This window comes from Muscardinus avellanarius (genome assembly GCF_963383645.1).
Source record: "Muscardinus avellanarius genome assembly, chromosome: 9".
Taxonomy (NCBI): Eukaryota; Metazoa; Chordata; class Mammalia; order Rodentia; family Gliridae; genus Muscardinus; species Muscardinus avellanarius.
Window position 1 is genome coordinate 4,779,766 of NC_137795.1, and position 70,456 is coordinate 4,850,221.

The 70,456-nt window shown below is 54.0% G+C and overlaps 1 protein-coding gene across 5 annotated transcripts; it reads right to left on the bottom strand.

Moving 5' to 3' along the window:
* Positions 1–20,585: 20,585 nt before the first annotated feature.
* Positions 20,586–58,781, bottom strand: ADCYAP1R1 (ADCYAP receptor type I; the record flags this gene model as incomplete). Of its 5 annotated transcripts, none has more annotated exons than XM_080701394.1 (16): positions 20,586–20,774; positions 21,631–21,672; positions 23,007–23,136; positions 26,032–26,112; positions 32,903–32,994; positions 36,508–36,577; positions 37,138–37,198; positions 37,536–37,689; positions 38,443–38,575; positions 39,024–39,121; positions 39,659–39,765; positions 41,948–41,989; positions 43,169–43,189; positions 45,174–45,281; positions 56,812–56,917; positions 58,728–58,778. In XM_080701394.1, the coding sequence occupies 16 exons, from the start codon at positions 58,776–58,778 to the stop codon at positions 20,586–20,588; spliced, it is 1,485 nt and encodes a 494-aa protein (XP_080557520.1). The 5 variants fall into 5 exon arrangements, with proteins under 5 accessions (XP_080557520.1, XP_080557519.1, XP_080557523.1 ...); XM_080701393.1 differs by having other exon boundaries at positions 26,032–26,115; XM_080701397.1 differs by lacking the exon at positions 43,169–43,189 and having other exon boundaries at positions 26,032–26,115; positions 58,728–58,781.
* Between the last annotated feature and the right edge of the window lie 11,675 nt (positions 58,782–70,456).

Sequence of the window (70,456 nt, forward strand, 5' to 3'; positions counted from 1 at the left end):
AATAATACTGTTTGAAGCATTCATGTCCATGTTTTTACCTTTCTTGTTTCTTAATATAGGTATTTATGACTATGAATTTTCCTCTAGGGTTGCGTTAGCTACATCCTGTGTTTGACACAGCAGTCTTCATTCATTTATCTCAGAGTGTGTACCCGTATTGGGAATGGCTTAGGAAGATTTGAGAGAACACTTTTATTATTAATAGATATATTTCAAAAATAATTGTGTCAAATGGCAGACCTGGAGAGAGAAAGACTTGGCTTTGGTCAGGAAGCAAACAGCTGTTGAAACTTAGATTGACTTAGCTAAAAGTAATTAGCAAGTCAATAGGAGAGGGGAGCTAGGACTTTCTCTGTCTAAAGACAGATCTACCTAATAATTAGATAATCTAGCTAGGATGGGAGGAAGGGGTCGACCTGACCTTTGATCATGACCTTAGTGAAAAGAGACCTAGGCCGGGTGTGGTGGCACACGCTTGTAATCCCAGCGCTTGGGAGGCTGAGACAGGAGGATCGCACGGGTTCAAAGCCAGCCTCAGCTACTCAGTGAGGCTCTCAGCAACTTAGTGAGACCCTGTTTCCAAATAAAATATTAAAAAGGTCTGGGAGTATAGCCCAGAGGTAGAAAAGCCCCTGGGCTCCACCCCCAGTACCACAAAAAAAAAAAAAAAAAAAAAAGAGAGAAAGACCTAGGCGGAAAGGACACCTGGGCTCCTCCTTGGCAGGGAAATACAGGGAGGAACATTACAGGGTTTTTACTACGTCAGAATTACGTGAACAAGATGGAGTCACGTGTATAAAAAAAAAAGCCAGGTCCACATGTTGTATCTTTGGTGAATTTATTTGAATCACTCCCCACCCTGTGCCATTTCGGAATGGCATGGGGCTTTAACTGCCTTCTGTATTTCTTTCTTTTTAATAAACTTCTTTAAATCTTCAACAAGACTCCGGGCTAATGTGTATTTACCCTTAGCTCAGGACAAGAACCGCGGCTTTTCTGTTTTTTCCTGTTTGGGGGTTGTGTGTGTGTGTGTGTGTGTGTGTGTGTGTGTGTGTGTTTTGAGGGAAATTGTGTCCAGAACCCTAACAGGGGTCCTCGGGGACAGTTTCCCCAAAACAATATCATCTCAAACTGTAACAGAGTAGTACCTGACTGACTGCTCTTTGAATTTCTTCTTTGACCTGTTGGTTACTTTGGAGTAGAGTCACATGTTTGTGAGTTCCCAACTCTTTTTTCTGTCCTTGATTTCTAATTTTATTCCATTTTGCCTGAAAGGCACATTTTGTACCATTTCTGCCCTTTCTAACTTTCTGGGATTTGTTTGATGGCCCAGCATGTATCCTGTCCTGAAGATCACTGCCTGTCTCTTGAGAAGAGGGTGTTTGCTGTTGTGGCTGGCATGAACTATGGTGTTGCAGGAGAGGGGCTTGTGTGATGAGCTTTGACAACCACATGAGGAGAAGTTATGGATGCTCAGGAAATATCCGTAGCCTAAGGTGTCAGCCCAAGGGGCATTTCTGTGTCCAGCCTTTGGGTAGCCCCTGTGCTGCCCCATGTCTGGGAGCCCCATGCCTCTAACGAAGATGGAGTCCTGAAGAATTCTACCTTGGGAATAATCTCTCAGCATGTGTTCATAAGACAAAATCAGTACAATAGAATCAGTTTTAAAAACCAGCCTAAGCCGGGCATGGTGGTGCACGCTTGTCATCCCCGCGCTTGGGAGGCGGAGACAAGAGGATGGCGCAGTTTCAAAGCCAGCCTCGCTGGCTTAAGAGACCCTGTTTCCAAATAAAAAATATAAAAAATAGGTGTCTGGGAGTGTAGCCCAGAGGTAGAAGGGTTTCCATGAACCCCATTATCAACCAAATAAATAAATAAATAAATACATTCATACATACATACCACCCTAAAAGAGAAAGCCACCTTGAACCCAACTCTGTGCCAAGTGGTATTAGGACTTAGGTAAGCAAGGTATAGAAGCCTTTTAAGAAGGCTCCGGTAGCCATGGTGGTGCATGCTTGTAATCCCAGTGCTTGGGAGGCTGAGACAGGAGGATGGCCCAGGTTCGAAGCCAGCCTCAGCTACTTAGTGAGACCCTGTTTCCAAATAAAGTATAAAATAGGTCTGGGAGTATAGCCCAGAGGTAGAAAAGCCCCTGGGTTCCACCCTTAGTACCACAAAAATAAATAAATAAATAAATAAATAAATAAATAAATAAATATTAAAAAGAAGTCTCCAGTACTTTGCAAGGAGGGAAACCCCCATTGCTAAACCCCACTTTGGAACTTTGGGATTTTTTTTTTTTTTTTTGCAGTACTGGATATTGAACTTAAGGGCATTCTACTTCTGAGCTCTTTTGAAACAGGGTCTCAGTAATTGCAAGGTCCTCACTAAGTAGCTGAGGCTGGCTGTGAACCTGTGATCCTCTTGTCTCAGCCTCCCAAGTACTGGAATTACAAGCATGTGCCACGCCCAGCCTTCGGGGACATTTTTACTCATTGTAACAATTAGGTTTGGGATGTGACAGCATTTACTGAGAAGGGTCAGGGACGGCAGACAAGCTGCAGGATACAGAACCAGCTAACACTATGAGGAACTGTCCCGCATCCATCCAACTTGCCAACATCTTAACAGACTTTTGTGTAGGTGAAAACATGCAGGGGTTTACTGAAAACTCAGCCAAGCACAGGCTTACACTTAAACCTAGACCAGGAATACAACTTCTGTTTAGAAACAATGTATTTGGGGTACGGTTTCAAAATAAATTCCAGACTTTCCAATCTAAAGGGCATTAAACCTACTTTTCAAAAACCTTGGATTACACCCCCAGTTCCAAATACGTACGTACATGTATGTACATAGGTACATACATACATAAAAGAGTATGTCCAGCTTGTATTAAAAGAGCCCATTGTTCTTGGCTCCAGCAGAGGGAACTAGAGCGCAGCAGACCTTGCACAGACTCCTGAATGTGTCGGTGGGGAAGCCGCCCAGCTCACCACCATCCACAGTTCGCAGCCCAGAGCATGTCACCCCAGCCCACGCCTGACTCAGGAACCTTGGCTGAATGCCAACCAACTCTGTTCCTAGAAGGAGAAGAATCAGACTATTAGGAAGGCCCTGTAACAACCCAGACCAAAGAAAGAACACAGAGAGAGAGGGAGGTGTTAAGTAAAATGAAAAAATATGCAAGTAAAATAAAAAATAATGTGAGTACAGTGGAGTGTGAAAAACACGAGAGAGGTCCGTCACACGTGGCATGTAAAGTTTTAATGGCACAGCTCTCCCGGGGATCAGGGCGAGGCACCATGGGGCCCTGCAGAGGTCATGTGACACAAAGTCACACGAGTGCAGGACCCAACTTATCAGGAGGGAGAAAGAAAGGAAGGTTGGTTGACTGGTTGGTTGGACTTCCTAGAAGTGTTGACTCCTGCCTCAGGAGGATTCTCCCCCACTCAGATTCAAGAGAAGTCACCAGCTCCAAGGCTGGTGTGTCCAATCAGCACCGGAGTCCCCGCAGGGGACTGTGGATGAGGTGTGGGGACCAGTAGGTAGGAACAGAAAAGGGCTTTCAAAGCAAACTGGGAGGAAGATGTGTGTCTTGGCCTCTGCAGGCTGCTTTAACAGAACACCAGAGGGTGGGCCCCGATAAAGGACAGAGGCAGGCCATCACTGATGTGGAGGTGGGCAGTCCAAGGCAAAGGCCTTGGCAGATCGTGTCCAGCCACGGCCTACGTCCTGGTCCATAAATGGCCATCTTCTCTGGGCCTCCCCTTGTGGAGAAGCGGGGCAGCTCTCAGGCTCTGGACTCTTTTATAAGGCCCTGGTCCCATTGGGGGTGAGAAGGCTCCACCCTCAGGATCTGGTCACCTCCCATTGACTCTGCCCCTAATTCCTTGGGGACTGGGGTTCAACTTCTGAATTCAAGGGGGACACAAGCATCCAATCTACTGTGACTAAGGAGCTGGAGAATGAACTCTGCTGCTCCCCACTGTGCGCAGGCAGGAGCCTACATGGAGTCAGGGGGGCCACTTCCCTGAGTTACGCACTTCAGGCCTGGCTCTCCTGAAGCCCAGGCGGTCTTTTAATGGCACCAGGTAGCCTCTGCACGGAGAACAGGCTGAGCAGAGGCACCATGGGCAGAGGTTTCTGAGATTGAGGAGGACCCTGGCCAGAAAGGAGCATGAGAGGTGGGGGTAAGTGGACATCTTAAAGGGCCCTAGAGTTTATCCGTCTCCACAGACTAGTTAGAAGATGGAAGTCCATCCTGCCTCAAAGAGATTTTAGGCCCAAAGGTGAGACTTCAGCTCCTAAGGCCACTTGGTCCCAGAAAGGCATATTGAATCAGAGGCCTGGGGTCCCAAGACAGCCACTTGGAGACAGAAACTGCCAGCTATGTGGGACAAGCAGATCCAGGCTCCCACGAAGGACACTGTCCAGGTTCCAGCTCCAGGGTCGGGGTGGGGGGGGGGGGTTACTACCGGCAAAGGCGGGGACTTGCTGACCCTCCCACTTTTCAGCAGCCTCTGCCCTGGATCCAAAGGCTGAATGGATACTTTGACGCCTTTCTTGCCATTTGAAAAGCCTGGCGGATATGCTGAGATCCCCAACACAGACACTTTTTCCTAAGTGTGAGAAACAGGGGTGTTGATGCCATGATTTAAAATGAGCGTCCACAACAGGAACCTGATAGAACTTGACATTGAGTGAAATGTGACATTGAGGAATAATGTGACAGCATTACTCCTGGGAGAAAGGCTGGACTGACACCTGATGCCCCAAGGACAGGCTTCTGAAGGATGGTAAGAGAGAGAGCTGGGGACATTCTCTTGCTGCCAATCTTTTATTTTTCACTGTAGAACCTAACCGAATTCATCTTATTGTCCATTATTTGCTTGCTTGTTTCTTCCCACCTACACTAGAATATAAGCACCGGTGATAAGCCAGATCGTCATGTATTTGCCGCTGTGTCCCCAAGGCCTGGAAGAGCACCCGGTTCACCAAAGGCGCTCAATCAGTGTGCCTTTGTGAAGGAAGGAACATTTCTAGGGTGCCTGGATCTAACCCAACCTGGAGACAAGTGTTTTCTGATCCTAACCTGGACATTGTCTTTTGGGCCTGCTCCATGGCACATATATATGTCTGGATTCCCTTGCGGCTAAGTCTGATATGAAGATTCTTGAGCAAGTCACTTATGGAGGGAACGGCCCTGGGAGGCACAATAGGGGAGTGGGGAAGCAGGAAGGGGCAGAGGGAGAAGCAGAAACAGCCCAGTACTGACCATGCACAGAGCACTGGTGTGTGCCCTGAACCGCAGAGGTTGCACCTACCAGAGGCCAGGGCTGCGTCCTACCGCTCTATCAGTCGGTCTATGGCTACGGGTCACACCAGACGGGCAGGGCGGTGGAGCAACGGTGTTATCCCTCAGCCTCCTGTCAGCAGTTGTCTGGAGAAGGGGGCAAGTGAGAGCATAGGGACCCACCCCTGCAGCAGCTGGACTGGGGAAGGAGCCTGGGCGAGTATCAGCAACATCTGCTAGGCACGTTTCCTTGTCTGTCTCCTTTTAGACTATGGTCTGGCCTCAGTGTCTGCACATCCACAGGGCATGGGTTCCAGGACGCCTGTAGATACCAAATTATACAAATGTTCGAGCCTTTTATGTAAAATTATATAGTATTTGCACATAACCTGTGCACATCCTCCCATATGCTGTAAATCATCTCTAGATTACTTACAGCACCTAATACGATGTGAGTGTCTTGGGCAGGATTAATCGTTATTATACTGGTAAGAACGACAAGAAAAAGTCTGTAAACACTGAGTACAGATGCAGTGTTTTCCAGTAATACTTTCTATCCGATCTTGGCTGAATCCATGGAATGGGAGCCACAGATGCAGAGGGCTAGCTGTATTTATTGACATCCCTAAAAACAATCAACTTGAGAGAAAGAACCTTACCTCTTTCGCTTTCGTAGCCTCCAAAGCACTGGAAGGAGGAGGAAGTCAACACCAAAATGAAAGTCTGCAGAGTAGATGACGGATGTGTGTGTCGCTGTCCCAGCCACACGTGAAGGCTCTGAGACACGTGCTCCCCTCCTGACGACACCAGCCCTGCTCCTCACATTTAATGAGATCACAGGTAAATGTGCGCTTCATCGACAGGGACACAGAGGACTACACCACTGCAAAAAGCCTCCGTGGGTCACATTCTTTCTACAAGCAATTTAAAATATAAGCTTGTCCTCCCCGTGTTAATTATAGTAAATATTTTAGCCTGCTCTTCCCCTCTCATTATCTCATTTATGAGTCACCATAGAAACAGGAGCGCCCTGTGACTTCCACCAGGGAGTGTGGGGTCGCTCCTGTCATTGGCCAACAGGCCAGCAGAGGGCAGTGCAGGCACATGCACTGATTCCCGTCCCAAAGAGGATGGGGAAACTCGTTGGGGCCAGAATTGGCTCTCTACTCCCACCCGTGTAGCCAGCTTGCTGGCTGCTGCCACCCTTACCCACCCTTCAGGTTGATGACTGGCTGTGTGATGGCCTGCTTTCAGTCCTCCGCTGCTTGCAATACAAAGGAGAACTAATGCTGGGCAGGCTGCTTGCCAAGACGGCCAGGCCATCCTCTGAACCCCCTGTACTTCCTTGTGGGTCTCAGGCCTCGCTGTTCCCAGGAGGCAGTGTGCAGCCTGGGTCTCCTGGAGGCCCCTGGAGCATGTGGAACTCTCAGTGTGGGGTTCCAACCTGGCATGGGCTCCAGCTGGCCCCGGGAGCCCATGGACGCCCAGGACAAAGACAGTCTGCAGCCCGTGCGAAGTGGATCTCATTAGCTGGACTGCTGCATGGCGCACAGAACAGTGTTTCTTTGAACTTGCTGAAAGATGGACACGTCCTCATCCTAACCTTTCCTATGTACCTTTTCTCTCCCATGGAAGAGAGTTCCTTCCCAGCATTCTTTCCTGGGGACAAATAAGGACTGGGAAATGTTCATTCCAGGCAGAAGCCTTCCTGCCACCACCCCTCATTTGCAGGGCCTGGCTCAGAGGCCTGGAAGCTGCCCCGTCCTTCCTGTAGTGGAATGAGGACTGGGCTCTTGCGGGGGAACTCCATGGTTCCCACCCATTGTGGGGCTAAGCCCAGCCAGTCCTGGGGACCAAGAGGGGCTACCTCTTCCCAGCTGGCTGCAGTCCTTCCCCACTGGCCACTTCTGCCGCCTGGATCTCAGCTCTGGAGCTTGAGGCAGGCTGGGATGGCACCTGGGCTTTGGTGAGAGTGGTTGTAACATATAAATGGCACATCACTCCTCAGCTTGAAACTCTCCAGAGACTTTCATTGCATTTAGCAACTGCTTCAGAAGCATGGATGAGAATCAGCAGTGAGTCCCTCTTAGTGCCACCTCTGGGAGGAGACAGAGAGCGGAAGAAAACAAAAATCACAGCGAGGACTTGGGCTTGTATCTCTAGTGCTTGATTTTAAGAAAAAAAAATACCTAAATCCAACATGATAAAATATTCGTGTCTGTTAGTTCTAGAGTGGGGTATGTGAAAATTTGTCATATGTGTCTCTCTACTTTGGTGGATTTATTTTTAATTAATACCAAAAGACACCTTTTCTATATCTGATGCACTCAAACGACTCTCCCACCTGAAAACCCCTAGGACAGTCCACACGTAGATCAGCCTCCAGCTGAGACCTCACCCAGTGAACCAAGTGGCCCCATCTCTCTGGGGTCCCCTCTGCCTCTCTTGTTGTCTGACTCACCCTTAAGATCCCCACTGTATTCTCCAAATGGCTTCAGCTGAGCCTCTAATAACTGCAAATGATGTCGCCTGCAAACTTAGCAAGCCCAGGATAGAAGAAACTTTCTCTCCCAGGAGCTCTGGAAACAGACATCTCCCAGGCATGAGGCCCCTCACTTAAACAGTCAATGTAACCAGAGAACTGGCTGTGGGAGCCATGCTGATGCAGACCCTCTTCTAAGGTCAGGTGTGTGGGCAACCCTGCCAAACTTTGTACAATTGTAAAAAGTCAGGGAATTCACAATGGAATTCTATTCAGCTATAAAGAAGAACAAAATCACGTCATTCGTAAGAAGATGGAAAGGGCTGGAAAACATTATGTTAAGTGAGATCAGCCAAACACAGAAAGAGAAGGGACATATGTTTCCTCTAATATGCCCAAACGAGTGAGCATTGGGGATACCAGAGGGACTCCAGATAATGGAAGGGAAGTCTCAGCAAAGTTTGAATGGAAAGCTAAGAGAGGAAGGAGGCTGAACTTGATTGATGAGCGGCTATTTCCAAATAGGTGTAAAAGTACGAATATAGCAAGGTTAGCCTGGGTATTAAGTATCGGGAGGAGGGAAGGGAAACGAGGGGGGGAGAGGGCACCAAATACAGATTAAATGTATAACATTTACTTTCAATTAAAAAAATTATTAAAAAAAAAAGTCAGGGAATTCTTAGTGGGAGCAGTGGCCAATGGCAGGTGAGACAGCAGTTTCAAGTTCCTGTGGCACCATCAGAGTTGATTCTCTTTAGTTTTCTCCTCCTGACCCTGAGGGTAAAATGATTTGGGTCATTTCTGATGCCAGATCTCCTCAAAGCCCCCTCCCATAGTACACTATCAGAAGTCTTAAATGGATGCCATCAGTCTGATGGGCTTCTGGAATGTGTCAGAGAGAACAGGTGTTATTCACAGCCTCACAGAGTCCGGTGTGACTTTATGATGTAAATCCCTTAAAACTGAAAAAGGTTATCATATAGGGATGAACAGATAAACCTGGTCACAGTCCATGCCTAGGTTTTTAAGTTTCCCCCTGCTCTGACCTCAAAAATGTGTTCACAGAGTCTTATGTGGTTGGAAAATTTGCAGAAGCGAGCTGTTCTCCCCGGTTGTTTAGATGTGCTCTCTCTCCACTGACGTCCCCTCTGTGACACCGCATCTCATGCTGGGGAGTGCTGGACTGACCAGGAGCGTCTTAAGGGTCCAGACAAGGAGAGGTTGTTGGAGGAACAGTCATTTTGGGTTCACAGATTGCTCTTATGTTTCATTATACAGTTAGATTATTACCCTTCATCCAGAAATAAATATATCATCTGCTCAGAATTATATACAAAGGTAAAGATGTAGTGATTCTATTATATCATAATATGGCAATGGCCTACGGTGCCTGGCACTGTGAATAGTGCTAGAACAAAAAAAATAGGCATGCGTGGAGCCAGGTGCTAGAGCATGAAAAAGATCTCCCAGTTAACAGATGTGTGGACAAGTGTGGCAATGCACACTTATGATGTCACCTTGGGCGGCTGGGACAGGAGGATCACAGGTTTGTGGCTAGCCTTCTGCATCTTAGTGAAACCCTATTTCAAAATATAAGGTAAAACAGAGCTGGGTTGTAGCTCACAGGTAGAATGTCTCTGGGCTCAATCCCCAGTACCAATAATTAATTGACTAATTAATTAATTAATAGGGCTGGGGATATTCCTCAGAGGTAGAACGCCCCTGGGTTCAATCCCCTGTAAACCACCCTTCCCCCCCCAAAAAAATCGCATTTTTATACCTAATTCTGAATTTAAATATTTTCAGTTCTGTATTAAAAAGAACTCCCCAGTCTCCATAAAACCAGATGGCCCTTGTTCACTTCAGATAAATAGACTGCAGAAAGACCCTCCGGGAGGGAGGGCATCTTGGAACTGTCTATGGTGCTGGAGCCAGGACTGCCGCTCTCTCCATGGTTCTTACTGCACACGCCCTTCCCTAGAGGATAGCTGGTCCCTAGAGACGGAGATCCGGCTTTATCACCTGGCATGGCTGCTTTGCCCATGGAGGGAGGATCTGAACAGACAGGGTTAAGGAGAACACCACACATGATTCCCCAAAGACAGGGGCATCAAGAGCTCACGGAAAACCCTGCCCACCAAGCCGTGTCCACGTCTAGATCTGGGACAGAGAGGAGAAGGGGCCAAGGGAGGTAGAGGAAGTAGCCAGAAGGCCAGGACTGAGGTGGGCTGCCAGGAAGGGGAAGAGAGGGGAGTGACAAAGGGGTGAGCCTCAAAGAGCCCCCGAGGGCCAAAGCAAAGGCCCTTCCTGCAAGCTGGTGGAAGACGAGCCCGCCGAAGCTGGGGCTCCACTCCCAGATCCCTGTCCATCTGAGAGTCATGAGTTGAAATAGATACACAGGACGGTTTTGCACAGTGTGCTGGCTTCTGTGAGTATGTACGGCTGGCTGAAGGAGTATTGCTTAGCTCTCCTTTTGGCTTTGAAGTAGACACTTGTTTCCTTTGTAAGTTTGGGCCACTGAAAAATAAGAAGAGGTCGATGTCCAGCTCTGCTGGAAGGGTCTAAGCGTTTCATCCAACTTCACCAGCTGAGACTGGGCCCTCCTGGGGTCTGGCTGCTATTGGAGGGCTTGTGATCAGAACAGGAAGCAGATATTCAGGAGCTATTCAGGAGCATATGTTTATGCAAGAAACATAAGAAATACCTAGAAAAGATTGAGAGAGAGAGCCTGGGTGGAGTGCTTGGTATCAGGGTTGCTACATTTTACTTACTTGTTTTTACTTAAATGCATTGATAAGGAATGTGGGTGAGAAGCTTTAACCCTCTCTTTCCCCACATCTTCACCATTAATACTTCCTTCCAAATAAATCATGTTTTTGTATGTGTGCAGTACTAGGGATTGAGCCTAGGGGCATTCTACCTCCAAGCTGCATCTCAGTCCCATTTTGTTTTTTTATTTTGTAACAGGGCTTCACTAAGTTGCTGAGGGCCTCGCCGAGTTGCTGTGGCTGTCCTAGAATCTGTGATCTTCCCGTCTCAGCCTCTGGGACTAAAGGCGTGCACCACCATACCCTCTAAAATAACTAATCCTAAGCAAAGATTATTTGGCCAATGATTATTAATAATTATTTAGCCATCTTTTAGCATGCCAAAGATGTTCCAAACTTCCCTGCCCTTTGTTGTAGATTGAGTTATGTCTCCTCAAAAGATATTCTTATGTCTACTGACTCTGAGTGTCTTTGAATGGGACCAAATTTGGAAATGTGATTGGTTGATGTCCTATTAGATTAGAATGATTCCTAAATCAAATATAATTAGTGTTCTTTTTTTAAAAAGCAGAATATAGGCACACAGGGAGAAAGCCATGTGATCGCAGAAGAAACCACTGCAATGATGCGCCTGGCAGCCAAGGAATGACAGAAATTTTCAGGCAAAAGAGAAGCATGGAAGATCCTACCCTAGAGCCTTCAAAGAGCGCATGGCTCCGAAAATGTCTTGATTTCAGACTTCTCTCCAGTACTGTGGGAAGATGAAAGTCAGCTGTCTTAAGCTGCACAGTTCATGGTGCCTTTTTACAGAAGTCCTAGAAAACTAACACTGGTATTTGACGGTAGCTTGTCTTACTGCGTTTGCTCTTGGTGGGTTCTCTACCTGAGATGCTCCCATTTTTTTTTCCAGAAACCCACAGGAGATGGGCTAATGATGCAGGGAGCTCAGAATGTCCGAGAGCTTGCATGTCTGCATCTCAGGCCTTCTGTGGCTGCCTTCTCCAAAGTAGCTCTCTACCTGTTACAGCCTGTCAGGAAGGCTCCCCAAAGGCTCAGGCATTGAAGGCTTGGGCCTCAGTGCAGCAGCACTCTTGGGAACTGATTGGCTCATGAGGGCTCTGACCTCATCAATAGATTGGCCCATTGATAGGTTCACAAACAGATGGAGGTGGTGGAAATGCTAGGAGGTGGGGCGCAGTTGGAAGAAGCAGGCCACTGGGGGTGTGCCCTGGAGGAGTCTATCTTTTTCCCCTCCCCTTCTCTCTTTCTCTCTCCCCCTTTCTCCCCAATACCCTTCCTAGCTGCCATGATGTGAGTGGCTTTGCTTCACCATACCCTTCTGCCATGATGTTCTTCCGCCTCCGCTCAGATCAAAGCAACAGAGCTTCCTGACAATCGACTGGAGCCTCTGAAACTGTGGATGCAAATAAACCCTTCCTCCTTGAAATCATTTTATCACAGTGACGCACAGCTAATGCACTGCCCCCGGGCTTCTGTTTTCCCACGATCCTATCTCAGTCTACAATTACATTATTTCTTATTGTTCGACTCTCCCCAATAGAAAGTGAGCCGTGAGAGCAGACCTTTCCTGAGACATTCACCAGTGCCTGAGAACAGTTCCTAGCACACAGGAGGCACTTAAGAATGTCTGTTAAGCTGCTGTGTGGAGCAGGCCTATAATCCCAGTACTTGGGAGGCTGAGACAGAATGATAGCAGTTTTTAGACCAGCCTCAGCAACTTAGCAAGACTCTGTTTCAAAATAAAAGGTAAAAAGGGTTAGGGGTGTAACTCAGAGGTAGAACACCCCTGAGTTCAATCTCTAATGAAAAAAATATATTATTTTCTAAATGAGGAGTACATGCTCAACAAATAGTTGTTGGATAAACAAATCAAAACCACATACCCTACTGCCACCATCCTCCTTCCAAAAGAATTGACATTTCAAAGACTCTTCTTCATAGAAATTCAGGAAAGAACTATTGCAGAGGCCAAGAAAAATAATTTCTCTGTGAATGTCTGACGGGTGTGTCTGGACTCAAAACCACAGTCTGCCGAGCACTGAGGACTGCCTCCTGCCTGGAATGAGTGTGGAAGAGCTTTTGGTGATGAGTTCAGCACATGGAATTCATCATCTTGCCTCCAAGAACAGAGCAGAGGGTGGGGGAGCTACCTCTATTTTCATATAAAAACCACTTCCCGGTGCTGTCCACAAGGGGCAGGCTAACATACTTAGGGGCTCTGAAGCATCTGAGCCAAGTTCCGTTGAGGGTAACTGACAATCATAAATTATAAGACCCTATTCTTCCCCAAGAAAGAACTATGCTAGATAATACCTCAAACTGAAAAGGGATTAATTAGTGTGGAAGTCCCCAGGACACAGAATCCACTAAATATGCAGCCATAAGGAGATCAAAAGATGGAGGATGCCTTCATCCATCGAGGTTTCAGGGGGTGAGAATGAGCAGCTCCCATTATTCTACTCTAAGGACTCTCCAAAGCCATCCTATGATCCAGGGTGGAGCCTGCATCCTCTAGCTTGCTCCCAATAGGGTGAGACATACAGACAGCCACTCAGTCTCTGTGTTGGCACGAGTGTGGGATGAGCCAGTGAAACTGCTGAGATATTTGGGGGCTTGAGAGCATAACAGAAACAACCATTTTCTGGTCAATATCCACTGTCTCTTTTGAGCTTTAAGGGGGTATTGCACTTTCTGCCAGTGAGATGAAGGCTTCTTAAAAGGCAATGGCTATCTGGGTGTGGTGGCTCACACTTGTAATCCCAGCATTCAGGAGGCTGAGAACGGAAGATCGCGGTTCACAGATAGCCTCAGCTACTAAGCAAGGTCCTTTGCAACTGAGTTAGACCCTGTTTTGAAAATAGAAAGAATTAAAAAAAATAGGGCTGGAGGTGTCACTCAGAGGTAGAATGCCCCTGGATTCCATCCCCAGTACCGCAAAAAAAAAAAAAAAAAAAAAGGCAATGACTTAGGAAGAGGAGAGGTCTTCGCCTCTTCTCCTGCTTCACTCTGAGTCTAGAGTCTAGTGATATCTGGATCTCCAGGAGCTCTCCTGCACCATGAGGCAAACTCGGGACTGGAACTCAAATGCCAAGGATGGAGAAGAGAAGTCTGCATCCCTAGGGACCATAAAGCCACAATCTCAGTTCTGGGCTGTCTATCTCTGGGCTTAATATGAGAATAAATATGTTTTGTCTTCTTTAAGGCAGTTTTTATTCGGACGTCTCTGTTACTGCCCACTGACCTTGATTCAATTTGATTCAGAGATGGTCCAAAGATTCGGAGATTCAAGATAGTTTGGATTCGTGGATTTGGATAGTTTGAGAGAGTCAGAAACAGATACTTAGTTTGAGGCTAAGTAGACATCTATGGGCTGATTCCTCTTGGACCTTTCTGCCCTCAATCCTAACATTGGCCCGGGGGGAAAGGAAATGAAAGCATATTCTGCTAATGTCCGTGCCTGCTTGCTGTCTGCCTCTTAGGAAGTGAACCATTGCCCAGGTCCAAGATTCACAAACAGGAGCTGTGATTGGATATTTGGGGCAGGAAGGCTAGGTGGGGGAAATCTGTGTTTTAACAACCCATCAGGTGTTTCTGATGCTGGCTAAAACTTAAAAACCACTGGATTCCAAGAGGAATTACTCATACTTATTAGTACTTAAGAATAGCCAGGAATTATCACCAAGAAATAACCAAGGCTCGGGGCATCCTTTTAAGGGGTTTAGAAGAAAAGAGGCCCAGGATAGTCACTCGATGTTGGGGAATGGATACATGAGAAAGGACTTAACTCCCAAGGACTAAGTAGTTTGAAATTCACTGTCACCAAGAAATTAGAGCTCAGTGTGGGATCCCAGCCTTTTAACTTACTTTTGGTTCTTTTCCTTTGCTGTCTAAATGTGACCTCTTTCAGACAATGAAATATATGAAACCCCAATTCATTGTGGTCACATTGGTGACAGCAACAAGTCTAAATATTAGGGAAGTCTTTGTGGGAACAGCCAGCGATTCCGACACACAGAAGGTTCAGCTTCTGAGGGGAGGCTCCGTTTTGGAGGCAGCTAAAGGCATCTGGTCTGCTAAATGGGTCATATGGCATAGCCTGGTAATCTGCCTAAAGGCAGAAAAAGCAGCCGTAGGAGGCAGAACCCACCAGCCTCCCAGCTTGGGACACACCCCTAGACACCTGGGTGCATTCGGTGGGTGGCCACTCTAGCTTATCCAGTGGCAGGTCTCACATTGGGTTAGGTTTCATCTTTTCACTGACTTGACTTCTTCAAAGTGGCCCATCTGGTCGCTGGAGAGAACGAGCTCGGCTGTAGACTAAACTAGACTGTTGCTGTAGACCTCAGGCCACGGTGATGAGCACTTATTATCTATCTCCGGGACTTGGTAATTCTATTGGCATGTTTAGAAAAATCTCTAGACTTGGGAGCCTGACTTCCCCAAGGTAGGATCCAGAAAAGTACAACCTCCAGTCTCCCCTGCAGGTAGAACACAGCCGATGCAACCGCGTCATGTGAGACTGAGACTCAGAAGTGAGAGGCTCGTGGGATCTGATTTCTTGGTGAGAATGGCAGCGTCATCTGCTTCAGAGATGGTCATGACTATGGTGTCAAGAACCTGGCACACAAGCAGCGTCATTGGGCTGGTGGTTCCAATGGTGGCAGTGGTTGCATCACCTGCTTGGGGGCAGGATACATGGCTTCAGATACCTTCTGTGGTTTCTCCAGACATACGAGAACACTCTGAGGTTTCCAGTATGTTTTTCATAGACTCCTTTTCTGATTTCTCAGGCAAAATCATCTTTCGTTATTAACAACTAAAAATCATGACTAACATAAAAACGGGCACTGGAGTTGTGACAATCAACAGAACTTCAGGGAAATGAAGGTTACCTGGAATTGGTTACCTGGCTGGGCAAGGACTGATGGCTCTGACCACGCGGGAGTGTTAAGAGGCCTGTAGCCACGGATGCACCTGCAGCTCTCTGGGATCAAATGCTCACTATAGGCCATCCTTGGGGGCTTCTGCGTGCCACTCCCATAAATGATATGACGGATATGAGGCATCAAAGACTCTAGGGTGAACTACTTCCATTTTCAGGAACCCAAGACTTCCACAGGATCCTGATTTCGCTCAAGTTACATGAAAATCCTTTGCAGGCCAAGACTACTTTTCCAAATCGATCCAAAGCTCATTCAGATCCCCCCTCCTGAATCTGGAAACCAATGGCCCCTGTAGACCAGACTCAGGGTATTCCTCCCCTTCTGCCTCTCTCCTCCCTGCCCCCACTCCTGCCAATCAACAGCCACCAGGAAAAATGAAAAGACATTTATTGAGTCATCTACAGCAGTTTGACATCCTTAAAGTCCTGGACAAGGTTATGAGCACAGCGTTAATGGCAGCAGCGGTAAGCAGTAAGGTCCATGGGGCTTATCCTTATTATGGGAGATGAACCCCAGCTGGTCCAGCTCTCACCAGGGCCTGGAGCCATGCCTGGGGTGCCAGGGGCTCACCAGGCCATCCCTGACAGGCAAAGCTACACAAGACAGACATCAGACAAGACACACGTGGCCGAGCGCAGACACATCCCAGGACCTGGAGCTCAAAGAAACAGGAAGGGATGGGCATATGGCCCATTCAAGGAATGTCCTAAGTCCTTGAAGGATTCCCCAGGCAAGGAGCACAGAAATGCTCACACAACACTTGCACGGAGTTCTTCCCACCTTAGTCTCGAGAGAAAACTGAATCAGCCGATGAAGATACAGCCAAGAACTCTGTGTACAACAGAGTCCCCTGGCTTCCTCCTCACCCCAAGGCAGGTAGCTTTACAATTGAGGCCAAAGGTCTACCCAGGAGGACTCAGAGCAGTCGAGAACAGAAAGAAGTGATGCGCCCACATCTGCACCGTTTCTAAAGCTCATATGCACTTGAAGAAGGGTCCCTCCCTTCAGCTTCACCCCTGTCCTGCCCGTTTCTCAGGTCAGAAGGCAGAGGCCCAGAAAGGGTCCACCTGGGAGCAGAGAGCAGGTCTCCCCACCCCACTCCGGCCCCAGGGATTCTCATACAGTCTGAATCCTGGACCACTTTATGCATCCAGAGCCTCTCCCCTGCACCAGAGGGTGTTTATGGTATGGATGCTTTTTTTAGATCCTAGAAATTAAACCCAGAGGCACTTCACCACTAAACTACACTCCCTGCCCTTTTTAGTTCTTATTTTGAGACAGGATCTTGCTACATTGCAAGGCTGACCTCTAACCTGTGATCCTCCTGCCTCAGCCTCCCAAATCCTGGGATGATGACCACGCATCATGGTGCCCAACTTCACACTGATGCTCTGAGTGTCATTCTGGCTCGATGGCAGGGCTGTGCACGTACTGCTGGGGCCACTTCCTCATTTGGATTTATCCAAGGCCCACCTGTGTTTCCTCAGCAGCCCTCAGTGAGGCATTTGACTTGTGAATCCCTACATTCCTCCCAGTTCTAGGATTTGCTATGTCTCTCCGAAGCTCTACGGAGAATGAGTCAAGGTCATACAGCTGGTCAGTGGCAAAGCTGGGATAAGCCCAGGCCCTGCTCCGCTTGGGCTCTTCCCGCCAGCTTCCGTACTCCCTGGGCTCAAGTGGGAATTTGTGAATGCAGAGTGCTCACTGATTTTGCTTTGGAGTGGCCCTGGAAGGGACAAGGGCACTCAGAGTATTAAAAAGAGCCTCCTCCAACCTTCGCTTCCAGGAAGAGAGGGGCAGGTCAAGGAGCTGGAGCTGGGCGAGGGACAATGGGCCTGTTATTCCCAGCTACTGGCCAGGCTCTAGCTCCAGGCTCCTTCCCCAAGGACCTAGTTCAGAGAAGAGGCTTGGAGGAGGAGTCACTGTGGGCCTCTGGACATGCCAGGGATGGCCATAGGGCTGCCCACTGAGACAAGAATATGGTCTGGCCTCAAGCCTGGATCTCAACTCAGAGATCCTCAAGCCTGGTGAGTCATGAGGTTCACAGTTCTGGGGCCCATGAGAAATGTGACAACCCTCTCCCCAGATTCCACCCTGTGGCCCCTCACTGGATCCCTGGCAGCCTTAGCTTCCCTGGCTTGTAATCCTATTTCCCCCAAGCCTAAATACCCTCTCCCGATGCTGCCTACCTGTCTCATGTAGTAGTGAAAGCAGATGAGAGACTTCCCCATCTCAAGGAGAACTGGGCCTCCTGCGGGTGAGGTTTGACCTTTAGGAGTGCATACAGCAAGAACGCCCTTCCCAGACATGACCCCCCAGAGGCAGGGAGCCCTACAAGCCTGCTCCCCTCCTCCCCTGTGATACTTCCCAAGTGTGCACATTCTCTTCACAGGAGAGGATTTCTTGTCTTTTCCAGATGCAGGCAATGATGGACATCCTTGCCTGGGGCCCATTTCAAGTAAATGGCTGGTGTTTAGACAGAATCCCAGGGAACTGATGGGCTATATACAGATAATAGGGTCTTATTGCCCATTCTACAGACTTGAAAGCAAAAGGTCTGATTGGGAAATTTTTACCTAGGGCTCATGTGCCCCTGCTGCCCATGATCCTGAAAGCCAGAACTTCCTGGAACTTTCAGAACACATCAGGTACACCTGCTCACAAGACTAGCAAAAGTTGAATCAGATAGAAATGCAAACCAGCAGGAACCTGGAGCCTCTGGAAAGACACAGGCCCCAGGCTCAGGAAGCAGTGCAGTGCGTGGATTTGGGATGATTTTGTTTTTGCTGTTCTGTGAGGGTGTACCTAGAAAGTCACAGTTTCTTCTTCAGCAGTGAAGCAGACCTGCTGGTGGGAGTGATAACTAATGAATAGGATTTCTATCCGGGGGACTGCTCCTTGGATCCTGGGGGGCACTGGGTCATGGTACCCCACCTGTGCCAGGTAGAGGCGGCTGAATCTACACGTGATGCCCACGGCACCTGTCCCAATGTCCATGGCCTGAGCCTTCCCATTAGGCTACCAGCTTCTGCTGTGGATCCAAATGGAAGAGAAAGGAGAGCTGGTTCTAAGGGGAAAATAAACAGCAACACACACACACACACACACACACACACACACACACTCCAAAAGCTCAGATGATTCACACAGTGGCGCATGCCCTTTTACCTTCCTTAGTTTTGAACAGAAAATCTACTGAAGCACAGAGCCCAGAGAAGCATTAGAAGCCACCTTACTTCACAAATGGAGAAGTTGAGGCCCAGCATAGGGAGCACTGTGTCCACCGTCTCCGCAGTCTGAGCCCAGCTGGAGTGGGTTCCAGGTCTCCGGATCCTGGAGCGTGGCTCTTTTGAAGCAGCCCAGGCCCCTAGCAGCATCCAAGATGCAAATTGAGCAGTGGACACTTTTGTAGGTGACGCACCTGCCTCCTGCGTCGGGGCGGGGATCATGAGTTCAGGTGGAGGGTGGAGGGCCACCACATGCCCCATGGCCAGTCCAAGTCACTAAATGTGCCTGGGAAAGGGCAGGCAGGTCCACTTTCTCTCTCTCTCTCTCTCTCTCTCTCTCTCTCTCTCTCTCTCTCTCTCTCACCTTGCCAAAAACCCAGGGACTTACATCGCTGTCAAGGACACAGGGCTGGACTCAAAATCAGACCAAGGAGGGCATCCTCCAGTTCCTCTTTAGGCCTCTCCAGAAGCGTCCCCCGAGCCCCCTAAGGCTCCTTGCTCTGAATGAAACAACACCCCCTCCACCCGAACCTCCCAAGCATTCCAGAAACAAGTCTACAAGAAGCAAGTCCACAAACACACAGACAAGAACAAGACCGAGAGTTGACACAGAATGAATCGGGCCGCACGGGCCCAATGGCACACCAGCGCTGGTCTCTACCTTCCCCGAGTCGGTTCTGCCCTCTCTCAAATTCTGGGGCTGTGCAGGGAAGAGCTGGGGAGCAGCACCTCCTCCCACCAGCAGCTTCTGCAGGCATGGGGCCCCCAACCCCGACACCCCAGGAGCCGGAGTGTCCCAGCATCCAGGGCACACAGGAAAGTCCTTGCAGAGTCCAGCAGTTGAGTCCTGGCCTGAGGAGCTGGTGTCTGGGGCTCCTTGTCATCCATGGAGAAGGGAGCTGGGGAGCCCTGGGCCAGGACTTGGGGTTCGCTGACATCACAGGAAGGCGGCTGGTTCGTTCTAGTCATGGCTTTGACTTTAGGGGACGTGGGGAAGGGAGCGCTTAGGGACTCTAGAGTGGGTGTTGCTCGGGAAGCAGCTACCAGATGAGCCCTGCCCGTGGTGAGTCAGGAGTACAAGAATGAAGAGGTGAAGGTCTTCTCCCACGGGCTCCCAAAGTCTCCCGTCTCCTTCCCAATCACGTCCACATTTCTGGCTCTCAGTTTGTCTTGGATCAAATGAAAAGCACCAGAACTTTCCCTGACCCTCAGCTCCCCCAACCCCAACTAAAGTCTCTGACTGAAAGGGACCTGGATCTGTCCCACTGCCCCGACCCCCAGGAGCTGGGCACCTGGGCATCAAGATGCCAGGCAAGCATAGGGGAGCCTTGGGGCCGGCCTGCACTGAAGGACGCTCCGGCCACCCAAGCAGGGCCTCTGGCTGACCTCAGGGTCCAGGTCAAGCCTGAGAAGGCCCCACATCCAAAGTCAAATGCCGAGGGGCTGTGGGTGGGCACCCCAGCATCTTCCAATCAGGTCTCTTTAGCCTCAGCTCACTAGGCCTCAGGCCTGGGCTCGGGCCATCACCAAGGCTGGCCAAGACGCATTGCGGTGGCTCCTGGGCCTGGCTGAGGCGGGCAGGGACGTGGGTGGAGGGGGAACGGATGGAACGGCTTTCCAAACTTGAGGAGTATTTACAGGTCAAATCAGGGCCAAGGGACCACAGTGGGCGGGGCCAGTACCAACACAGAAGGGGCAGTACCAGTGTGGGCCCTGCCTCCCTCCCCCTTGGGGAGGAGCTCAGCAGCCAGCCCAGGACCTGCCCAAGGGGGGAAGGCAGGAGCACGCTCAGGCACCTGCCCGCAGCTCCAGGCTGTGCAGGAGGAAAGGACGAGGGACGGGGTCTCAGGTGGCCAGGTTGTCGGCCGGGAGGCTGGACATGCGCAGCTGGGAGCTGCTCTTGCTCAGGATAGAGAGCTGTGTGCCCCCATTCACCCCACTGCTGGCCAGGGACGGGTGCCGGTGCTTGAAGTCCATGGTGAAGTAGCGGTTCACCTTCCAGCTCCGCCATTTCCGCTTGATCTCTGCCTGCACCTGGGGGGAACCACCACGGCGTTACTCACCCTTCCCTGGCCTGGGGCCTTCCGGGGCTGCTACTGCCCCTACCAGTACCTGGAGAACTCAGAACTTTCCAGAACCCAGGTCATATGACAATCATGTCCAGATCTCTCCAGAAGGCTGAGATTCGCGGCTCTCACTCCTTCCCAGGGGACTTCCGTGTGAAGTCATGGGTGAGAACCACTGAACTCCCATTCTGTCAAGCACACCCTGTGCATCCCTGGGCCTGTACCCATCCCCTCCGCTTCCTGTTCCCATGTCCACAGCAGGCTCTGGGCCAGCTACACAGGTGCTCACCCTCACCCCTCGGCCTTGCTCCAGCACCTCTGTTCAAGAGCATCACCCCATAGGCTAGAAAGGGAGCCTTAAACCAAAGTTCTGGAAATGCGACCTTACTATAAAGCTTCCAGTCTCTCCCTGAGAGCCCTTCCAAGTCCTCACAGTCCCTGCTCTACCTAGGAATGGGCTGGGGCCAAGCTGGCCTGCTGGGGCAGAACTGCATGCTGGGCAGCTCCCGGCTCAGCAGCCCTGTCCATCACAGCCTGCCTGGGCCCGCCCTCCTCCCCGCCCACTCCTCCTGGCTCTGGAAGAGGTCGCAGGCGCTCTGGCCCTACTGGGCGCAGCTCTGTGCTACAGGTGGGCTTTTTTGCTGCATGGGAGAGGTTTTGGCACAGGTGGAGGCTGTCAGGAGAGGCTGGCATCACATGACACTGGCAGCCACATGACCAGCATCCTTCTTTGGGCACTGGGGCCTGGCAGAGTCCTCCTCATGGAGATCTGGTCCCCAGCCAGTCCCATCTCTACTGCTGAGAAGCCTGGGCCAGGTCCTTACCTCCCCATTCAGAAAACAGTAGAGAACAGCCACCACGAAGCCCTGGGGAGAGAGAAGAGAGGAGAAAGAGGCCTGAGAGTGCTGGCAAAGGGCCTTCTGAGGCCATGTGGGCCAGGCATGGGTGCAGGCATTGAGGGGAACACCAGGAAGTCGAGAAGGACCACAGCCTGGATGGGGCCTGCCTAGCGATCTGGGTAAGATTCTGTTCCACCCGGTCTACCAGTCCCTGGCTTTGAATTTCACATGCCTTTGGTCAAATCCTTTCTGTTGCCAATGGCTAGCTCAATTCCACTTTGTACAGGAAGCCTTCTTTAAATGTCCCAGAATGTTCTCTGGGTTTTCCAACTAGTCCACAGGCTCCAGAGGACAGGACCACTCCAGGACAGACAAGCCTTGTGGTCTTTATCTATCACCTGCCCCTTCTCTCCCCTCCCTGGGCCTCACAGTCCTGTACCAGGCAAAGCAAAACACCAAGTGGTCCGAGCACTTGGTACTGAGTATGAATTTAGCTATTCCACATCTGCACCAAACAAAGCAACATGTTCCTTAGCACTGCAAACCAGCTCCGGCACCATGATTGTGCCCAGGCTGTCATTTGAAGGTGTCAGTGGAATGGTGTCTGGAAGATGTCAGAGAGCACAAGGATGGGAGCCCTGGGTCCTGGTTCCTAGTTCGGAGCATTGTCTATAAAACTCCCAGCCCCAGGTGAAGAGCCTGAGAACAGGCCCGGGGAGAACCAAGTCGGTGTACATGGAGTAACCTTCTGACCATCCAGCTCGAATGCTAATGGAAATTGGTGGCTTAGGGAGACACACTCCACCCCAGAACACCAGGAGAGGTGACCTCCCCTTGTGGAGCCACTGTCCCCTCACACCGAGACCTGCGTGTCCACAGCCCTGATCCTCATTCCTCCCTGCAGGGGGCCACTATTCCACAGCTTTAGGAGTCCCCTCACCTGTCCCCATATGCGCCTGCTTGCCCCTGCACCTACTCACTCAGGGCTCTGTGGCCAGGTCCCGTGCTGGTATCTCTGTGCTAAGGACCCTGACTTGGGTGAAACAGAACTCTAGCCCTCGTGGGGTGCATGTCTAGCAGGCAGAAGTCAGGATGTGAATAGACGGGGTGGCTCTCAAAACCATCCCACCTCACAGCACAGGCTGATGGACAGCTGTCACCTCTGATCACCCAAGGATATCAGACTTAGTGACAGACAGGCAGACCTTGTGGCATCTTCTAAGAGCAGCGGGCAGGGCTCTCGCCACACACTTCTCTTCTAGCATTCATTTCAGAGACAGACGCATTGAAGCTGCGTGCAAGGTTAGAGAGATTCCGAGCTACCCAGGACGGCGGCCAGGGTGCACATGCGCCATGCCTACCTGAAAGGAGCCCAGCCCCAGCTCAAACACGAGTCTTTCCCTCTTGCTGACGTTCTCTGGGGAGAAAGCGAACACGGTGTAGTGGATTCCAAAGAGCGGGATGAGCAGCAGGGTGGACCGGGCCAGGCGTCTGTTGGAAGAAAGCAGGACGCTTGTTTCGGAGGCTGTTAGAGCTTGGGATCTGAGCCACGAAGGGCAGAGAACCCAGCCCTGGCCCCCAGCTCCCCAAGACCTGCTGTCCATCTACCTGCTAAGCAGGGCCTCCTGGAGGCCACAAAAGAGGATAGCAGACCAGAGCTCAGGCTTCCAAAACTCCCGGGACAATGTGAGCGAGACTTTCCCCAGCAGCAGGGCACCGAGTCAGTATCCTACAGAGCCACTAAAAGTGACACTAGATGTATAGGACCCCCACCTAGTGATGTGCAAAGCCTTTAGGGAGGAATAAAGTCAGAGCAAAATGCAGGATGGGACGGAGGAGGCTTGAAGCGAAGCAAAGTTTCTCCAGTTCTAAAAGAAAGCTTCAGGTGCCCACAAAGAGCTTCTCCCAAAGGCCACGGAGATGGCGGCTTCTCTGAGTCTGGGGCTAACCAGGGACATCATGGAGAAGAGCAGAAGCCGCAGCTGACGGGGAGGGCGAACCCTGGGTGGACCGCAGAGGAGGACTCACTGCCCGTGGGGAGTCCTCGAGCAGGAGGAAGGGGCTGCCAGGAGGAGGTGCGCCCTCCGAGGTGGGATGCGCAGGGGAGCTGCCAGGCCTCCCGAGGCCCGCTCTCCAGTGCTTCCCACCCCCGCTGACGCCTGGGCCAAGAATGGGTGCAGCCCTGTCCCAGGGTAAAGAGGGCATAGAGGCCCCTGAGGACAACACCTGGAGCAGAGGCACTTGTGGGTCCTGCTCTGCGGGGAGGGAATTCTCCCAGAGGCTCTCCACTGGCCCCAGTGGCTCCCCAAGAGCCCAGCCTGCCCTGGGTGCAGTCTGCCCCTCGGCCACACCCTGCCCGGCCCTCTGGCAGGCCAGACATGCTCCCTCAGTAGAACCAGGTCCATAGAAGCAGGTTTGGGAGGGCGCATCTGGTTTGGAGCAATCGCACAGTGCACCTCTCCTGGTCCTGGCCTTTCTGGGAGAGAGCATTCTATTGCACGGGGGACCCCAGATTTCTAGAAAAGTGGATTTCATGGAGTCTATGTGAGGCCTTGGTGTCCTGGTTTCTATGAGAGAGGGAAAGGCAGCAGGAAGGAGGAGGGGAAGGGAGCGGGAAGGTGGCACAGATGGAGGAGGAGGAAAAAGAGGAGGAGGAGGAGGAGCCTGAGACCTTCAGAAGAAGGAAACCCAACACAGAAAGGAAGAAGCCCTTAGGGTATGAGGCACCTGTCCCCTGTCTGCACACAGCATATTTTGTGGGCCTTGGGGAACCCTGGACCAGAGCAGGGCAAAGATCCAGGCGTCCGCACTCTCAGCCCAGATGCAGCCCTGAGCAGCCAGTTCTTTCAGTCTTCCTCTTATCTGCCCATCTCTGACCCTGGCCTCTGAAGGCAGGGGTGGGCCCTTGATTATCTCCACTCTGCCCTGCAGCAAGCACATCCTGGCCCAGAGCTGACATCCGGGGTCCTTAAAACCGAACATTCAGGCACCTGTGCCCTACTTATCTCTGGCCAGGGCACAAGAAGGCAGCAGGTGTGTGCCCACAGACAGAATGATAGTCCGAAGAGCAGAGGACAGGGGCCAGAATCGCACATGCGCAGCTGAGCAGGGCTCTGCTTTGGTCCTGCCTGAGGACTTTCTTTAAAACAAATGCCTGTTGAAAGAGCTGAGGATGTGGCCTGGAACAGGCCTGTGTCCCTGCCTCCCATCGGTGGCCTTGCCTCCTGTAAATGGACCCTTTCCAGGCACTTGGCCCTGCAACCTGAAAAGGGGCCTGGGAAGCAAGACGTCGAGCCTCTCTAGCCTCCACAGTGGCGTTAGAGGGCTCAGGTTCTGACTGTAAAGAGCAGTGATCTTTTGGGCACAGACTCAGACCTTCCCAGCCACCACTCTGCGGGGGTCCCAGGGACATCATACAAGGGCAAGAGCCCCCTCCCCAACAGCACAGCACAGGAAGGGACTCCAGGTGGGGACCCAGGGCACCCCAGGGGCCGCTCTGGCAGACAGGGCAGCTAACACAGAGGAGGTGGCCTCTAGAGAAGGGCCCTGGCGCCTGTGCGCTTCTGAGCTGACTGGAGGCCTTGCAGAGAAACCTATGGCGTGAGCCTCGCGCTATGAGCTGCCTGCCCGAGATGGTGACACAGCAGGCCCTGTCATGCCCCAAGGAGAAGAATCCTGAAACGCCAAGAGTTCCCAGCGACCAGAGCTGCCCAAGTGACAGCAGGCTTCCGGGGAGGCAGTGGTGTCCCCTGTCAGTGGGGATGTCCAAATTGAGGCTGGCCTTCTGGTGGAGACATCCTAGGACACAGTGCCTAGGCCTCACCCTGCCTCTGTGATTCTGTTTTGTTGTCTATAAAATGGGGACCATACAAGGCCCCTCCTCACAGGGTGGCTGTGGGGATTAGGGGGGTCACTACCAGTCTGCACATCAAGTGCTCGGAACAGTGGCGTAAGGACCCTGCCCGGTGCAAGGGTAGTGGTCTGTATGAACTCAAGTTCTAAGCTCTTAGAAATAATTTTGCAGTTGCAAAGATCGAAGCCCAGAGAAGTGGGGAACTTGCAGAAGGTCACACAAGAGGCAGCAGCAACAGAGCCTCCTCAGCACCTGCCAAGCCCCGGATGCTCCTACCCGCCACAGCTCCATCCCCACACCCAGCCCACCCCCCCACCCCGCCCCAGACCACGAGTTTACAGAGAACTCACAAGACACACGGACACCAACATGCAACAGCCGGGGAATGGGGCCAAGCTGGGAGGCACATGGCGGTTCTCCACTGTCCTCCAGCGCGGCGGGACGCGAGCTCCAGGCAGTGGCAATGGCGGCTGCAGCATGCGTCCCCCTCCCCTCCAGGACGCCCGGCCACAGCCACGGCCACACACACTTACAGAGTAATGGTGGACAGTTCTGACATCTTGCAAGAGTGCTGCTGAGCCCGCTGTGGCTTGCAGTAGCATTTCTGCACGCAGCTGCTGGGTGTGACAAGATTAGCACTTGTGTCAGCTGGGGGCATCAGGCAAGGAAGAGACTAAGGTGGGCCTGAGGGAGCTCGTTCACGGGAAGGGCGAGGAGTGCAGGGGCTGGCGGAGGGCGCGTGTGAGAAGGAGAGCGAGCCAGGAAGTAGAGAAAGTGGGAGGCCAGGACAGAGGGCACAGATAGCTCTGGTCAAGGAAATGCACTCCCCTCCGTGTGCCTGCGTGTAACACACAGGTGTAATTAAATGAGATTAATTACAATCGGCAGGTGGCTGGGCTCAGAGGGAAGGTGCGTGGGCCTCGGCTGGGGTGCAGCAGAGGCTGACCCCAGACTTGGCCTCCCGCTCAGAGCCCGGTCTTTCTGAAGGTCCCTCAGCGAGGCGAACAGCTGGGGACTCAGGCCATGGACCTCACGCCCTGCCTGGCAAGGGTAGACTGGCTATAAAAGCCACCTCTGTCCTCTGCATCCCCTTACCCCCTGCTTCCTCCAGCCCAAGCCTTCCTCTCCCAGTGTCAATGCACAGAGCGGGAGCCGAGGCGGGTCAAGTTGAACGCACTGCTCGTTAGGCCCGCATCGTCCACTGGGACAGCCACTACTCATCTGTGGCTACTGAATGACATTAATTGAAGTTAAATCAGATTAAAACTCCACTTCCTCAGTTATCCCAGACACATCTTACAGGGGTGGCAACTGGCGGTGACCCTGCCGGACAGCACGGGTGCCAGGCATTTCCAGCACCATGGAGAGCTCTACTGGACAGAGCTGGCTGGACTTCTCAGTAAGAGTTCAGTGGGCAGCAGCTGGAGACCAAGAGAGCAGCTTTGGGGCACCGTGCCGTGGGCTGCAGAAGCAAGTCCCTTAAGGAGGTGGCCCAGGGGCCAGTCTAGCCACACATGCTGCCAGGTGCAGGCAGGGGCTCTCTTCATCTCTCAGGGCCTGGGCTGAGCTTCCACGTCTCTGGCCCTTCATCCTGCCTGAGTTCAAGTTGGCGGAAGCCTCAGACCAGCAGCATCAGCACCACCAGAGACCTGCTGTCATAATCTGCATTTTAACAAGAGCCTCCTCTCCCAGGCGGGGCCTCACATGGGAGTCAACGCATGAGAAGTGGCGTGATGAGGTATTCCTGTGTCTGAGAAGCTTTTCACGAGTCCTCAAGGAGTGTCATAGGTCTGCTTTACATATACACAGAGAGAGATGGATGTAAGCAAAGATGCTTTTCTCAGGACTTAAAAGAGCTTCACTGGGGTGTTCAGGAATGGTGGCTACTCTGTTGTTCCAATTTATTATCTCCTTTGCCCAGACTGAAAGGTTGGCCAGTCTCCCCTATGGCCAGAGACCCTTCAACCCCAACTGGGGTGGACCACAGGAACCAGGGCCAGGAGCCTGAGACCCCATGTTGGCGGTGGCCATCGGCCTGCCCAGCTAACACCCTACCCTGAATCCTGAGCTGCTCCCCTGAGATGGCTTGAATTGGCTTCCAAAGTTTTCCTGGACCCTATATATTTTTTGCAGTCAACACAAGGCCCTCAATTTTTTTTTAAGTATCCTAAAGGACATTTAGTGGCAAGTTAGCTGGGATGTTGGCTCTAGTGGGGGCGGGGGAGGGGCAGATCAAGAAGCAGTAAGGCAGCGGTGAGTGACGCCCGGGGGTCCTCAGGGGAGCCGGACCTAGGGAAGCAGGGGAAGAGGCCCCTCTCCCAGAACACAGCTCTCCCTCCACCCTTCAGTGGCCATGCCCAAGGACTGGCTGGGAAGAGACAGAACAAGAGCTGAGCAGGAGCTGGGGAAAGAAATAGAAGGTGGAACATGAGGACAGTTGGTGGAAGGGGAAGAGGGATTTCATTAAGAGCAAGAGATCAGCCATGGCAGCTGATGAGCGCAGGTCTGGGTGGGCTGCCGGAGTGAGAGAGCCAGAGGCTGGTGGCAGGCGCAGGGCCTGCTCTGCAGCTCAGGGGCCTTGGCTTCCAGCTGGGCTCTGCCATAGCTCTGCTGTATGTCCACAGGAAGGTCAAAGCCATCCCAGGTCTCAGCACTCACACCTACCACCCAGGGGACCAGTGCAAGGTGGCCAAGCTCCGAGAATGGCTCAGTGACCTTTGTGTACAGAGCTGCCTGGGCTGGGGCCCCAGGAAACACGCAGCAGGACGCTGTGAGCGCCCTTTGCAGGGAGCGTCCTACCTTCATCACCTCTATGATACCAGGAGTGAATGTGCTGCTGGACCCTGGTGGTCTGAACTGAGCACAGCCTACAGGTGTGCCCCAGAACCATGTCCAGTCCTTAGGAAGCACACCCCCTGTGCACACCAGCACCCCAGCCAGAAAGCGTAGCCCCACTGATCTTGGGAGCTTCCTTGCCCACTGCTGCCCCCCCCCCCAGCACGGGGACAGAGCAAGCCAGCTCTGTGCACCCTGCCAGCCTGGACCAGCCTCAGCTAGGGAGCTGAGCACGGCTCGAGGCTCTGTTTGGCCACTGACTTGCTGGGTGATCTTAGGGACTGCCACTCTCCTTCTCTGGGGGCTTCTGCATTTACAGAAAGGGAGATGATTCCCACTGCCAGCCCTTAACAGACACCGTGAGCTCCAGGCTAGGGCAGGGCCTTAACAGACACCGTGAGCTCCAGGCTAGGGCAGGGCCTTAACAGACACCGTGAGCTCCATGAGCTCCAGGCTAGGGCAGGGGGCTTTGGAAGCAGGAGACAAGCCCCACGGGAAGTGGAAACTTCCCGCAGGGGCAAAGCGCCCTGGCCAAGCCTCCTGGCACAGTCTATGTTGGGATAGGTGCCCTGTCCTTCCTGGTGGAGTTTAGGAAGTCTAAGGGTGCGCAGATGATTTTCCCTCCCCGGGCCCCAACTCAAGAGGCAGCTTCCAGTGTCCATCTTCGAGGTTAGAGGCCATGCCAGGCCATGCCAGGCCATGCCAGGCCATGCCAGGGTGAGGACTGAGGACTCAGGAGGTGTCTGCCCCCAAACCTCACCCCTCCAGCCAGAACCAGGTGAACTCAGATCCATCCGCCAACACCAGGTAACCCTACCCTGCCCTGGGCCAAATGCTCGGCCCTAACTCCTACCCAGACCAAAACAGCCCTGAGCCCTGACCCATCCCTGACTCCAAAACCTGGCCACAGCCACTCATTCTACCAGAGTGTGTGTGACTTAGTCCCTCTGCGGCCTGCTGGAGACAGGCCCCACGGGTCCTTCGGAGGCGGGACACGAGTGCCATCTTGGTCTACAGAAGTCAAACCCTTAGCGTCTGAGCAGCAGGAACCAACCTACAGGAAAGGGAGTGAATGCTGGTCTGAGGGCACAGGCAGGGGGTCCTCTCGGGTTTTCTTGGGGACTCCCAGGCTTAAATTTGTTCTGGAAACAGAGGAAAAAACCAGAGAGGTGTTGTGGGCAGGTCTGAAGGGACTCTGCAGCCCAATTGGTGCCCCAGGAGATGCAGGCACGGCCCAGAATATCCCTCTCCACCCCCCTCCAAGCCTCTAGCCTCCTCCCCATGCAGATCCCCCCCAATAAGAGCCTATCCCTTCCCCAAGCCCTCTGGTCTGGGGATACTTTTACACAGGCCTGGAGCCCACCAGGGCCTCTTCTTCCAGGAAGTGTCATTTTATATGTTTTATACCATCTCAGGTCTGTAGATCCCTTGAGGACAGGTGGAAGATGTCACCAAGCTTGGAGCAAGGGCCTGCCTGCACTGTGACCGCAGTCTCCCAGTGGACTGAGCCCACAGCAGCCCAGTCCACTGTAACCAGCCCCCGTGGCTGCGAGCTGGGACTACTGCTTAACACTGCTCACCTAGCGGACCTGATGCGCTGGGTGTGAGTGAGCATTAAATGCACAGGCCAAGTTACAAGAGCTTTTTGAAGTGCAATTCTTAGCGGCATTGTCACTACCGTGACTATTATTAGTTCCATTCACCAAAAGGGTGTCCCTGACCCCAGGAACATTCAAACGTATAGCTGAAATCCACGGGATCCAGCAGATTCCTTGTCTAGCATCAGCCCCCCACTGCCCTGCAGACTTCATCCACCTGCGGTTTGCATCTTTGAGGCTCAACACTAGCAGAGGTTTGGCTTTTACAATACAGAAGAAAAGCATCCAGCTTCTTTCTTCCTCAGATGTCCTGGATTAACACTTGAAGGTATAAGATCTGTGCTACTTCAATGGATTCTGGCCTCTGTACTATGACAGGATGCCACAGTTCCTGGGATGGGGGCAACTGAAACTCTGGCCCATGCTTCTTTCTTATCAGACCCTGGGGGCTCTTGCTGCCTGGGGCAGGGTGTTCCAGATGGCAAAGTGTAGGATTAGGGTTGAGAGGAGCATCCTAAGTAAGTTTAGGCTGAGCTGAGCCTCTGTGTGTATCTGGGAACAGGCAGAGTGAGGGAAAGGATCTCCTCACTGGAAGAACACGCCCCCCACCCCAAAGAAGGCATCCCAGGGACCTCAGAAGAAGGAACAGGTCCTACCAAGGGAGGAGAGAGAGCCTGACAAAGCTCAAAGTGAGAGAGATGCAGACAGCAGCTGGCTACTGGCTTCAAGTACAGAGAAAACTGGTGGTGGTGGAGCCAATTCACAGTCAAGCAGAAGACGATGAGGCTAGACACAGGGACAGTTTCCAACACCAGCCAGGGAGGCGAGGGGAGCAGCTGGGCCCTACCTGTGACTGAGGTGAAGTCAGAGCTGAGATTCTAGGGCAGGTAGGTAGTGGCGATTTTCTACTATACAATAGACACATATAATCAAGGGTTTGTTAAAAAAAAAAAAAGAACTTAGAAAAGAATGTGTCTTTCACAATAGAATATAATCATCATAGAAGCAAAGAAAGTAGGGTGAATATTCAGGCCCTGGGCTGGATCATTCCCCATGGGAAAGGAAGGGCCCCCGAGGGAAAGGTACCCAGCTGGGCAGACATACAGGCCAAGAACAAGCTCCATCTCCGACCCGAGAAGCTCCAAGGTACCTTCAGGAAGGATTCGGGACCTGTCTCTGAGTGGCCCCTTCCTGTAGGAGAACGGCTGGGATGCTGGGGAGCCCTCTGCTCAGATCTCTCTGCCATCCCTCATTATTCCCTGGATTCATCAGGGCTGGAAGCCCCAGGCTGGGGTCTCTGATGAAGGCAGGATCCAGCACCCAGGGACACTGAAAATGTCACAGCTCCTTCTAACCTGCTCTGGCATTGTGGCAGTGAGGGGCACAATTGTTCTGTGTTTTAAAATGAGTAATATTTTAAAAAGTCGTACAAGTTTGTAAATGTAGACCTTGCAAATATGCTTATTTCCAGGTATTTCAAATTTGTAAAATTTTCTCTTATCATGACTGGGAATGTTGCTCAGTGGTATGGTGCTCACCTTGTACACTTAAGTATTTGGGATCAATTCCCAGTTGTACTAAAACCAACATACACACACACACACACACACACACACACACACACCAAAAAAAAAAAAAACTCACTGTATGCACTCATTTATTCTCAGTACTGGGAAGACTTACACAGAAGAATGGCAGGTTGGAGGCCAGTGTGTGGTAAATGAGTGATACCATTTTTAATATAAATTAAAAGGGTTGCAAGTAGCACTGCCTTGGGTTCAATACCCAGGACCAAAAAAAAAAGGACATTTTCAGGGTTTGTACCTGCTAAATCTCCTGCCCCTAACAGAGTGAACACAAGGTTCCTCTGAAGACTTGGGTTTCTTGTTTGCCGCTTAAGTGGCACCATCTCAGGGGCTGGTGTCGGGAGTGATTTTTCTGTTTGTTTGTTTGTTTGTTTGTTGGTGTTGGAATGGAAGCCAGGCCCTCAGCCAGGGTGGCCAGTGCTCTACCACTGAGCTACATGCCTCCTCCCCATCTTTCCTTCCTGAGATTTTAAATCTTGTAGGGTAGGCTCAGCTTGTGATGCTGGCCCCTAGACATCATCCCTCATGGCCTGCTCTTTTCTGAAGGAACCTAGGAAGCCACACATGGCTTCTACGTGCCCTCACCCAGCCAACCACAGGGGCAACTGATTTTCCTCTTTGACATGAGAAACGCCTCCCCACAGCCCACAGCCCCTCTGGCCATGCCCCCTTTACAAGTCAGCAGGGCAAGGATTTCAGATAGGGCAGGGCTGGGAGAGGGTGGAACAGAGCCAGTGGAGATGCCACAAAATAGTTATTGGAAACCAAATGGGCAGAGAAAACGTGTGTACTCCATGGTAAGAGGCTGCCCTTGAACTCAATAATCAGAAACAAATCAGATGTGCCCCTGCTCAGGAAGGAGGGGGCCGAGGAGATAAGATCAGATAGATACACAGGAGAGCTGCTCTGCAAGAAAGTGAAAGAGATACAGAACCCCTGCCTGCACCCAGCCCCGTGAGAACATCCACCTGCATCACTTGCGGGCAATGAGTAGCCCCTGGGTGTTGGGCTGGAGTGAGCCAAGCAGACAGCAGTGTATCACATGGAGCTCAAGAGCCTCCCACAGAACCACCCCCCAAGGAAGTGACCCCCAAGCAGCCAAGACCCTAGCCACCTAGGGGACCTGGTGTCCCCCTTTGGTTTTCACAGTACACACAGGCTCTGTCCTTTTCTCCTTCTTCTTTCCTGTAATGACTACGCAAATTAGGAGCTTCTGGGTTGGCTGAAGCCTAGAAGGGCAACTATATTTTAATGGTGTTTTAATGAGAAAGAAATTTTGCAAATGCCCATTTTAGGGCACCCTACCAGCCAAGCCCAAGCCTTCCCCAGCCAGTGATGGGAGTGCAGGGCCCACATGGTGGTGGCAGTCACGCCATGGTACTTACAAGTAGATGCTGGACTCGTTGCCCCCCATGTCTGGAGACTGAAGTTTCTGCACAAGGATGACAATGATACCAATAAAAAGCACAAAGTTCACCTGTGAAGGAAGCAAAAGCAGATGGAAAGAGCCCTGGGCGAGGGATTGTGTGCCCTGCCTCCGCCCAGGATACTCTCCCCCACCAGGAGCCCTCCTGCGACTCAGGATCCCGCTAGGCTTCTAATCCAAGATGGCGGCAGGGGACCGCTAAGGCATCTCCCCAGCCCCCCCACGGTATCCCTAAAACGAAGGAATAGGTATGAGAAACAGACTTCTGTAGGAGTACTGGAAACTGAGAAAGAGAATCATGCATAAGCTGAGAAAGTGAATGAGTTCTGGAAGAGATTTTTTTTTTAATTTTTTTTATTTTTGGTGGTACTGGGGTTCCTGGAAGCCCTTCTACCTCCGGGCTACACTCCCAGACCTATTTTTACATTTTATATTTGGAAACAGGGTCTCCTAAGCCAGCGCGCGCGGCTGGCTTCGAACCTGCGCGATCCTCCTGTCTCTGCCTCCCAAGCGCGGGGATTACAAGCGTGCGCCACCACGCCCGGCGAGATTTTTTTTTAAAAGTAGGGCCGGGCATGGTGGCGCACACTTGTAATCTGAGCACTTGGGAGTCTGAGACAGGAGGATCACGGTTTGTGGACAGCCTCAGCCTCTTAGTGAGTCCCTTTCAAAGTCAGTGAGACCCTGTTTCAAAATAAAGAATAAGAAATAGAGCTGGGGTATAGCTTGGAGGTAGAATGCCCCCGAGTTCCATCCCCAGTATCGCAAAAACAAAAAGAAAGGGAAAAAAAGTAGTATCAGGTGATGGAAGAGTTACAAACTCAAAAGAGACGGAGAAGAGGCGACTGTAGAGAGAGCTCCGGAGAAACTCTAGATTCTGAGCGGGGGAACTAGAAAACAGCCTAAGCATTATTGCACATGGGCATCTTTGGGGTAAAGCCGAAGCAATCCTTGGAGGAATACAATGAGAGCCTAGAACTAAACTATGAAAAATGATAGCTTCCAGTCACTGCTTCAGAAAACACTAGAAAAGAAGCCCTCCTGTATCTTGCTCATCAAAGGTGATTTGCTGTCCATGAAAATGTTAAGTGCTTAGTGCCCTTTGTCCCAGAAATTCTACTCCTAGAGATTTAGTCTAAAGACATATCCACACATGCTCAAAGTGAGGCACAAATACATCCCTTGTTTTTTATGAATAAAAGTGGAAGAACCGACAATGTCCATCCCTGAGCGCCTGATCACCGAGGGTGGCCACTTCCATCAAGGTGGAAAGGGATTTCAGAAAAGTCAGTACCCATGCTTGATATTTTAAAACTACATTAAAACAGGCCAAGAAGAGAAAGTTTCTCAGTTCAGTGCAGGGTAACTGCCAAAAGTCAGAGCAAACATCGTTCTCTACAAAAACAAGGACTTAAAAGGGACACATACTGGAAAGAGCAAAACCTATTTTTCTTAAGCAGATTCTGTAATTTTCTTCCTAGAAAATCCCCGCGAACCAACAGAAAAGGCATAAGAACAAATAGGAGAGCTCAAAAATGTAACTAAGAAAAGAAAAAAAAAATTACACGAAAACCAATAGCTTCCAGCAGTAACCCATCAGAAAATAGAATTAACAGGCCAAACTAGAACCACCTTTAGGTACAAAAAACAGCAAAGAGGAAGCACACTGACCAGGTGTGCCAGAAGAACTGGAGGAGAGAGACTGAATAAATGGAGAATCATTTCCATACTCTTGAAGAGATGACAGTTTTTTAAGAAAATCACTCCTCCTCCAAACTGTTCTCTAAACGCAATACAGATCCTATCCAGATATCAAAGAGACTTTAGATTTTGTTTTTTGGTGGGTTTTTTTTTTTTTTTTTTTGCAACTTGTCAAAAAGTTTTCCAAAGCCCATCTGAAGGAGTGAACGTGCAAGAGATTTTTAAGGAAAAAGTAAACAAGAAATAAATTTGCAGATTATGTATCAAAACACACTACAGGCTTTCCGTACTAGAACAATGGGGCCTTCGCCATGGAAACCGACAAATAGATTGGTAACAGAACAGTGAAAGTCTGAAACCAAAAATAGCATTCCAGTCTAGTCGAGAAAGGATTCAATAAAAAAGACTGAACGTACATACATTTAAAAAATTAAATATCATTTCAGACCAGACAAAAACATTAAATCTCAGCTAAATGAAAGATGTACACATACTAATTCAATCCACAACTGTGTTATGAAACAATTAAGTAGAGTATTTTTATATTTTAGGGTGAGAAAGAGCTCCATAAAGGAGAAATAAGGCTGGGAATTCATAAGACAAAGCCCAACGGATCCACTGCATATCACCTCTGTTCTCTTAGAAATGCAAGATAGAACAAATGACTACCCTTCAAACAGTGAGAAAGATATGTTGCTAGAAAATCGGGCAGAAGAAATAAATAGTCGTATCCAGAATTAAAAGCATAAGCCGGGCGTGATGGTGCACACTTGTAATCCCAGCATTCTGGAGGCTGAGACCGGAGGATATTTAGTGCGGTCCTTGCAACTCAATGAGACCCTGTCTCAAAATAAAGAATAAAAAATAGGGCTGGGAGTGTAGCTCTGAGGCAAAATGCCCTTGGGTTCCATCCCCAGTACCGCAAAAAAATATATACATCATCAATAAATGTTCAGAAATAAGTATTCAATCATAGCAGCAATATGGAGAAATCTACATGAAATCAATCAGTTACCATTATTCTCCCCAAGAATGTGCAAACATTTCAGTGGCGGATATTGTAAGTGGAGACAGTGATGTGGGGAAATGAGCACCCTTCCAGGGAGCCAGAAAGTGTTAAAAAGATTTCTGCAACAGGGTGGCACACACTCATAGTCCCAGTATTTGGGAGGCTGAGACGGAGGACTGAGGTTTAAGGTCAGTGCACAGTAACTCAGCAAGACCCTATTTCAAAAAATTTTTAAAGGGGGTTGGGGGCTTAGCTCAGAAGTAGAACACTCCTGTGTCCAATGCTCAGTACCACAAAAAACAAATAAGATTTCTGCAAGACAAGTTAGAAGCTTCTTTTTTTTTTTTTTTTTCCGGAATTGAAGATAGAACCCAGGGGCATTCTACTTCCAAGCTACATCCCCAGCTCTATTTTTTATTCTTTATATTTTGAAATATAGTCTCACTGAGTTGCAAAGGGCCTCACTAAGTAGTTGAGGCTCTCTGTCTCAGCCTCCCAAATGCTGAGATTACACGCCCGGCTACCACGCCCGGCTGGGAGCTAAGTTTTTAAATATGTACCCTTTTTGACCCATGTTGTTTCATTTCAGAAGGCATATTCTAAAAAAATATTCAAAAATGCTCAAAATTATGCACAGAACTATTCCTGGTAGTATTGTTCCTATTAGGAAAACTGCAGTATGATACATGTCCTCCCGAGGGGAATAGCTAAAGAATTTGTGTGTTCGTGTTATGGAACATAAAGTAACCATGACCGAGGAGGAGGCTGGCTTGTGTGGTAGTCCTGTTTCATTTTCCCCTCTTATTTGCATACCCTTCTGCCAGGCCCTGTCTCTTTGTCCCGAGGACACTCACCATTATGGAGCCAACCACAGGGCCCTTGATCACCCACCACAGAGCTGTGCTGTCATTCATATCCCAGCAGCTGAAAAATGGGCAGAGAGAAGAGATATGAGGTCAGAGGGCGGCCAGACGCCTGCAGGGTACTGCTGGACAAGCTGGTGGGGGAGGGGTTTGCCGCTCCTGGGGAGGGGTAGGCTAGGAGGAGAGGTCTCTGTAGGCAGCACAGCCAGGTCTGGGCATAAAGACACCCTCCCTTTGAGCCTTGCTCCCATCAAGGTAGGGGTTGGAGCCTGAGTCAGGGTCACCAGTGGGCTCCTCGGAAGGCCCTGTCTTTTCTCCTTCAGACATCAAAGCATCTTGGGGCATGAGCTCACCCTCCTCATTCCTACTCAGCTTCTAAAAGAAAGCAGGCTCTCCAAGCCGGGTCTGGAAGCAGAGGTCTCAGAAACCTGGCACCCTCTCTTGCTGGGCTGCCAGTATGGATGACCTGCCTGGGGTCAGGGCTCAGGTAACACCGGGTCTGGCCTTCGGTCTGGGCCCCAGGCTGGATGGTTTGTTGGGACAGTTCATGAGGAAGCCACTGTGAACCCATCTGTAAGAATCTCCTCTGTCTCTGTCTTTGCCTCTGGGGCACACACTCACCCCGTGTCATCCAAGTAGAACCTCAGTGTAGCCCACACTGTCACACAAACAGTTGGGGTCCCTGGAAAGCAAGAACAAGAGATCCATGATAATGAGAAAAATAATATGCCCACTTCCACTAAGACTTGGGGCTCTCAGGCACCATCATCTCCCTCACACTTGGGCTTCCTGGGGAGTCCGACCATCTCTCACTACAAGGCTTCAGGGAGGCCCACATCTCCAGATCGGAAGGCTGTCTCCACTCCTGGGCAATACTTCTCCTCGTGGGCTCCCCACAGGCAGGAGAAGCAAGACAGAGTCCAAAAAAGGGCACCTAGCCGGGGAGGTATTCCTCCTCAGGACCAAGGACACACCTGGCCACGAGGCACGAGACTGTCCAGGCCCAGCCAGTGACCTACCCCAGCCAATGATGGTATACCAGTAGAAGTATCTCCTCTCGGGAAAGAAGGTCTCCACCAGCAGTGTGAAGAGGTACAGACCCTCGATGAACAGCCAGAAGTAGTTGGACACCACGCAGTAGTGGAAGAAGACCATGACGGCCTTGCAGGCCACCTACAAGGATAGCGGGGCGTGGAGGAGGGGGAAAGGTCCAGCTCATGAGAACCTTACCCCAGAAGGTTTCCCCAGGAGCCCCCCAGAACCAGGAAAGGGTCTGAGGGCCTCCAGCTCTGGCATGCTGGGGCTCCAACATCTCAAAGATCTAAGACAGTCAACAATCCTGGCTTGAGGAGCTGGAAATTGCAGCAACCTATGGTTCTGAGTTGAAGTCACCCATGGAGGCAAAGTATACAGGTAGTAAAGACCCAGGTGACCAAGCGCACGCCCCCCAAATGGCTCATCTACCCCAACTTCCTTGCTGTGTCTTCAAGCCCCACAGAGGAGATGGGAAGAGAAAGAAGCAGACAGAGGTCCCTGTATGAAACACTTTGTGAAATGAGGACTTGGACACTTCACAGATGGAGAGAATATACACCCAGCCCCCAGAAATCTCTTCTCCAAGCCTGCCCTCCTGGCCAGGGCCCTGGAGTCTAGACTGTTCTTCCAGAACCAGCTTCTCTGCACACCACCTCCTCTAGATGTCTGAGGCCAGGGGAGATCTCAGAAGGACCCCAGCCAATCAGCATGTGGACTCCCCCGCAGCTGGGAAAATAACCCAGGGACCCGGCGAGCCCTCTCAGGTCTCAGCTTCCTCTCCACCTGCCTGCATGCTCTACCAGGCTTTCACCCCAGGAGTGCTGGGCCTTGGGGTGTGAGTGGGCAGCGTGAGTCCGGGTGGCGTGGCCGCTGCCCGCCGAGCTCACTCACGGTGGAGATGAAGCAGTGGTTGCTGTCCTGCTCGGCGTACAGGATCCAGTCTTTGATGAAGACGGAGATGGCCCTCAGCATGAAGGACACGAACAGGTTCATGTGGATGAAATTGCGGGTGCAGTGCAGCTTCCTGCATGGCCGGGCGGGGGGGAGGAAGCCACGAACCCCACACTGAAGTTGGGGTGATGCATCTCACAGCCTGGGCCTGCTCTGGGCCCACCCATGGCTTTGACTCAATGGGGCCCTTTCTCCCCGGGCCACCACCTTATTCCCACCTCTCCAGTCCCAAGGACTTCCAGACTCCTGCACTGTGGTTGCCCTACTCCATGGAGCCAGACTTCTCCCTCCAAGGGTCTTTCTAGACCACGAAGATAAAAGGCAGCGGTGCTCTGGCCCTGCTTCTGCCTGGCGGTGTGGCCCTGCACAAGTCAGTCTCCCTCTCTGGGATCAGGCTTCCCATCTGCTGCGCCAGCTGGGGGCTGCCTTCCACGGGACCTCCTAGGGGGATACCCAGAGGCATGGGGGCTCTGCTCTGCTCAGAGGGGCATCGGCAGGCTCCGATGCTGCTGGGGCCTCACCGGAAGCGGCACAGGATGACCAGGGCAGTGGTGAGAGTGACCAGGGAGGTGCTGTAGCCGACCGTGTAGAGGGCCTTCACCGACAGGTAGTAATAATCCTGGAGCAGGACAGAGGAGCTGTTAGGTGCCATGCGGCCTCTCCCCCCAGACGTGCACCCAGACCTCCTGGGCCAGAGCGCCAAGCTCCTCCTCCCTCCCTTCTCCTAGAGATCTGGTCTCCACCATCTCTACTCCCTTCACCCCACACAGTATGGGCGGTATAGCTCAGTGGTAGAGCACTCGCCCAGCGTGCAACAGGCCCTGGGGTCCATTCCCAGCACAGACAAAAAAATAATAATGATAAAAATAAAGCTTGTTGAGGCAGGACCTCAGACCAGTCAGAACAGACAGAGGCCTTAGCTAGAGAAGGGCAGGAAGCCCCTGCCAGGTCCAGCAGTGGGCCTCAATTGCTGGGTCACAGGCAAGGTCCTGTCCTGGAAGAGCCGCCAGCTGGTGGGGACAGGAGGTGGCAGTGGGAGGCCCAGCAGCTGCTTCTCAGCCCCAGAGACTGAAGGTCTTGCGGGTCCGCATGCGTGTTGAAGAATGCGGCTGAGGACACAGTCCTGCCACCGCTGGGCCCAAGCACAGAAGCTCACCTGGTCCTCATTCCCAGTGTCGTAATCAAACCCACAAGCGTCAAAGTAGTGCGGGAAGGGCTCAGACCAGCCGTACTCTGTGCAGTTCCGGCTCACCACCCCCACGTCTGCAGAGAAAAGGAAGTTCTGTGAGGCTCAGGAACCACCTCGGAGAGCCCTGATGTTCACACACAAGAATCACGGCTTCTGCAGGAACTCCAGGAGACCCACGTGTCCTCTGAAGCTGACCTCTTAACCAAGAGAGGAGAGGTAGCCTTGAAGCCAGCACCGCTGCATCCCTCCTTCTGGATAGTCCCAAATACTCACCAAAAAATGCCTGGGGCCCCTCCCCTGGGCCCTGGACCAGCACTTCTCCAATGTCAACGTGCAGAAGAAGAACTTCAGATTAATCCTAATACAAATCCCACCCCCACCATCCCCAGACGCCTGGTACATCTAGGAATCCCTCAGGTGACCAGGAGGTGTGAGTTCCGGGCACACAGTGACGGGTGGTATGTCCCATGGAAGCCCCCAGCTGCGACACCCCACACCAAAGGGAAAACCTTGCCTGCCTAATTATCAAGGCCCAGACCTCCAATAAACTAGCACCGGACCTATTAATAAACGTGTTCAGTTTTGTTTTGTTTTTTAAGTTTTGCTTTTCAGCTTGGTGATCTGTTTACTGCCACTCTAATCTTCTGGTTGATTTTAAGGCCATTTTGCAGAATACCTGAAGAGTAGGGCCAGTTGTATCATTGCAAAGGAATTTACTAGTTGCAAAGTAAAGTCAGGGCTGCCTTTTGCTCGTCAAGTCTCTAATAATTGCACCTTTCATTTCACTCTCCCCTTACCGGAAGGCCACTATGGGATGTCCAAGGGGGCCAAGGAGAAAAGCCGCCCCCTTTCCTCCAGCTAACGCCTGAGTGTGGCCCACGCTGGCCTCCTCAGTTACCTGACCACATAGGACACAGAGATGGTTCTTCCTTTCACAGGATTCAGGGACCAGGAAACTATGTAAAACAAAAGACACCTGCAGGAACAGGGTGCAGGGCACAAACAGCTGGGCAGAATCCTCCCCTCTGTGGCCAGGGCCACCTCTGGGGCGGTCAGGAAGAAGGATGGGCTGGAGACAAGCGGCAAGAGGCAGAGGCTGAGAGAGGGAAGCCCTCCGTTTCCCATTCTCCCCGAATCAGTTGAGGGATCTAAGACCAATTCTCTTTAGCCAAAACATTTGGAAAGGCCTTTCCTGGGACTCAAGAAAGTGGCAGGGGGGACTCTGCCAGGAAGGCAGGTTCTATCCAGAAGGGGAGCCTGGTCTCCATGACTTTTCCAAAGCTGGGTTCTGTGGTGCAGGTGAGGGAGAAAAGCTGTCAGGCCCAGGGAGAGCAGGAGGGCTCACTTCCTCCCAGTTCATGCCAGGCTGTCTCTTCTTCCAGCCAATGAGCCTCAGGCTGCCACTGGCAATCTCCTTCCAAGCCCTCCAAACACTGCAGAAAGTCTGGCCTCCCCTGGAGAAGCAGCACTTTGCCCAGGTCCCCGCCCCTCCCTGCTCCTCTCTGCCCATCTCAGGGTGGTGGGAAGAGGAAAAGGAAGCTGTTTTGAAAAGCAATGTGTTTGAAAAATGTGTCCTAGAGAAAAAGCCATTTCCTTTCTTTCCCTTCTTTTTGTCCCCTTTTTATAACACAGTGTAAGCTCAGAAAAGTATAAAGATTTTTGTTCCAGAACGATTGCCTGAACATTGTTCTGATAGAAATCTCCAGAAGGCGGAATGCTTCTGAGATTGTGAAATCCCGTGGTGACGGTGCCTATAGCGCTGGGCAGCTTTGTCCCTGCAGCTCCATCAGAGCACCGAACTGCAAGGCTGCCCTTCCAGATCCCGCCGTTGGCCGTACCTGGGATGCCGGCTCGCAATGCACACACTCCATCTCCACCCAGGCCCGCTAAATCAGAGTCTGGGCACGGCCTGGGCATCTGGAATCTGTGCTCTAACAAGTCCACGCGGTGACTGTGATGTGCACAATTAGTTTGAGAGCCTCTGTTCTACACCCCATCAGGGTTATCTAATCAGGGGGTTCTTAGAATCTACAAAGGAGCTTCAAGAGCTCTGTAGTTCTACCGAAATTATCTGTGCTGGGGTTCTGCCTTTTCCCCTACGTAGAGTTTTCCATGAAGACCCATCTCCCAGAAGTGACCAGCCCAAGCGTGCAAGGCCAGAGGCCAGACCCAGCCTGCAGTGGGGCTCTGGAGGCTCCCAGGCAGCCGACTCCCTCTGGCCAGCCAGCCCAGGGTTGGCCCCAGCCAATCCCTTACCTGAGAGACCCAAGGAGTTACTGTCAGTAAAATCAAACTCGCCTGCAAAACACAAATGTGGGCATGTGTCAAAACTCCCGGTGTGTCTGCTTGCCATTTTATCCAGTTTACTTTCCCTGGCCAGGATGTGCCTGGTCCAGAGGGTCGGGGTGGGGGTGAGGTGGGGGGTCACGAGGCAGTGCCACACACAGCAGCCACAGGGCTTCTGACACACACAGGCTGACACCATCTCCTGGATTTTCTCTTTTCTCTATGCTCAGGATGGTCTGTGACTCAGCCACCCACCCCCTCCCAAGGAAACAGGAAATGGAAATGGATCAGGAGGATGGGAGGGCCTCCCCAGGGGAGAGGGGGAGGGGTGGAAAAGAGCAAAGAACAGCAATGAGGGCCCAGGGCTTGGGGTTCCCTTGACGCTCCGCCCTCCAGCTCATCTCCAGCTCTTCCTTCCCTCAGAAGGAACCCAGAACTCCAAAGATTCCATCCCTGGATGTTTCTCTGTTCTCTACTGTTTTTTCTTCTTCTATCTTTTCTTTTTTCTTTTCCTTTTTCTTTTTCTTCGTCTTTTTTTTTTTGCAATGGGGATTGAACCCCAAGGGTGTCCTATCTCTGAACGACACCCCTACATCTTTATTGTTTTTTTTTTTTAAAGAAAGGTCTAAATTACCACCTGCTGGCCTTGAACCTGTGCTCCTTCAGCTGCCCGCCTTGGTACTGGGATCACGGGCATGAGTCATAGCGCCCAGCCTCTCCCTGCACTCCATCATTTCCACCCTCTTCTTATGCCCAGATCCCAGATTAGGCTGGCATTGAATCCCCGTTTCATAGCCACTTCTCAAAATCCTACTTTCAAGCTGACATGCCACTCTTGCCTTCCGTACAATTCAGCTCCTCAGCAACTGGGGGTGTCAGTATCTGCACAAACTTAACATGGTCACACCTGTGTGTGTGCACCTGCGTGTGCCTCTAACCCCTCCTTTGACAAGTGTTACTCTTCCAAACAAGCTCTTGAGGGCCCTGAAGCCAAGGGACGAGTCCCCCATTTTCCTGTGCCCCCACCCTCAGGATGGTTAATTTGGAGTGGGAGGAATCCAATTCCTGATGAGCCTGCCATTCCACCCCCCACACCCCATCCCGATCCCGATAATCTCCTAGGCTAGGCTCCTGCTGGATACACAGATGGACAGATGGACAGCAGCCTGTCCTCACCAAGGTTCCTCTTACCGATGGATCCGGTCTCCCAGACTGCAGCAGAAAGAGAGAAAGAGAGCAGTGGTAAGCGGGGCTGCAGAGGGGGTCTGTTCTCAATGACCACTTCCCCCTCCCCACCCTAATTCTGGAGAGAGCACTGCAGGGAGACCAGAAGGCGGGAAGCAGCTGGGGACAGCCAGGCATGGGAGAGATCTACCCCCAGCTCCAGAGCAGCGATGCTCAGAGCCATGATGGGGAGAGAGGTCAGAGCTCCTGTGTCTCCAACAGCCCGCAGAGCACCCTGCCAAGGGGACCCAGAGAGGAGAGGAGGCTTCCGGCCTTCCCTTCTCTCACTTCCTAGTGGAGTCACAGTCCCGCCCATCAACCCAGTGAGGTGCTAAAAGGCCGCCCTAATGAGCCATTAAGAATCGGGTGTTGCTTCACCCCCACTGCCAGAGGGTGGGGGACTGGGGGACTTGAGTCTCCAGGAAACCTCGCCTCCTGCGGATGCCTTTGCTATCTGCGGCTGCTGCTGTGGAAAGAAGCCTTCTTGGCACTGAGTCCGACCCAACGTAGATGCTGAATGAACGCTAAGGAGATGAGTGAATGAGAGCCGAGCGGCACGGAGGGAGGGAGACCGTGCTTTCTAGAGGAAGGAAGCAGGAACCGCTGACTCACAGGCTGCCACTGTGCCTGACGCCCCTCCGCGCTGTGCCCCTCACTCAGGCACGCCGCTGCCAGGCCCCTCTTCCAAGAGTCCCTACCAGGCCTGCTCTGGGTTGGACCCCGAGGCCCTGGGGGCACAGTGTGGCCACCGCTCTCCTGGATAGCAGAGGTCCAGGTGGGAGGGACACGGGGCAAAGCCATGTGGGGTGCGTGGTAAACAGACCCTGCCTTCTCTGGACTTGAGATGGGCCTGGAGCCCCAACAAGTGTCACTATCTCTCTGCCACCTCCTGCAAGCCCCTGGCCCTCCTGGGTGGAGCCGAGGTTACTGGAGTTTGGAGATTTGAAAAGGAATTTGCCATTTCCTTCTCGTGGAGAGGGAGCATTCGTGCTCAGCCCCCCGCAGCAGAACCCTGCACCCCACCTCACAGAGCTCGGCCAACCTGCCCACCCCCACAGGCTCCCAAATCGATCAGTCTAGGGCCCCGGATCTCTCTCCACAGCACCTCAATGGCCCCAGAGATCTCAAATATAGACATGTCCCTAACTGCACTTCCCGTGACCCCGACCAGCCAGCCAAACTGCCCTGGCAGGGAGGGTGCCACCATACACCTGTCCACCACGCCAGTGTGCACAAGTCAAGAACCACGCTGTTGCCTTGTGTCCAGTGTCCTCTCCTGGTGCCCAGGAGCCCCTGGAGGCCAGCACCCCAGCTCCTTCTCCCCTGAGCCCTCACAGTTGCAAGCAGGGACCAATAGAACACTTTGCTTAAAAGGCATGCATGCCCGCCTGCTGGGAAAGCCTAGGCTCTGTGTCCACATCCTGTGGTCTGCGAGTGTGGACATGAAGAACTATCTTCACACTCCTGTCCTGCCAGAGGGTATCCAGCTGCATGTCCCTGTCCACGTGTCCCTCTGGGCCTTCTGAGAATCTCTGTGGCTTTGTGGCAGCGAAGATGCCAGCCAGCTAACAACTGATCCCTGTTTGGCCTCACTGTATCTGCACAGACACCCCCTGGGAGGAAGCCTCCGTGCCACATTCCCACCTGGCAGAACAGGGACTTGGTGGGGGGGGGGCGTGCATTGCTCAACATCTTTACAGAGTAAGTGATGAGCTGGCATGCCCTCAGGCCTGAAAACCCAGCTTGATTCCCCAGAAGGACACACGCCCAGGTGTCCCTGAGTCCCAGGCACCATGTTGAGTAAACACTTCCACGCCTCCGGGCTGGCACGAGTCTCCAGCTCCATCCTCTTCCTCAGAACCCAGGCTCCAGAGCGAAGACTGTCCACTCATGGGACGCCCCGCCTCGACGCTGACGTGCTGGGAGGGCCTGGGCTGAATCCAGGAGACTGAAGACTCCAGGCTACACCCACCTTGGTCTGGATTGAAGATTCGGAAGAGTTCGGGGCAGCTGACGAGGACCATCTCACCGACTTGGGCGGGCTTCCAACACGTGATGTTGTCCCACATGCCGGGGCAGCCTAGGGAAAGAGAACCATGTGGGCATGGGTCAGCCATACACACAAGCACTCACTCACACCCCACAGTACATATGACAAGCGTGCGTGCATATACATGCATAACACATGCCACACATGTAAGTGCCTGCATGTACTCTACACACACACACACACACACACACACACAGGTGTGCTTTCGCCTTCTGCAAGCCTTGCCCTTGCAGAAGGTGAAAGTAGTTTAAGAGGGAAATAGGTGAAACTCCCTGACTGAGGAAGGGCTCAGTCCTTGACCTGGAAAACTACTCCAACAGGCTACTGCAGTGGCTCCTGGGGTAGGAGGGGATCCCTCGCCTGGGTTTACACTGCCCACCACCCCCTCGTCCAGGATGGTGGGGAGGGGAGAAGCACCTGGCCAGAGCAGGACCCCTAAGCATGAGACACTGCCCCCTCCTCCTCAGCCTCCCAGCCTCCCTGCCTCTACCAGCAGCCTCTACCAACATGTACCCTGGGTTCAGATTTCCCTCCTTAGTGGGGTCTCCTGAGGGAGGAGCTCCACTGGCCTCCCAGGGCAGTCCTGGAGCAGGGATCTGGCTCCCAGCTAGCACTCGGAGGAGGGGCACAAACTTATCAGAGGAGAAGGGAGACCACCGAGGCAGAAGCTTGCATGGGAAGGGCTGGAGCTGGGCAGGGACTTGGAGCCAGAGGAGATGGGAAGGCAGGGACCACGGGGCCAGCCAGCCCAGCTTCACGGGGGTTAGGCTGATGGAGCAAGGAGTGAGGGTGCCCACAGATGTTTAGGGATCATGAAGATCTGGTGATTGACTGGACGGGAGCTGAGAGGAAGAAGATGCCAAGCTTAACAAACAGATGCTTGGATTTGGGGGCTCTTCTGAAACCTCTGTCTGCTGTACACGCTCTCCTTCCTGTGGCTGCCAGGCTCCTACTCATCTGTCTCTGTTCCTTCTCTGCCCTGGACCAATTCTCACAAGGTCAACAGTGACAAGGCCAAGGAACAATTAATTCAGCCCTTGCTGAGCCCTGCCTTACCCACCTGACTGAAGGCAGGTGCTGGCTGCCCCCCCTGCCCTGGTGCACCTGCCCACTCACCCTGGATGAGTTTGCCCTGCTCAGAGGCTTACCAGACTGGCATGCAGACACTCCCAGTCTTCTGTCTTCAAGCCCCTTTCAGAAGGCTGAGAGCCCAGTCACCTGCTGGACGCCCCCACCTCTCGGGGGTCCAGACGACTCATACCCAAGAGCCGCAGTCCATGGCTCAGTTCAGCATCCCCCACCAAGTCTCATCTCCTGCCTCAGTTCTCTCACTCCTTCTCCATCCTGGACCATGTCAAGCCCTGCTGGCGTTCCCTCCAGATGTTGTGAAATCCATCCCCCTCCTCCCAGGTCACCTCCATCCACCCCACATGGCTCTGACTGTAAGCTTTCCAAAACGGGCATCTGGCTGAGTCACACACACGTTGCCAGCAATCGGGTGCTATGAGCCAGATTTCTGTGCTTGTTTGTAGCACCCGATTCCTTCGCAGGGCCCCCATCGCCTGCTGCTCACTCTTGCTCCTACCTATGGGGAGGGGCGAAAGCTCGCCCAGGGACAGGATACAGAGCAAGACAGTGTGGAGAGGGCCTCCTGGGAAGCAGAGGAAGCCCACAGCGTGTGGCAGATGTGGGAAGGGCCAAAGTGGTCAGGCCAGTGTCAGGGAGGCCCTGTGAGCCTAGGAGGGCTTCCACATCGCGTAAGGGAAACAAGTGACTGTCCTTGTCTCTCTGTGGCCTACAGCATCCTACTCATGGAATGACAGTTTGGGAGCTGGAGGTGCTGAGTTTAGCACACCCAGAGGCCAAGTACACAGAGGGCCGGAGAAGGGGAGCCAGGCCCGGGCTTGGCAACAGACCACTGCCGGTGGCTCCCATCTCTGCATTACAGCAGGACGTCTCACCAGCACACAGCTGGCTGTGCCATCACGTCCTTGAAAGGAGCCCAGCAGCACATCTTTAGCCGCCAGAGCCGGTGTTGGCCTGTGTAGCGGCCGTGGAGTGTGGCTACGACTGGCCAGTACCCTGGAGCCCCAGCCAACAGATGTTCCTATAACGCGGAACGTTAGGCCCTGGCATAGCTGGCTGCCCGTCGGCTATGGCGCTGAGGTCAGGGGTCACTTCAGAGTGGGGACATGAAAGCTGAGGGTCAAGCAGGGGTGGGGATGGGGGCTCCTGGGTTGGAGGTCGAGACAGGACAGCCGGACAGAGTGTGTGTGTGTGTGTGTGTGTGTGTGTGTGTGTGTGTGTGTGTTTAATGGGGGTTGAATCCAAGGGTGTTCTACCCCTGAGATATACCCCCAGCCCAATTTTATTTTTCATTTGGAAACAAGGTCTCATCAAGTTGCTGAGGGCCTCACTAAGTTGCTGAGGCTGGCCTTGAACCTGTCATCCGCCTGTCTCAGCCTCCCAAGTCCTGGAATTACAGGCCTGCACCACTATACCCAGTGGGAAGCATTCTATAAATGGCAGTTTACTGAGTTCCTACTACATGCCAGGTTCCATCTAGGCATGAGGGCAATGGGGTGGAGAGCATAAGTCATGAGATTTACATTTGAGGGCTGATCCGGGAAACGATAGGGTCTCCCCTCCTTATCTATACTGGAAGCCCCAGGACTTGAGTTCTGGTCTCCTCTGCCATGGTTTACATTCCTGGTGTGCACAGCAAAGTGGATGTGTCTTTTTGGACTCTCAACTCTGAGTGTTCAGAGCTCAGATCTAGAACAGAGATCCTCCCAAGACCTGCTGGAGCGTCAGGGCTGGCTGAGGGTAGCTGGGGCTGCCTTTCAAGGGCATCTGCCTCTGGCACCGCACCCCACCCTATGGCCTGGGAACACTAAGGATCCATCTTCCACAGCTCTCCAAGTTGTCCGGGTGCCTCCTGTCCCCATCTTGGGTCTCCTTCAAAGTCCTAGAGGCGATTCCTACAGCCCCAGGTCAGGTGGCTAGAAGCAGACTCCATGATCCCGGGGCCCAAATCACAGTCTGGGTTTAGTGGACAACACCCTTGAGCCACAAGGAGCTTGTGACCCTGAGTCTGGGAGGGACCGGAAGTGGGATCTTGAGGGGCTCTTGGGCTTTTCTAGCTGAGCGGCAGCAGTTTTCCTGCCACTTACTAGAACACGTCCAGCTGCTACACTCCCCTCCGCTGCACATGCCTGTCTGCACAAAGCTTAGCTCTGCTGGGGTTAGAAGAGTCCAAGGGGCCTTTCTCCTCCTCCTCCCTCTGCCCCCATTACCCTTTCTGTCTTCTCCCTGTCTCTTCCCCTCCCCCTCATCCACTCAATTATTCAAGAAATAGGAAGTCAGGACTATGAGTCAGACTCTGCAGCGCGAGGCAGGAGTGAAGACAAAGGACCCAGCCTCTGCCTCGCGGAGCTCATGGTCTGCTGGATGGAGCTGATGATGTTGGACGTTCTGCTGAACACTAAGAGAGTCCGTTGCATGGGGTTTTGGTGTTCTATTGCTGCTGTTTGTAAGCAAGCTGAGTGGCTTCAAATAGCACAAATTATTATGCTGCAGTTCAGGAGGTCAGAGGTCTGGAACGGGTCTCCCTGGGCTGAAGCTAAGAAGTCAGCTGGGTCTTACTCCTTTCGGAGGCTCCAAGGAACGAACGTTTTCCAGATTCAAGAGGCCACTGCCAATCCTCAGTTCACGGCCCCCTACCCCATCTTAAAAGCCAAAAGCTTAGCATCCTTCTCTGAGTCTCCTGTCTTCTTTCACTTATAAGGACCTCATGATTACACGAGGTCCACCCCCAATTACCCCGATAACCTCCCCATCTCAAGAGCCTTAGCTTCATTGCATATGCAAATTATGCCGTTCTTTTGCTACATTAATTCACACACACACACACACACACACACACACACACACACACACAGTTTCGAGGATTAGGATGTGGCACGTAACTCCAGGCAATAGCAGAGGCTTGTTCTGCCCATCACTGAAGGGTTTTAAGACCAGGAGCCACAACACCTGATGTGGGAGTACAGAGAGATGGAAACATCTCAAGAGCCAAAAAGCAGATGTGGAAGACCCGTTGGGACAGGGCTGTGACCCATTCTGTGCGCAGGATGGTCTGGAGGCAGAGGGAACAGGCTTTGGCGACAGGCCAGCTGGACATGTGGACGTGGCTGACAAAGGTGCCAGAGGTGGCTAGTGGTCACCCCACAGCACAGGGCTGAGCATGCTGGGGAAGGATGGCTGAGTCAACAGAACACTCCTTCCATTGCCTTGCCTCCTTCCCTCTCTGTGGCGCCCTCGGATACTATATGCAGGGGCCACATGTGGAGTTGGCGGGGGTGTGTGGCTCCTCAAATGTGAGAAGCAGGGCTCCCCTCCCCACCCACTGGCCACACTGACCTGCAACATGTGCAAGCAGAAAATGCCACTGTGCCCCCTCTCCAAGATCTCAACGTTCATTTGTCAGTGCAGCATGATCCAGGCCGTCCTGAGTCACACAGCAGAGGGATGGGAGGTGCCATGAATGTCACCCAGGTTTCTGGTGAGGATGGATGGATAGATGGGTGGATGGATGGATGGATGGATGGATGGACGGACAGATGGATGGATGGGGAAGGCTCCATGAGCAGTAGATGGAGAAGGAGTTTTACTTTATTTTTAGACAGGGTCTTGCTAAGTTGCTGAGGCTGTTCTCAAATCTGAGACCCTCCTACTTTCGCCTCCTGAGTATCTGGGGTGACAGATGTGTGCCGCCATGTCCAGGTAGAGCGGGAATGATCAGGTTGGAAATCAAGAGTTTAGTGTGGATATGTTCAGTTTGAGATGGTGCCGAGAGCCACAAGGAGACAGCTATCAAACACCATTCGATGAGAGTCCAGGATCTGAAGGAGATGTCAGAACCAGGCCACACTGGGTGTGGCCAGCACGGATGCTGGGTAGGGCCTGGCTAGAGAGCCTTCCAGTGAGGAAGAGGAGCTCACATGAGACAGGAGAGTGGGCCTGGCCCAAGCAGAAGAAAGATTGCCAACTTCAGAAGAGACGCTGGCAAGGAAGACCGAGGAGGAAAACCAGGGCAGGCTGGCGACACGGCAGCCAGAAAAGCATGTTTCAGGAAGGAGATGGTCAAGTGCAGCCAGCACTAGGGCCCTCCTCTCACCCGCTATGAAGAAGCCTGACAGCAGAACAGTCTTGATCCCTTGAGAGAGCACAGCTGCCCCCAGGCACACAGCTGCCCCAAGCCTCCTTCCAATCTCTGTCTCTGTCTCTCTCTGTCTCTCTCTCTCTCTCTCTCTCTCTCTCTGTCTGTCTCTGTCTGTCTCTGTCTCTGTCTGTCTGTCTGTATTGAGGATTGAACTGGTACTGGGCATTCTACCTGCAAGCTATACTCATACCCCACCCCCTTTTTAGTGTTTTACTTTGAAATAGGGTCTTGCTAAGTTGCTGAAGTCTACCTCTCCTCTTACCCCCAATTCCACGACAAGCCCTCCTGCCTCGGTCTGCTCTGACCCCACTGTGGAATTTGGTGGAGGGACCTGGGCAGTGCACAACCAGGGATACTGCACACGCTCTGGACTGGTCCTGCCTAGGACATCCTACACAGAGCAGCCAAGGGGTGGTAGTGAGTCGTGACGGCAGGAGAGATGGGGTCCACTTAGGCGAGTTGAACAGAGAGAGAATGCAAACGCTATTAGCCTTCCCCTGGAACAAAATAAGGAGCTAATCTCAGGTTGTCATGGTGAGGATTTTGTCCAGTTCCACACTGCGTTCAGAACTCGTGAGACCTGGGACGCCAGGGCAGCAGACAAAGCTGCGGCCCTTCCTTCCAGAAGCCACCCAGGATGCACAGGTATTGTTAGAACAAGGCCCCCATTTGAGCATGCAATTCAAAGGTAAAAAATGATTCAACTGGCTAAAGTTCTCTTTACAGCTGAGGTTTCCGTTCCATACAATGAATGAGGCCCCCAGAGAGCTGAGCGGTAGTGATGGTGAATCAAAGACATAGCCCTCTGCTTTGGAAGCCAGCAGTTCTCAAAATGTGGACCCCCACCTGGAAACCTGCCAGAAACACGGGCGCTTGGGCCCCACCCAGGCCAAGGACTCAGAAACTTTGCAAGTAGGCCCCGGCCTTGTGTGTTTTAGCAAGCCCTCCAAATGGCCAGGCTAACAGCAGACAAGGGTCTAGATAGAAATAGAGGCTTTCGCACACGGCATCCAGCCCTATGGGGAGTAAGTGTCTCAGAGCTTAGTCCCTGCTCAGCCCCAGAGTAGCCATGAGGCCTGCACAGGAGCTCATCTGCTCCAGGATGGAAACCTGGGCCCAGCTGCAAGGTGGCTCCCTCCTCCAGGCCCCACTGGCATGGCTACCCACAACCTCCCGGACAGGCCTCGGGCACATGATCAGGCTTCACCCCGACCCCACCTTCTCTCTACTGCCACAACTACTACAGCTTTCTCTTCCTCCATCTCCCCCAGTGTGTGGCCCCCACAGAGGACCACACACCAACAACCTGCCCCGATGCAGAGATGGTGTCCCTGCTGACGGAGGCCTGCAGCCCCGAAAAGAGGTGCTGGCTGGCTCTGAGGGAAACAGAGGCTGCAGGGCCTGGAGCGCTGCGCGAGCAGCAGTTCCCACGCACAGCCGTGCCTTCTCCTCCCCTTCTGGCCACAGGAGCACTGCGGCAGAAAGGGCACCCCCGCTGGGACCGCAGATCTGGGCACCGGCCCCAGCTGGCTCTGGCCCGCCGTGTGACTCGCCAGTGACCACCACCTCTGGCCGCCACAGCTCCCTTTGCGGGCACGTGACAAGGTCGGGCGGACTGGCTCAGGCCCCATCCAGCACTCAGAGAGCAAGTTGCTTCCTCTCCTCTGCCTGTGGCCTTCTCCCTGGTCTCCGCTGGTCACCCCTGCCCGCTGCACTGAGCTGAGCTCCAGTGGCTTCCTTCTCTTGGCCCTCCGCACATCGCCATCCCTTGTGCTCTGTAGGGTGGCAGATATAGGGCAGAAGAGAAGCAAAGGTGGTTGCAGGTACCATTCTGGGAACTCCAACTCCGAGTACACTCAGGTCCATACGCCCCTCTCCTCTAATGCGCCAGTTTCAACCCACTCCTTTATTAGATTTAAAGATACGGGAGCCAGGTGCAGTGGCACATGCCTGCAAATCTCAATACTTGGGAGGCTGAGACGGGTTCAAGGCCAGCCTCAGCAACTGAGCAAGGCCCTCAGGAACTCAGCAAGACCCTGTTTCAGCATAAAAAATAAAAATTTCAAGGCCACTGGCTGTCCCTGGGCCAGCATCCCTGCAGGTGTGTGCTCAGAACAGTACAGGCAGGGGACGTGCAGGCTGGCTCAGTCCTTCAACCCAGTCCAGGTTAACAGCAGAATGCACACTGCCAACCTCTGTTGCTCTCAGGTTTGGTCTTGTCTGGGAGTGAGCAACCTGGCCTGTACTGTGGGGTCGCTCTTGGGCCTAACATCACATGGACACCCTACCAGGTGCTGTACTCTGGCCAAACCAGTGGTTCAGTTTAAGATTGTGCCAACCTGGATACACTTTAGAATCACCTAGAAGATTTCAGCACATACATCTCTTAGCTCAGAGACCCCACCCAAACACTAAGGACTTGGGGCTAGGGTGGGACCCAGATGTACCACCATCTTGCAATGATCCTAGGAAGCTGTCTCGCCATGCTAGGAGAGGGATCACTGCCTGTGTTTCACAAGTGTGAACCAAGAAGCCCAGCATCACCTGAGGATGCCCCTAGGAGTTGTCCTTTGACTTGCGTAGGGCTCGGGGGAATAAGGGGCCTCCACTGGCAGCTGACAGGGAGGTGACACTGTGTTTGAACTGGAGCCCTGGAAATGGCCCACAGAGTCAGCCTGCTCAGAAGCCCCATGAGCAGGGCCACCAACCTCAGCCTGTGGGGACAAGTTCTCAGACCACAGACCGGGGGTGCCAGCCTTCCCCAGGGTGCCTCCTTCGCCCCACCCACTGCCCTGTGTCCTTCCCAAGCTGGCCACTGAGGCTGCAACCCAGCCCTTCCTAAAGTAAACAGCCTTTGAGAATCCAGGAAAAGCGCGGGCCTCTGGGCGCAGCTCTCCAACTGAGCTCATCCCACTTCCTCTACCGCTGACCTCCCTTCCAACAGGAGAAACGTCTGGGGCTGCGTCTCCTCACTCCTTAGCTGCAATGCAGAATGGTGGTAAGTAGGGCTCCAGGACCTCTGAAAGCACACAGTGGCTCCGCCCCACCTGGCCTTGGGCTCCCTATGGCCAGCAGGATCAGATCATAAGGGCTCTGCGTGGGGCAGCCTCATCTGAAAGACGCTGTGAAAACGTGGCCTCAGGTGGGCGAGGAGATCGTCTCTGCCAGGGCGAGGGGATCGTCTCTGCCAGCACCTGGCCCTAAGTGCTGGCAGAGAGGATCCCACCCACTGGGCTCCTTCCCACCTTCCCTGCCTCTCCATCTGCCCTTGGAAGCCCAGGACTGGTCTCCAGCCCCTCCCTGCTCTCCCAGAAAGCCTTCCCAGGCGAATCCAAAGGCACGGATTTGTTTCCTAGAGATGCCTCTACACCGCCCAGAACTCTGACCTAGCAGGTAAAGAAGCCCCTGGAGTCCCCCACGCTGGGAGAGGCACCAGCAATAACCGCTGTGATTCTGCTGAGAACCCAGCAAACAGCGCCGCCCACAGGAGCCACCGTGTAAGTGGCATTTTTTTCTTTCCATTTTGCAGACAAGAAAATTAAGGCGTTAATTGCCCTTCTAAGGTCCACAGCTGATGACAGTGGAGGGGGTGGGGTTCAGAGGGACCTAGGGCATCCCATTCTGAGGTGGCGCGTCCCAGCTTGAACAGGCTGCCGGGCTCAAGCGCCACCTCTGCCTCTTCATGGACTGGTCCTGCAGCAAGATGCGAAGCTTTGCCTATAAAGTAGGGCAGTAACAGACCCAGCCCCTGAGGTCGAGGTCGCTGTGGTGGTTGAATAAAGCGTACACGCTGTGCCTGGAACTCAGTAAGTCTAAATAAGGACTGGCCGTTAACATGATCCAGTCCACCCCCTCGTTGTAAAAGAGGAGCTCTTAAGGCCCAGAACAAGGTTAGAGTCACAGAGCTGGTGGTCCAGCTGGCCGTCTGACCCCTCTGTCCCCCTCTGCCCTACCTCCTGGCTGGGTTTTGCTTGTTTATTCTAATTCACGCTGGGCCTTGTCCTATAGAACCCTCCCACATGACTCAGAGGGGGTGGGGGCAAGGAGAGATGTGTCCCATGGTCTCCCCTCAGACAGCCCACAGAGGGCAGGGGAACCTCTCTGAAGTCCTCCCCTGCAGGGCAAAGCAAGGGAATCCCCCACCCACTGGATTCCCACCTCTGTCGGCCTCTCCCCACAGCTCTGACCTCTCTGAACTGCGAATCAGGGCTACAACCTTGCAAGGACTCTGCACCCCCTGCCTCCGACCTCACCTCCACCACCCTGTCAGACTCCAGGGCTTCAGCCCCACCAGTGAGGGAGGGAGAGGGGAGCGGCCACGCCAGTGAGCAGAGGGCAGGCAGGCGAGCGAGCTTCCTCGTAGGCTTCTGGTCCCCATCCAAGTCCAGGTTTGGGAGGGACCTGCAGCCAGCCTGATCCCCGGCATCCACCAGGGGGATCAGGTGAGGACCTACAGGAAGTCGCAGGGATGCCAGCCCCAGGGAGGCTGCCATGCTGCCTCCACCACCCCTCCAGTAGACAGGGGAGAGACGGAGCCTGCGAGCAGCGGAATGAATGAACGGGCGGGCAGGCAAGCGAGCGTCCTCCTTAGGCTTGAACTGAGCAGGCGTCGATGCCTGGATGCAGCCTCCTCTGGCTAGCTCACTCTCCCCACCCACGCAGGGCTCACGCAGGAATACAGGTCGGGCTCCTGCTTCCTGGGCTGTTGTTCCAGCAGATCCCTTAGCCTGGAACCTTCTCCCATTCATCCACCCTTCATTCCTACCTGCCACGATGCCACCCATCACCTGGCCCCGTGCAGCTTCCCCCAGAGTCACCCGGGAGGTTCTGGAACACCGCATGACTGTAACAACCTGAGGTTCTGATTTAATGGGCTCAGACCATTGCTAGAGTTTGTGCAGCTGAAAGTTCTGCTAACGAGTGTTAGCGTCAAGGATCTAGGTTCAGTGCCACCTTCTCCATAAACCCCTCCTGTCCTCCTCACAGAGGGTCCGCTGCTTCCTGTCCTGAGCAAGCCTGGCCTGGGTGAGACTGTCCAGCACTGGCCTGCCCCTCCTGGGACGGCCCCTTCTCAATCCATCTCCCTCACTCAGGCTATCCCTCTGACTTGTGCTCCTTCTTGGGCCAGGGCTCAGCAGACCGGACATGATAGATAGAAGGACACACAGCTCACCTGCAGTCACAGCCCTCACCCTTACTCTTTCCTATTGGATGTCTGTGGGGTTCTACCCTGAGACGCAGATGCAGGAACACTAGCCTGGGCTGGGGGCAACACACCGGGAACCCAGACTCACCCATGTGCTCTGAATACACCTCAGCACCAGAGGGCCAACTATTCTTTAGATAGTCTCTGGGTTTCCTGCATCCATGCATCTCTCTGGCCCCTTCCTCAGTTTCCCTAGTTGGGGGTCTGCATCCAATGCCAACCTTGGCCAGAGCAAGTGTAGAGCTGGCAGAGAAGGAGCAGCTCCGTCCCAAGAACCAGCTGTCTGCAGAACTCAGTCCAGTGGGACCACATTTAACTGGGCCGCAGATTAATAAAGTCTTCAAGCAGATGGTGCTCAGAAGAGCTGGGCAGGTCCAGAGGGAAAAGTTTAACCCTCTGGCCAGAGAAGAGCCCTACCCTGGAAGAGACGGGCAGCTGGTGGACACATGAATGGGGCTGGGGTGAGGGTCCACAACGTCCCTAGCCCCGCTACTCCTCAGGGGCCTGCGGTGGGGGAGCCAGGAAAAGCAGGTAACACAGGAACACAGGGGCTTCCGGACGCCCTGCCACTCACTTCGAATGTGTGAAATGTTGGGAGGTACTTCTGGCTATCCTTAGGGATATAAGAGAAGCCGAGGATGCCGAGCATCTGGCGGCCAGGACAGGCCCCCTCCCCAGCTGCTCACAGCAGCCCTACACCAGACAGTCTTGACCATGGGGGTGCCTGCCGCTGCCTTCCCTGGCTTCCAAGGGAACCAGAAAGGGGCAGGAAATGACCCCGCGGCCCTACCCTGGGGTGACCAGGTGCTCCACAGCCCAGCTGCGGCAACAGCTGCATCCCTGCTGCCACAAGCTGACTGCTGCAGGCCAGCCCAGGTGCCAGCTCCAGTGCAGCCTCCAGGGCACGGAAATGGCCGTACCCAGCCACCTGGGGCAGCCATCCCAAGCAGGGCCACCCGGCACCCCCACTCAGGGCATGCAAGATGCCAAAGCACCCAGGGCTTTCAGAAGGCCCCAGAGACCTGTGCCCTCCATCTCTCTGCAAACAGGACAGTCTGCAAGGCTGTGTCTAAAGGCCACTGCTTGTGTTGGAGACACCCTGCCACTCCAACCCCCGGCCACCCGCTCACCTGGGGAGGAATCGTTCAAGCCCAGCATGTCGTTGGCCCTCTGGATCTTCTCCAAGCACATGGCTTGCTCCTTCTTGAAGATGCAATCAGAATGCATGGCCATGGCCTGCAGGGTACACGTGAGACGGAGTTAGGAGGGGACCGAGAGCACTGCTGACAAGCCCACCTACTCAAATCCCAGGGCAGGGTTCTGGGGTATGCGGGAGACAGAGCAGGAAGAGGACGCTGCCAGCGACCTCAGAGCCAGCAGGCTTGCCATCCATGTTGTCAAACAGCCACGAGGACTGTCCTCAGTCACTAACTCAATGCATGGCCTTGGATAGCTCCCACTCTCCCCCGGCCTCAGTCTCCACATCTTATACTAAGCTCAGCATACCCACTTTGCCAGGTGCCTGCATTATTGTGAGTGCCCCATGTGTATGTGCCTGCGTGCATACATATGTCCCAAGAACACTATGAAGTTGGCATTATTTTTATTATTTTCTATTTTACCAATGTGGGAAAGAGTACAGAGCTAGTAAGTCACTTGCCGAAAGCCACATGGCTTAGGAGATTGCAGGGCTGGGCTCTGCGCACAGGAGGCTGCTCCAGAGGCCACAAGGCGGCCACTGTGTTGGGGGGCAGGGCCAAGAAGAGGATGGGCAGGGAGAGCTCGTGCCCCCAGCTGCTGCCAGCAAAGGAGCAGCAGGGCAGCCAGGGAGGCCCACTCACTGCTCTCATCTATAGAAGACGGAAACTGAGGCTCGGAGAAGTTGAGAGAGTGTGGCCCAAGACTGGTGAGTGGCAGGTGTGGATTCTAGCTGGAACCAAGTGACTGCACAGCAGAGCCACCAACTGCTTCATGACAGCTGCCTCTGGATGCTGTCGTTTGATCTCCAACCCCGGGGCAGGGAGAATCTGACCCCTAGGGGAGCCTCGATGTGTAGGGAGGCAGTCACCGGGTGTCTGAGCTGATGAGGGTCAGGTTCAGGGCCACGTCCAATCCATGCATGCAAGCATGTAGGGCTCACGCCTATGCAGGCTCCCCTGGAGAGGGATGCACTGGTCTGTGGCCACACAGGAGGCAGCGCAGACGCAGGTCTGGTCCCCAGGACTCCGAGGACAGCCTTACACACTGCAGATCCAAACTCCCAGGTCCAGTGGTAGGTAGGGTGACACTGGGAACCTTCCGTTTCCCTGCTCTATTCTCACTCTTCCTCAGGAAAGAAAGGAGCAGAAGACAGGCTTTGGAGTTCAACTCTGAAAGGACCTCATGGGCTGGCAATTAGGAAGTCTAAAGGGCCAGGACCCCTGCGTACAGCGGAGCAGGTTTTTACTACACGACGCTAAAGGTGGCCACACAGGTCCCCATCACAATCAATTTTAAAATTCTGCCTTGTAATCCCAGCATTTGGGAGGCTGAGACTGGAGGATCGCAGTTCAAGGACAGCCTCAGCTACTTAGTGAGCCCCTTTGCAACTCAGTGAGATCCTATTTGAAAATAAAGAATAAAAAATAGGGCTTGGGGTGTAGCTCGAAGGTAGAATGCCCCTGAGTTCCATCCCCAGTACCACATATATATGTGAGTGCCCCACATGTATGTGCATGCTTGCATACATATATCTCAAGAACACTACGAAGTCAGCATTATTTTTATTATTTTCCATTTTACTGATATGGGAAAAGGTACAAAGCTAGTAAGTCACTTGCTGAAAGCCAGTGGAAAAAAAATTCTGTAACATTTCTGGCCCAGTCATTCCCTCGGCTTAAGGAAGGAGCACTTCTCTAGTTCACACAAAGGTGCTGGATGGCCCCACTGTGGGTACTGACAGAGACACCAGCTGGAAACTAGCTGAGGGCATGGGGAAGGCCCAGAGTCTCCGGAGTGGGGTTCAGGGGAGTCTGGGCTCCAGCAAATGAAGGAGGGAGGGCCTTACCGCAGGAAGCAGAAGGAGAGCAGCCAGGGAGACCCACGAGGCGCCAGCCATGGTGCTCCTCGGCTGGTGCTGGCCGCCTTCTGGTCCAGCAGCCACTGCTCGGCCCCAGGTGTCTGCAAACTAGAGAGGGAGGAAAGGCAAGAATCCCATGTCAGCACCCGCTCGCTCCTGCAGCCCGGCCCCCAGCCCCAGCAAACCCACCCGCCTGCCCCGCACTCCACAAACACGCGGTCCAGGGTGGGCGCCGAGGCTCACTGGGATGGTCTGGTGGGCCTCCACAGCCCGCCAGCTGCCTGGGCACATCTTGGCATTCTCCCCTCCTCCACAGGGACAAAGTTTAAGTTGGCACAGGCATGACCACCTACAGGAGGCACTGCCTGGTGCCCCCTGCTCTCAGCTGTGAGCATGAGATCCAGGTGGTGCCCACGAAGCAGGGCTGGCCGTAGCATGAGCCTCACGAATAGCCCTTGTTCACCCAGGCTGGACCGGCTCTTCACTCCCCTCCTGCCCTTCCCAAGTGAGCTGCTGGACCCAGCTTCACCAGGACAGACAGGACCCCAGCAGGGAAGGAGGGAGCCACACTTTGCAGTGAAGCCGAGCTGTCCCTCCAGCCTGAATGACATATCCAGCCCCAGGTGCACAGCACAAGAGAGAAATGAGTTTCTACCTTATTTATTTATTATTAGGTGCAGCGGAAGGGACCAGGCCAGGTACAGGGAGTTGGGCAGGGAGGCTTCAGACCCAGCTCACTTGCTCCCAGCAGAGTCAGCTCTGCTTGTAACATTGATCATGAACTACACCCGCTGCAGCCAGCAGCTCCACATCTGGAATTATCTGTACTTGGACCTAAACAGCGCATGCAAGGCTTCTCACCACAGCGTCATTTAAAACAGCACTGCCAAGAAAACCAGGGCAGCATGGCCACCGAGCCGGCCTGGGGACCCGTGGCGAAATACTTCGCGGCTCATTGAAATTAGCATAATTATTGCTATTGTTATTAAATTGCTATAGAAATACTGAGTAGGCACAAGTGAGGGGCACTGCTAGGCCACGTGTGCCTGGCTCGGGAGCCCTCCCCGTGCACCCCAACCACCAGGGCTCACGCACACACCCAGGGCAGGGCGGCTGTCAGCGGGTCCTCGGGTCCTGGCTCTCTGCCTAACTATGCCTTCTGCATCTCCTCTGCCTCAGGCTGGTGATGAGCAAGCACTCACAGGAGAAATAAAACTAGCTGCAGGAAGGATCAGAAAAGGGGACCTCCAGTTATCCACCGCCTAGGGCTCACCCAAAGGTGCTGGGGAGGCCTCAGGTACGGCTGAGAAGCAGGGGGATGAGGTGATGCTGGCGACCTCTTCCTGCAGGTCCGGGGCGGGCTGGGGAAGCGCTGGCCCCAGCGCTCCCTGGCACAGGAGACATGGGCGACGCTGCACACTGGGGCTTCCATCTCTCTCCTCCCCCCAGGGCCCCCCACACCTCTGGCCCAGACTGGTACTGATGGTCCACAAAGGGCCTGGTCACCTCCACCAGCCCTGGGGAGCCCAGGTTCTGCCTTAGAGACACAGCCTCCTGCCCTTCCCGACTGGGAGAGAGGATTCTCTGGTCCCAGTGACCCCCAGCTACCCCAAGGCACAAGGCCTTTGAGATCAGGGTGACTGTCCTGCACTTTGGACAACCTCAGGCCCAAGACACCAAAACAGAGCTCCTTGTCCTTAGCGCCCCCTGGAGCTGGCAAAACACCGCCCTTAGGACTGGGCTGTCCCACAGAAGCTCAGGCTCCTCCCTGAGTTAGGACCTCTTGCCCAGTGTACAACCTGGACTACCCACTGGAGCCGCTGAGGGGCTGGTGAGACACCGGTGGGAAAAGCAGAGACCTGGCGCTCCCCTCCTCAAGGTGATGTCAGGCAGAGGCAGGTGCACCAAGGCCCTGTTCTGACCATCAGAACCAAGGGCCAGCGTACAGCATTGAGCTGAAGGCTCTGGAGGAGAATATGGACTCAGGGGTGGCTGGGGCTAGCTGGCTTCTGATGCTCTATCTCTCTCTTCCTTTCTGGTATGCACACGCACGCACACACACACAGAGAGAGAGAGAGAGAGAGAGAGAGAGAGAGAGAGAGAGAGAGAGAGAGAAAGAAGAAGAAGAAGAAGAAGAAGAAGAAGAAGAAGAAGAAGAAGAAGAAGGAGGAGGAGGAGGAGGAGGAGGAGGAGGAGGAGGCGGCATGTCAACCATGTCCCCAGGGCTCCCACTCAGAAGTATCAACTCCCAGTACAGACACGCAAGGGGAGATCTGTCCCCGACAACTGACTTCTTGAGCAATCACGAAACAGAGGCCCAGGTGGAGGCAAGCGACAGTTGCTGGGATATTCAGGGTGTCTGTGACATGGGACAGGTTTAGTGGTACAAACGTGCGGTCTGCAGAGGCAGCCGGACACTTGGGGCAACAAGGCACGTGCAGACAGAGACAGACGTGTGGGCACAGATGGCCAAGGTCCACAAGTGCATGTGAAGGCCCAGCCTGCAGGGCGCACGCCCCTGCTCCAGGCAGCCCAGCCTCACCGCCACTGCTGCAGTGGCCTGGGCCATCCCCGGCTCTTTGCATGGTCACCAAGAGAAAGAAGTGCCCCACCCCAGTGGCACAGAGTAAAGGAGCTGGGGGACTCAGCACAGCACCTCTCCTGGAACTCAGCCCAGGGTTCTTGGCTCCGATAGCTGCCCTCTTCTGCTCCCCCTTCTGCTGCCTACGCCCTGTGAAAATGGACATGGATGCTGCCTAGCAAAGACGGCAAGAAGAAAAACCCAAGGACTCTCTGGCCTCGACTCCACACTTGCCACATCCCTCAGTGATTACCCCCATACCTCCCTCCCTTGCACGGACCCAGCTGGAAGCGGTCAGCATTTGCAGCCTTGGGTCACCTGTCCCAAACCCAGTACTCTCCCAGCTCATACATGGTCTCTCTAGCCCAGGACAGCCTTCTAAGAAGGCCTGCCACCCCTCCCCGTTCCTGTGCCCTCTTCTGGACGTTCCCAGGCTGCTGGTGGTGACCTCAGAATGGGTCAAACCACTGCAGCCCAGAGTTAGAGGATGCGTATCAGGCCCAACCAGGAAAATGTCTCAGGACAGCTGGTCACCCAATAAACCTATGCTCTCGCTCTTGGGTCTGGCCCTGCCAGGCAGCTGGCTGTGAGGACAATCAAGCTCTGCCTCCTGATATTTAGTGTGGCCACACAGAAAGAATTTTTGCTGAAGTTTCTAGCCTGACTTTGTCTCTAAGACGAGGATAAGAGCAATGCCCATCTCACAGATCACTGCAGCACATCAACAATTCATATAAACTAGAGTGCTCCTGTAGACTGACGCCTGGCGCAACCTACGTGCGGTCCCTCATCGCTGTCACTGACCACTCTGTTCCCGGGCTTTCTGCACCACTGTGATCCCACTCCATCTCCAGCAGGCCCCCTGGACCTTCATTTGCTAATGGCTAGCATTTATTAAAAACACAGTATGGGCCAGACACCCTTCCAAGTGACAACCTGCCCCAATCCATGAAGTAGTTCTGAGCACCGTCCTCATTCTATAGTGGAGGTGACCGAGGCAGAAAGAGCGTAAGCAACTCCCCCAAGGACACACAGCAACTGCACGGCAGAAGGCAAAGGTGAGCCCAAGCGCTCTGGCTCCAAAGCTTGGCTTCTGCTGCTGTCTGTTATTGGCAAGAGGAAGATAGGCTCAGAGGCCCTGGTACCCCTTTACTGCCCCGGGGGCCCAGCCAGGCTCTCTGCTACCCCCTGCCCACCTAGCTATATTGACGTTCTGCTTTAGGAAGAGTTGGTGATAAACGCAGCATATCAGACCTGAAGTCAACTTTAAAGACTACCTCCCCATGGCACTGATGGGGAAACTGAGGCCAGAAAGGTGGTCTCCCGGTGTGAAGTGCTGGAGGTTCGCCTGGCAGAAAAGGGATCAGTCACAGATACCTGGAGGGAAGGGAGTTTGAGGGACCCGATGTCATGCCATCCCCCTGCCAGCTGGGGCAGGCCTCCCTCCATGGGTCCGAGCTCAGTGTCAGACAGACATGTCCTCCTGTGAGGGTGGCCCAGGCAGCTGTGGCCCGCACACAGGAGATGGGGAGACGCGTCATCCGCCAGCAGGCGGGGGCAGACACAGCTCAGCAGGCCCAGTTCCCACATCCTCGTGGGAGGGGGCTCGGACCTCCAGCCACCCCCTTGCTGGACCTAACCGCACAGGAGCCCCATGGCATCCCAGCTGGGGATGTGGCTCCTGTCCTGTGGCCAGGCCAAGACCTGAGCAGAAACCCGATGTCTTCTGCATTTTCCTAGCGTGTCCCAAGTAGCACGGGGTCCTCTACCCATGGACACCCCTACAGAGGTATGCGGACAGCAGGGGCCCCTCCCTCTCCTCTGGGCACACAGCCCTGGGTCCCTCAGCTGCTCCGCATGAGCTGAGGCCATCCAAGCCACCTACTGGTACCCTCTGTCTGCTCAGCATCCCTCCCCCTCACAGAGCACAGCCAAGTCTGCACGCGCCAGGAAAAGAGCATAGCTCACCTCCCCTGCTCTCCACACACTGCCTTTATTAATGAGACCAAAGCAGGACCTGCCCCCACTTCCTCCTCCCTCCTAGGGAAGGCTGAAGGAAGAAATACTGCCCACCACCCACACCCCCTCAAAAGGAACCGGAAGCCGCTTCAGGAAGAAGGAGGAGATCTAAAATCACTTTCCTCCTCAGTGAGGCTGAAGCCCATGCTTCCTAGAAATTACAGGTCAGGTCATTCTTGCTGACGCTCCTCCTGGGTATCCAAAGCTTCCCCTTTCCGAGCTGCTCAGGACTCGTCCACAGCGGGCGACAGAAGCCAGGTAACCAGCAATGGTGCCACCCTGGGCGTCCATTTAGGGTGGGCTCTGCTGGGGAGTTAGATTCGGGGGAGGGGGAGAGCTAGCTGGTAACACTATCCCATGCTGCAGATGGGGGCTGGGGCCCCAAGACACCAAGAGGCTTCTCCAAAGTCTCACTGCAAAGTCCTCCCCCAAAATGAGTCCCCTTCCACAGTGGAGGGCACAGGGACACCCCCAGTCCTGGAGGAGGTGGGGAAGATGCCCCCACCTGGGGGGGCTAGTGCTGAGGAGGAGCAGAAGGTAAAAGGTGCAGGAAAGAGGAAGGAGGGAAAGGGACAGCTTGGTTGTGTTTACAGAAGAGAGCCTCCAGGCGGGGGCGTGGCCAGCAGTGGCTGAGACCACCTGTCTGTCTGCAGTGACCTGGGTGGGTGTGAGCCCAGCTCTGCTGTGCAAGAGCCCTGTCACCTGGCACACCCAGGCAGAAGGCGGGCACCTGGGAAGCTCACACGAGTGCCTGTCGATGGCTTGGGGAGGTGACTGGGGGTGCTGGGAGCCAAGGCAAGACCGCAGCAGGTGGGGAGGCAGGGTGGAAGGAAGGGGCTGGTGTGGGCACATTAAAGTTGCAACTTCAGGCAGGGGTGGGCTCTCAGCGGGCTCTGGCAGGGGAGCAGGGCTGTTACCCGCCCAGTAGTGGTGCAGAGGGGGTGCGCAGGTGGACACCCTCGCGGCCCCCTTCTGGATCAGGACAGAAGCAACGGGAAGCTGGGATGGAACGGGGTGGGGGGTGGAATCCAGAGCCTTGGCGAGATGCAAGAGGAAAGTTCCCCTGGCCACTTCTGGAGGTGGCAGGAGAGGAATGCCCTGAGAGGCCAGTAGGAAGGAAAAGGAGAAGGGTGGGCAGGATCACCACAGGAACATGAAATCAGAGAGAGCTATGCTTCTTTCTCAGCCGACCCTCTGCAGTACCCGTCTGGAGCATCTCTGGAGAGCCAGGATGAGGCCAACCAACCTCCTGCCACCACCTCCAGGAAGCTCATCTTGGCTGCACCTGCACCTGCTGAGCTCCACCGAGAACCCCTAGTCCTGAAGACAGGGAGCCCCTCTCCCCTGCCTTGCTGCTCAGGTCTTGTCTCCTTCACTGTAAGATTCAAGTCCGGTCTGGGAACAAGAGGCATGCCAGGCTTTGGCGTGTGTCCCTCCCAGGGGGTGGGCAGAGACCTTGGCACAGGTTGAAAAGGAAGGGGGCTCAGGGGCCACGTGGCAAGGTCAAGTGGCCCGGGGTAGATTTTCATGAATGTTGTCTCTGGTTGTCCTGAGAGGGGGGCTTCTCACAGGGACATAGGGGAGGCTGGTCCCAGAGTACCGTGCCAAGGCCAGGTGGGCTGCCTGGGCCGACCCATTAAACAGATGGGCACCACTAGCTCCAGGTAGGAAGGCGTGAGGCACCCGAGGTGCCCTCAGGCACCCTGGGCTCCCAGCCAGCATCAAGTCCTCCTGTCTCCATCCTCTTTGACCCTTTCTCCTTTCCAACTGTACAGCCAAGAGTTGGCAAAACCTTCCAACCGGTTGGATCTAGCCTATTTTTGGGTGGCCAATGAGCCAAGAATGGTTTGTACATTTCTGAGTGGTCAGAAAAAATTAAAACAAGCATATTTCATGACACCTGCCTTTGCCTGAAATTCAAATACCCAGCATAGGCAAATAAAGCGTATCAGAATGTAGCTAGGCTTCGTTTTGGTTTATGTATTGTACTCCCCCGCTATCAATAGTGTTCAGTCCATAACAGGGAAAAAGAGCTGCTGCGACAGAGTATAATGGTCACAACGCCTAAAATATGTACTATATTTACACTAAGAGGATACCAAATGGTGTTGCAGACTTATGTATGTGTGCACGCACACACACACACGCACACACTGACTAAGTAAGGCAGGCTCTTGTGATCTTTGCACAAGATGCCCGAGCCCCCAGGTGTGCCCAGATGTGGGTGAAAGGTGTGTCTCAGTGTCCCTCTGTCTTCCTCTCTTTTGTCCCAGCTCCCTGGCAGCTGTCATGAGAAGCTACATGCCCCCCCCCGGCTTTGTGTCACCCCCTCTCTGTGTGTCACTGTGGGGGTGGCTGTCATTGTGTGCCTCTGACGGCATTCAGAGCTGGGTACAAACACATCGCAGCTGAGGGTTTCCAGCCTCTGCAGTGCCAGGCAGCTGGTGCCCTGGGGCTGAGCTGCTCAGACTGCAGAATCGTGGATTCTGAGGTTCTATTCACAGGTGACCGAGGGGTCCTGAGGCCTCTAGCCCTGCTTCCAGGGCACAAAGCTGCCAGGCAGCCCCTGTCTGGGGCATCATACCTCTTCTCGTATCCCTCCCCGAAGACAGGAAGCTCTCTGTCACCCATGGTGACAGCTCTTGTGTAAGGCCTCCCGGTGCACAGCTGAGCTGGAGCTCTGCCCTAGCACACCTTGGTCGTGCCCTCTGGCAGACAGCACAGGGTGCCCTCCATTAACCAATGCCAACGCGTGCTCAGCAAAATGTCTCCCCCCTGGGAGGCCAGTGAGCTGGGCCACTGAAGCCGAAGCCGCCTCCCCAGGAGGAAAGCCACCTTGTGGCCTGAGCGCCTGTCTTTCCCAGCCTCTCATTACACACACTGATCTGTAAACATCCACTGCACAGTTTTATTTATTTAAAAAAAAAAATTTGAGGGAATGTCCCAAATAGCAGCATGGCGGGCAGGGATGGCTGTGTGGAAACGGCTGGATCGTAAGGTATTTGTCCAACCCTATCCCTGTCCGCCTGAACTTTGCAGTCTTGCCTGGATTGTGCTTAGGGCACAGAGAAGGGTCCTTCTAGAGGCTCCCCATACATACCCCCACACACAGGTGCAGACTCCCAGGGGCCTTGTCTCAGACACCGCACAGCCAATGAACCAGCACTGATGGCAAGAGAGGGGCCGGGCCGCGTCCAGCTCCCTGGTCACATCACGCACACTTGTTGATGATGGACTCTGGCAATCTGGCCCGGGGCCGGCCCCAGTGTGATCTGTCTAGCTTGTACGTTCAAATTCTAACTTTAGTCCAAACAAGCCTCTGCCTGCCCTCTCCAAGGTCAGTGAGGGGCAGGAGCCCCAGACTCGGCTTGGGACTCACCCAGCTCCAGCCTCAGCTTGGGGCTTCCTGAGAAAACCTAGGGGCTGCTGCCCCTGCCCATCCGGGCTGTGACGCAATTCCTCATGCTCTAGGGAAGTCCCCCACCACCCAAAGCTTCCAGCCTGACCTTCAGGATGCCTGCATGCCTCTGGCCCACTGCAGCCCGGGGGCACCCTCCACTCCTCTGTGAACCCCCCCCACACACACACACACATTCCCCAGGCTGCTCACAGGAAAAGCCAATGCTGTGCCTTATTTCTGTCTTTGTTGTTGTTGGGGGTGGGGGTGTAAGGCTGGAGGAGGTAAAGCAGAGGAATCGGACCTACCTGCACTGAAAGAAATGGTCTGAAGAAATAGCAGGGCTCCCCCACCCCATCCCCAGGATCCCCAAAGGGGGCCTGAGCGCCTCCTTCCAATGGCTCCCTGCTGCACCTCCACGTGAAATGCCATCACCTCTCGTCCTGCAGCTCCCTCCCGAGGGCCCAGGGCTGTCCACCGACACCCTGTCCCGGTCCCTCCCTGGGGATGTTGACCCCTGCCCCCAACCAGTTGCCGCAGCAGGGGACTGGGCCCTTGCGGGCAGGGGTCCAGTGTGGGCCCCCTTCAGCCCCAGGGAGGCTGCTCTTTTCTCTCACAGGCCCGCTTGGGCGTTTCCTTGCGGGACGGCCAAAGCCCAGGCACCCGCGACCCCAACCTCAAGGTGCCCGGGGAAAGCCAGGGACTGCCACGCTCTCTCTTTCGAACAATTTCCAATGTATCCGTATGGGGGGAACACTCGACACTGGCCCCCATCTCACTCCCTGCCCCTCAAACCCCGCGCAGACTGCGGCACTCAGCCCCTGGGGACCCTTCGGTGTCGCGTAGGTGCGTCCGCGCGCCTTTGGGGTAGGAAGACAGACCCCTTGGGGTCCCCTTGGCCTCGGTGGCATCCTTGCCTCTGGCTGTCCCTTTGGGCACCGGGAGGGGCCCATGGCGAGGCCGACCCCCCGCCTGCAGTGGGCTCCGGGGATGGTCCCCAAGCCAGAGCTCCAGACACTGGGTGGGGGGGGGGGCGCAGGCAGGCGGGAGAGCCGCGCCGCGGACCCGCACGGAGCCCTGGCTGCGCTGCCCGCGCCCGCTCCCCGTCGGTGGAGGACGCGCCGTGCGGGCGCACTGGGCGGAGGAGGGGTCGGCTGGCGAAGGCTCTGGAGCTCAGAGGGGGCGGCCTGGGCGCGGAGGGGAGCGGCGGCCCTTACCTGCTCCGGCCGGGCCTGCCGCGGGGCGGTGGGCTCCTGCGGGTCCGCGCCGGGCCGCCGGGATGCGCGCCGAGCGGGGCCCGGTCCGGGTGGCCGCCGGGGCCGGGGTCCGCGTGTGCCTGCGCGGCGGCGTGTGCGTGTGCGTGTGCGCACGCGGGGACCGCGCTGCCCGGAGCCGCCGCCGTCAGTCGCCGCGGGGGCCGGCGCTGCCCCCGCCGCCTCCCCGCGCAGCCGCCCCCCGCCGCCCCGCGGACTCGGAGGCCGGTGGGTGCGGGCCAATGGGCGCCCGGGGCGGGGCCAGGCCGAGGGAGCGGGGTGCGAGCGCGGGACCCGCCCGGCCCCCGCACCGCGCTGGGGCTGCGGCGCGGGCCCCCCGGGGCTCGGATGCGGAGGTGACAGCCCTCCCTCTCCGCTGTCGCCCAGCTTCCGGGCTGAGTCGGCCTTCCCGGCTCTCACCGCCTTCCCCTCCACCCTGGCTCGACACCCCGCGCCGCAAAAGCCCTCTTCCCCGCGTCCTCACGCACAGCGTGTTCGTGTTCTTGCCCCTCCTCTGGGAAGCCTTCTGGCTGGGTCTTCTCTGACCCCACAAGCTGAGCCTGGGAGGGTTATAATTTTGTTTTTTTGCGGGGGGGGGTGCAGGTCCGGGCATCCTCAAATGTGCTGCTATGGCCAGGAAAGGGGCGGGGAGTGCGTACACCACGGGAGTATCTTAAAATGATTCACACTGCCACTGCAGGCACAAGCTCTCAGCCTGGGCAAGCGCCTAGAGCCTCTAAGCCCAGGCGTCTGACCTTCACACCCGAATGCTAGTACCTACGCCCAGGGTCTTGATGTCAAGTAATAGTAAAGAATAAACGGCGCTGTGTATCCACGTCCATGCTAAGTAAATTGCTATTGCTGCTTCTGTTGTGATCCTGCTCAACTTTCTTCTAGCACAAACCCGCAAACTGAGGTTTAGTGAGGGGGACGGGACAGGTCAAGGTCGCACAGCCATGGTGATGGAGAGAGGCCTGGCAGAGCAGTTAGATGCCCACTTCTAGGCAAGCAGCTACCCTCTGCCCACCCCCACCCCTACTCTGCAGCTGTCCCCATCTGCCTCTGCTTTCAGTTTTGGCCATTACCCCCAATAGCCATATCCTGAGAGCTTTCTCCATACCCCAGGGTTCAGTCCTGCAACCAGGCTGGGTCCTTGCTCCTTCAGGTAAGTTGCTGGGCAGACTCCCTGTGGGTCAGGGGTCTGAGTGGGACCCCCCCTAACAGAAACCGCCAGGGAGAAAGAGGGAGGAAGGAGAGAGATGACCTTTCCTTTGGGGGATCCAGTCTAATTTAGGAGAAGAGGGCCGGGTCATGGAGATGAGTCCATATGAAAACTTGAGGAAGCAACCTGCGGTCCTCAAAAAATGTATGGCACTCCCTAGGCCAAGGTGGCAGCCCGTGGTTTCTATTGGCCAGAAAGAACACTGGTCCCCACGGTCACACCACACTGTCAGGATGCATGGCTCTTATTCCTTGCAGCCCAAGAAAGTTTCCTGGAGAAGGAGCCAGACAGGCTGCTCTCTATCAAGAAAAAAATGAGGCCCCTCTGGAGAGAAGGGGGCCATGTGTTGCGCCCAAGTCAGACAGACAGGGCTTCCCTCCGGAACCCAGCTGCACCCCTTCTTAGCTTGTTGGCCCAGGTCTGGAGAGTCTGCTTCCAGCCTCCAGCTGGGATGCTGGAAAGATCAAATGGGATGCCACATAGGAAAGCGCCCCATTAACTGTGAGCCACGTGAGGGAAAGCGGAGCTGCTAGAAGCCTCGGAGCACAGGGTGAGTTTAGAGCTAAAAAGGTGGAGATAGGGGTCGCCTTCCGCAGGCCAGCTCCCCTGGCTCCCCTGATGGGAGTCCCTCCACCTCACCTTCTGCACTCGGTTCCTGGTTTATCCGCTGTCCTGTCCCTGGTTCTCTGGGCTCCATATCCCCAGCTCTCTGTTCTGTGTCCAGAAGCACATCGTGATGTGGGCTGTAAGCAGGTGGGTGTGATGCACACTCTGGCTCCCTCCCTGCCTGGGCAGCCAGTTGTGCAGGGAGGGACTCAGCCATCCTCTGCTCACGACCATTGCTTGGCTGTTCTCCCTTTGCCTTAAGGCCCATGGACACACGGTGAGCCCCTAGCTGAAAGAGGCCAGCGGGGGGGGGGGGGGGGAGTCTCACCCGCCAAGCCAGGCATGCCCTGAGTTCAGCTACAAGGGGCCCTTTTTTCTAGTTGACCCACCTAGAGGGGGCACCTCTGGAATTCTCTCCAAGGTGCTGTATAACCCACCTGCCTTGCAGACTTGGATTCTAACCCTAGTTCCACCTGGTAGGATCTGCCGGGGCCAGGCATAGACCCAGGCATGGGGATCCAGGAAGCTTATCCAGCCCCTTCCCTGCAAGGGCGTACCTGAGCCCAGGGGAGCAACAGGACTGGCCCGAGGATACACGAATGACTTTCTTGCCAGATTGGACACTGTTCCCCACATCCT